Source organism: Camellia sinensis, chromosome 2 (assembly GCF_055761805.1).
Source record: "Camellia sinensis isolate YWXY chromosome 2, ASM5576180v1, whole genome shotgun sequence".
Taxonomy (NCBI): domain Eukaryota; kingdom Viridiplantae; phylum Streptophyta; class Magnoliopsida; order Ericales; family Theaceae; genus Camellia; species Camellia sinensis.
The window spans coordinates 11664982-11737070 of NC_138962.1; positions in this window are offsets into that span (position 1 = coordinate 11664982).

A 72089-nucleotide genomic window follows, 5' to 3' on the forward strand; every position below is an offset into this window, starting at 1 on the left:
AGGAAGTTGAACAGAAAAATAACTTGAATAAAAATAAAAATGGAAGTTCCATAAAGTTAAAAATGAAAGTTCATTAAAGAAACCACTATACCTTAACGATCTACTTGGAAATTAAATAAAAAAGGAAGTTTAATAGAAATGTAAATTGAATAAAAATGGAAGTTGAGTAAAAATAAAAGTGAAAGTTGCATAAAATTAAAAATGGAAGTTCAATCCTAAAACCAGAATTCCTTAACGATCTATTTGGAAATTAAATAAAAAAGGAAGTTGAACAGAAAAGAAACTTGAATAAAAAAAGAAGTTGAATAGAAATAAAAATGGAAGTGGTAGAAAATTAAAATTAGAAGTTGATTCAAGAAACCACTATACCTTAACGATCTATTTGGAAATTAAATAAAAAAAGAAGTTGAATAGAAAAACAACTTGAACAAAAATGGAAGTCGAATATAAATAAAAATGGAAGTTGCAGAAAATTAAAAATGAAAGTTCATTCAAGAAACCACTATACCTGAACGATCTATTTGGAAATTAAATAAAAAAGGAAGTTGAATAGAAAAATGACTTTATTAAAAATAGAAGTCGAATAAAAATAAAAATGGAAGTTGCAAAAAATTAAAAATGGAAGTTCATTCAAGAAACCACTATACCTTAACGATTTTTTTGGAAATTAAATAAAAAAGGAAGTTGAGTAGAAAAGGTACTTGATTGAAAAAGAAAGTTAAATAAAAATAAAAATGGAAGTTGCAGAAAATTAAAAATGGAAGTTCAATCCAGAAACCACTATACCTTATCGATCTATTTGGAAATTACCTAAAAAAGGAAGTTGAATAGAAAAGTAAATTGAATAAAAACGGAAGTCAAATAAAAATAAAAATGGAAGTTGCAGAAAATTAAAAATGGAAGTTCATTCAAGAAACTACTATACCTTAACGACCTATTTGAAAATCAAATAAAAAAGAAAGTTTAATAGAGAAGTAAATTGAATAAAAATAGAAGTTGAAAAAAAATAAAAATGAAAATTCCATAAAATTAAAAATGGTAGCTCAATCCAGAAACCACTATACCTTAACGATCTATTTGGAAATTAAATAAAAAAGGAAGTTGAGTAGAAAAGAAACTTGATTGTACAAGGAAGTTAAATAAAAATAAAAATGAAAGTTGCAGAAAATTAAGAATGGAAGTTCATTCAAGAAACCACTATACCTTAACGATCTATTTGGAATTAAATAAAAAAGGAAGTTTAATAGAAAAGTAAATTGAATAAAAATGGAAGTTGAATAAAAATAAAAAAGAAAGTTGCGTAAAATTAAAAATGGAAGTTCATTCAAGAAACCGCTATACCTTAACGATCTATTTGGAAATTAAATAAAAAAGGAAGTTTAATAGAAAAGCAAATTGAATAATAATGGAAGATGAATAAAAATAAAAATGAAAGTTGCCTAAAATTGAAAATGGGAGTTCAATCCAGAAACCACTATACCTTAACGATCTATTAGGAAATTAAATAAAAAAAGAAGTTTAATAGAAAATTAAATTGAATAAAAATGGAAGTTGAATATAAATAAAAATGAAAGTTGCATAAAATTAAAAATGGAAGCTCAATCCAGAAACCACTATACCTTAACGATCTATTTGGAAATTAAATAAAAAAGGAAGTTGAGTTGAAAAGAAACTTGATTGAAAAAGGAAGTTAAATAAAAATAAAAATGGAAGTTGCAGAAAATTAAAAATGGAAGTTCATTCAAGAAACCACTATACCTTAACGATCTATTTGGAAATTAAATAAAAAAGCAAGTTTAATCGAAAAGTAAATTGAATAAAAATGAAAGTTGAATAAAAATAAAAATGAAAGTTACATAAAATTAAATATGGAAGTTCATTCAAGGAACCACTATACCTTAACGATCTATTTGGAAATTAAATAAAAAAAGAAGTTTAATAGAAAAGCAAATTGAATAATAATGGAAGATGAATAAAAATAAAAATGAAAGTTGCATAAAATTGAAAATGGAAGTTCAATCCAGAAACCACTATACCTTAACGATCTATTTAGAAATTAAATAGAAAATGAAGTTTAATAGGAAAGTAAATTGAATAAAAATGGAAGTTCAATAAAAATAAAAATGAAAGTTGCATGAAATTAAAAATGGATGTTCATTCAAGAAACCACTATACCTTAATGATCTATTTGAATATTAAATAAAAAAGGAAGTTGAATAGAAAAGTAAATTTAATAAAAATAGAAGTCAAATAAAAATAAAAATGGAAGTTGCAGAAAATTAAAAATGGAAGTTCAATACAGAAACCACTATACTTTAACGATCTATTTGGAAATTAAATAATAAAGGAAGTTGAATAGAAAAGTAAATTGAATAAAAATAGAAGTCAAATAAAAATAGAAATGGAAGTTCATTTAAGAAACCACTATACCTTAACGATCTATTTGGAAATAAAATAAAAAAGGAAGTTTAATAGAAAAGTAAATTGAATAAAAATGGAAGTCGAATAAAAATAAAAATGGAAGTTGCAGAAAATTAAAAATGGAAGTTCATTCAAGAAACCACTATACCTTAACGATCTATTTGGAAATTAAATAAAAAATGAAGTTTAATAGAAAAGTAAATTTAATAAAAATGGAAGTTGAATAAAAATAAAAATGAAAGTTGCATAAAATAAAAAATGGAAGCTCAATCCAGGAATCACTATACCTTAACGATCGATTTGGAAATTAAATAAAATAGGAAGTTGAATAGAAAAATAACCTGAATTAAAATGTAAGTTGAGTAAAAATAAAAATGGAAGTTGCAGAAAATTATAAATGGAAGTTCATTCAAGAAACCACTATACCTTAACGATCTATTTGGAAATTAAATAAAAATGAAGGTCTAATAGTAAAGTAAATTGAACAAAAATGGAAGTTGAATACAAATAAAAGTGAAAGTTGCATAGAATTAAAAATGGAAGTTCAATCCAGAAACCACTATACCTTAACGATCTATTTGGAAATTAAATAAAAAAGGAAGTTGAGTAGAAAAGAAACTAGAATGAATAAACACCATGAGGAATTCGATTAAATTTTCATATCACTGGCCGTTGGGCTGTCTGGTGATGGTGTTGGGGCTGTATAAACACCATGAGGAATTCGATTTTGGGAAAGAAGAATTCCCTGGATTTCTGAAGTCATCGGATCTTCAGTAAAATTGTCATCCACAATATCATGCCCATTTCTACTTGGGGCATTCATCCGCACACCACCCGGGATCTTGATCTCCGGAATAAACAGACAAAATACTCTTACTGGGATTATATTGATGCCTTTACCCAGATTTTTTACTACCAGAACCCTATCAAGAATCACTCTTGGTTTATCCGCATTACGTCCGATGTTCTCAAAAATGATGTACCTAACTGGTTCCTGATTTGGTGGGATAAATTCGGACTTTCTCTTGATATTTTACCAGACTCCGTCAGAACAGAATATAACCTCTGGCATGTGGCTTATTCCCGTGCTTATTCATTTTTGAATAAAAATCGAGAATTATCTATCAGTAAATCAGTTGTCCATTTTTCTATCCGCTTCAGTATTCCTTGGATATGGAAATGGGACTTTGCTTGTGATTATCAGAATAAGGTTCCCCGTTTGAAAAGAATCTTTTTTGTCAAATGGTGGGATAAAATGGATCTCAAGGATCTCATTCCGAAAATCCAACAGCATACAAAGGCTTGCTGGGATTCTGTCAAGCAACCAGCCTTACCAGCACCTTCCTCTTCTTCAGTATCCAATCCTTTTATCCAGATGCAAAAGGAGTTAAAACAGAAATACCCTAATCTATCAGAACATGAGTTAATCCTAAAAAGTATGGATTATCTTAAGGAACAATTCCTTCAATCAGTTAATCCTGATGATGACGTCTCCATGAAGTCAGTCACCAGTCATACCCAATCCAATTCAGTAAAATTGTCATCCGCAATATCATGCCCATTTCTACTTGGGGCATTCATCCGCACACCACCCGGGATCTTGATCTCCGGAATAAACAGACAAAATACTCTTACTGGGATTATATTGATGCCTTTACCCAGATTTTTTACTACCAGAACCCTATCAAGAATCACTCTTGGTTTATCCGCATTACGTCCGATGTTCTCAAAAATGATGTACCTAACTGGTTCCTCATTTGGTGGGATAAATTCGGACTTTCTCTTGATATTTTACTAGAATCCATCAGAACAGAATATAACCTCTGGCATGTGGCTTATTCCCGTGTTTATTCATTTTTGAATAAAAACCGAGAATTATCTATCAGTAAATCAGTTGTCCATTTTTCTATCTGCTTCAGTATTCCTTGGATATGGAAATGGGACTTTGCTTGTGATTATCAGAATAAGGTTCCCCGTTTGAAAAGAATCTTTTTTGTCAAATGGTGGGATAAAATGGATCTGAAGGATCTCATTCCGAAAATCCAACAGCATACAAAGGCTTGCTGGGATTCTGTCAAGCAACCAGCCTTACCAGCACCTTCCTCTTCTTCAGTATCCAATCCTTTTATCCAGATGCAAAAGGAGTTAAAACAGAAATACCCTAATCTATCAGAACATGAGTTAATCCTAAAAAGTATGGATTATCTTAAGGAACAATTCCTTCAATCAGTTAATCCTGATGATGACGTCTCCATGAAGTCAGGCACCAGTCATACCCAATCCGAATCTAAGGCCGATCCAACCGACCACGTGTTAGCAGGCGAGTCTCAATCCGAAGATGACGTGGAACCCACTCTTGGTGACTTTTGGGATTCCTTCACAGCTGTAATTGCGGAAAAGATGGCCCAGGACAAAAGTAATAAAGGTAAGGGCCCAGAGCTTTAGAGTGTCGGCATAACAGGACAAGCAACTTTCCAGATAAAGCAGATGCTCCATCAGTATCAGGGAAAAAGCTGTTCCCCATCCAGCCAAAGTTGAAGATAAGAAGATAGGTGTAAACTGTCGGCACAATAGAAGGTTGCCACCTGTCTTTATGTAATAATTTCTTATCTTTCTGGTAACTCTATTTAAGGGAAGGCTTCACCCTTGTTGAGGCACTTAGAAATTTTCCAGTTTTCTCTCTCTCTCTCTCTTGTAATCCTTTGTAATCACTCTCCAACCCCCTCTTGTAAAATATTTGTACTTCTTCAATAAAAAGTACTATTCGTGTTTAACGATGTATGTCCTCTGTTGATTTACTAGAATTGTATTTATCAACACAACAATTCTGGCTTAATCAGAAACAGTATTATCTTAGTCTCCCACCTGATCGTTATACTCAACAGTACATTTCAGAAAGGTTAGCCAACTGTGAAAGGTATCTACAGGAACTTCAGGAGTTGATCAACGAACAGCTAGTGGCGTGGGCGGCCAGAAGGCCTCCGCCACCACAACAGTAAGGTAATATGAGATCATATATGGCCTAATTTGTTCTATTTATATTGTTATTATGTGTGTATTAATTCTTGGGTTTGTGCTTTTGTAAGGTTAATTAAACGGTTAGGGATAGTGGGATGTCACCCAAGTCGCGTAGGGTTTAGGTCTTGTTGCAGAGAGTGTGTTGACCGTGTGATGCCCGTAAGTCGTTGACAGACGTGCTAACTCTGACTGTTAGTGAGCACCTTTCATGGTATCAGAGCCAAGTTTTAGTTATCACATAATAAAAATATAAATTACATAAATTAGACATATATGATCACAACACAACCATGTCAGAACAACAAGTAAATACCGAAGCCATACCAGAATCAGGATCAGTAACATCTGTAGGAAATACAATTTCCTCATTAGCCGAAGCCGCGGAATTAGTCGCATATCAGGATGTAAAGGAAGCCCTAGATAGATGGACTATCCTAACAGTAGATCCAGCAACCATTTACAAGAAAGGAACTTTTAACTTTCTTAGTAAAAAGATAATTAAGACATTTGAACATGCATCTTGTATTCAGAACAATGATGAAATAATTCATTTAATTCATATAAATGATTTTATTCCATTTGTTAAACAATATAAGTACATCCATATAGGATTAGTACAGATAGCCTTCAAACCTTTGACCCTCCTTGGGCAAAACACCAGTATCCAGTGCACCCTACGAGATGGTCGATGCCTCAATTGGCGAGCATCTCTTATGGGAGCTATTGAGACCAGTTTGTCTCATGGACCAGTTTATTTTGATATTTATCCAAATCTTAGTGTTGCCCTGTGTGACACTAATCTTTCCGAAACTCTTGAACTTCGCGTTCTTACTCATGGTTATGAGTATAAACCAGGAACACCTCCCTTTTCAGTTCATTCCAGAATTTGTATTAAGGCTTTAACAACTTTAAATCCTTATGTCAAAAAGAAAACTGAAACAGGAAATACAGTATTGATTGAAACAAATCTTTACAGCAGTCAAGTAGCTGTTCCCAAGTTAATCCCTTGGAAGGATATAACTTTTCCTGACAAATGGGAAATACCTAATGCTGTCCCCCCAAAACCACTTATCCAGCATAACATAGATGATGTTATCCAAACCGATAGAGGTAATGTTTATCTCCGCTTTCAGAAACCATTACTTATCAGAAGTAATTCTTCTAATGCCAGTTTTCGGACTGACCCTAGAAGTCTCTCCAACAACAGTTTTAGATCTGTTCCACCATACCAAGTGGACTATCCAGAATCAAGCCGTCAGTCTGTAGATAATCTACCTTCCAGAAGACAAATTGAAAATATTCTTCAGTAGATACCTTCCAGACCTCCTAGCAGACCATCAAGTGATCCACAGGAAGATCCGATGACTTTAGAAATCCAGGGAATTCGTCTTTCCCAAAATCGAATTCCTCATGGTGTTTATACAGCCCCAACACCATCACCAGACAGCCCAACGGCCAGTGATATGAATTTTGAAATTTAATGGATTTCACACCAGGAAGTGAAAATAGAAAAATAATTAACCAGGAATTTAATCAGAATAAATATAAAGAATTTAGAAAATGGTATTTTAATAACCATACTTTTGAACAATTAACAGAATACAAAACTCAATTTTATCAACACCTTGAGTTACATCAGAAAATCATACCTTTTGTACAATGGTATAACTCTGTTACCCAATTACAAATAACAGCCATCGAAGACCAGTATAAGACCTGGACTACCACCGAGGGAAAAATCATCCATTCTGTTCATCCACCTGCACAAGCTTTAGAGCTAGCCCCTAATGGAGAACTTACTACTTTGCCATTAGTAGCCTCTGCTTATATTGATGCCCAGTCATCAAAACTTTCCCGTTCCGAAGCCTCTTTGGTAAAACAGAATAATTATACTAATTTAATTTGCCAAACTATGAGCAAACAATTAATCCGAATTGAAGAAGCTGTTTCTACCTTTAAGGATAGGACCTTAGCTCCACCAGTAACTGGAGTTTCGACTCTCCATCCCGTATCTATTAAACCATCATTAGACATCACTAACTTTAAGTTAAAATCGTCTAATACTGAGTTTATGGATACTCTTTTATAGAAAATGCAGACTCTTCATGTCCGCCCTCCAGAACCTCCTAAACCAGCAGGACAATCTAGTAGTGGGTCAATCCACATGCTTAGAGCTGAGTCTAGCCCTGAACAGGACACTTTATCACCAGCCCAAATTCAGGAAATTCAATCGAATTTCCAAGAACCTTCTTCCATTAATAAGCTGAATTATTATAGTTCAGCTAAACCAGGATTTTTACCTCATACCAGAAATTATTATTCTAGACCTACTCCACCAGATATACTGTATGAAGAAGCCTCTCTGAATGAACAGAATAGTTACCATGGAAAAACCATTTACGAATGGAATATTGATGGTGAATCAGAATTTGGCATTTACAAAAAGCTACACCAGATGATGATGTATGCCACTGTTTGCCGCCAATACAGTAATAATGATCAAGCCATTGCTAAGTTTATTATTAATGGCTTTACCGGTGTTCTCAAAGGTTGGTGGGATAATATCATAACTTCTCTCCAACAAACTGAAATTCTCACAGCCATCAAGCTTGAACTTGATCCGACTACCAACCAGCAGGTTCAACAGTCTGATGCTGTTTATACCCTTATTCAAACCATTATTTACCACTTTATTGGTACCAGTACATCTACTCAAGACCGTGGTCGCGAGCTTCTCCAGAATTTGCGTTGCCCATCCTTAACCCATTTTCGTTGGTATAAGGATGTTTTCCTTCTTAAGGTCACCCAACGCCCGGATGCTAACAGTACTCACTGGAAAGCCAAATTTATTGATGGCCTTCCTACCCTTTTTGCCGATGGCGTTAGGAAAAAACTTCGGGACCGCCATGACCGGATGTCTATTCCTTACGAACAGTATACCTATGGACAACTCTGTTCCGTTATTACAGACGAAGGACTTTCACTATGTAATGATCTTAAACTTCACTACCAAATGAAACATCAGAATTTAACAGGCCGAAAAGAATTAAGCGAATTTTGTGAACAATTCGCTTATGAACCAGGTATTAAATGTCCTAATCAAACCAGGAAGATCTCCCATAGAAAATTTGCTAAATCTTCCAGAAAACAGTCTTACTCAAAGACTAGCCATCCGAAACCTATCAAGAAGTTTTACCCTAAGAAATCCACCAGTAAACAAAAGGGAAAATCTAAATCCGAAGTAAAATGTTACAAATGTGGCCAAACAGGACATTATGCTAATAGATGTAAATCTAAAGCTAAAGCCAAAATCAATGAGTTAAATCTTGATCCAGAAATCAAAGAGCAGTTAATTCAAGCTTTAGAAGCAGAAGAAATCTCAACAGACGATGAGATCCCTTCTGATGATGAGCTTAATCAGTTATACTCTACGTCCTCAGAAGAAGATGAACCAGAAGAATCTTGCCCATGTAGCACTAATCAGGAGCAAATCTCAGAAATTAACTACTGGAAATCTATTGTAGAAATGAATGGATTACATGTAGGTGAACCCAGTAGTATTAATGTTTTAACCGATACTCAAAAGGATATGCTAGCTGTCGCCGATCAAATCCAGGATCCAGAAATAAAAATAAAATATTTAAAAATGTGTTATGAACACCAGCAGACAATAACCGAATCCCCTCCTATACCAGATTATTCTTATAATCTTCAAACAGTTATAAACAGAATTCAGACGAAATCTGTGGTAGAACAACCAACTACTCTTCAAGATTTAAAAATGGAAATTAATATCCTCAAAACAGAAGTCAAATACTTGCAAACTGCCAGTGAAGCTGCAATCAAAGATATTAAGTATCTTAAGTATCTTCATACCCAAAGTCCTAAACAGAAAGAAAAAGAAACTGAACAAAAACTTGATCTCAACAAGGAAGAACCAGAAGCTTCAACTCCTTACCTATTACTTGTTAATCAGGTAACCTTTCAGAAATGGTATATTAAAATCTCTTTTATGATTAAACCGGATTTTATCATTAAGGATGCTATTGCCCTAGTTGATAGTGGAGCAGATATGAACTGTATCCAAGAAGGTATAGTTCCAACCAGATATTTTGCAAAGACTACCCAGAGTCTTACCAGCGCAAGTGGAAATTCTCTCTAGATCAGGTATAAAATTCCAGAAGCTTATATTTGTAATGAAGATCTCTGTCTTCCAACCTCCTTTGTTTTAGTCAGAAATCTTGCTACAAATATTATCTTAGGCACACCTTTCCTTTGTATTTTGATGCCTATCCAGAAAATTGACTCAACAGGAATTTACTCCCAATTACAGGGAAAAACAGCTATTTTTGAATTTATTACTCAACCGTATACTAAAGAATTAGATCAAATTCGTGATCTAATTTCTGTTAAACAAAACCAGATAAATTTGATTCAAAAAGAAGTTTCTTTCTTAACAATAGAACAAAGATTACAACAATCTTCCTTTCAACAGAAAATCAAGTTACTTGAAAAAGAATTTCAAGCAAAAGTTTGTGGTACTGTTCCTAATGCTTTTTTGGAATCGCAAAAAGTATACTGTAACATTACCATATGAACCAGATTTTGATGAAAAATATATTCCAACTAGAGCTCGCCCTAGTCAGATGAAAAAGGAATATATGGAATTATGCAAAACAAAAATCCAAAGTCTTCTTGAAAAGAAACTAATCCGTTCTAGTCACTCCCCGTGGAGTTGTACCGCTTTTTATGTCAATAAAAATGCAGAGTTAGAACAAGGAATACCCCGCCTTGTGATTAACTACAAACCGTTGAATGACAAACTCAAATGGATTAGATATCCTATTCCGAATAAAAAAGATCTTTTAGACCGTCTCCAGGATGCAATCATTTTTTCTAAATTTGATCTTAAATCAGGATATTGGCAAATTGAAATTGCTGAACAGGATCGCTATAAAACAACTTTTACAGTACCCTTTGGGCATTATGAATGGAATGTTATGTCATTTGGTTTAAAAAATGCCCCATCAGAATTTCAACATATCATGAATGATATTTTTAATCCCTTTACAGAATTTACTCTGTCTTATATTGATGATGTTTTAATTTTCTCCTCATCAATTGACCAGCATGTTAAACATCTTAATATTTTTAAGAATGTGATTAGCAGAAATGGTTTAGTTCTTTCTGCACCAAAAATGCAATTATTCCAAACTACCATCAGATACTTAGGACATAATATTTCAAATGGAAGTATTATCCCTATTAACAGAAGCATGAAGTTTGCATCTAAATTTCCTGATGAAATCAAAGATAAAACTCAATTACAGAGATTTTTAGGAAGTCTTAACTATGTTAGAGACTATTATCATAATTTATCTGCCGATGCTAACATCTTATATACCTGGTTACGGAAGAATCCTCCACCATGGTCACCAAAACATACTTTAGCAGTTCAGAAAATTAAAGCTAAAGTTAAACAGTTACCTTTTCTTCATTTACCTAATCCTGAATGGAAGAAGATTGTTGAAACAGATGCTTCCAATGAAGGGTTCGGTGGTATTTTAAAAACAGTTTAACCCCAAAACTCAGAAAGAAGAACTCTTACGTTTTCATTCTGGAAATTGGAATCAAGCTGCTTTAAATTATCCGACCATCAAACAGGAATGTTTAGCTATAGTAAAATGTGTTCATAAATTCCAGGATGATCTTTTAAACCAGCATTTTCTCATCAGAGTTGATTGCTTTGCTGCTAGACAGATATTTAAGCAAGATGTTAAAAATCTTGTTTCTAAATAGATATTTGTAAGCTGGCAAAGTTATTTATCTAATTTCGATTTTGATATTGAATATATTAAAGGAGAAACTAATTCTTTGCCTGACTTTTTGACCCGTGAATATTTGCAGAAATCAGCAAATGACCAGTCGGGGCCATAGAGGCCGTGGTCGTGGCAGGGGTTCCAACCCTCGCTATGATCCATCAGAATATCCACCCCTCTCTCGTGGAGGAGGTCAAACCAGTAATCCTACGGCTAAGGATATTCTCCTTAGGCCTGAAGATCCGTATACTCCAAACAGTATTTCTGAGGAAACGGCCCTTTGGATCGAACCATCAGATGAACAGTGGATGACAGATCCGTGGGAGATTAAACGCCGTTATCTCACCACTCAATAGTCACCCCCTCATTTTGATCAATACAGGTATATTTATGAACAGATCATGATTGAAACTGGCGCCGCTGAAATCAAGCATACGCTACATGATGTCACCAAGGCGGCCAGCCCAATCCAATTCAGTAAAATTGTCATCCGCAATATCATGCCCATTTCTACTTGGGGCATTCATCCGCACACCACCCGGGATCTTGATCTCCGGAATAAACAGACAAAATACTCTTACTGGGATTATATTGATGCCTTTACCCAGATTTTTTACTACCAGAACCCTATCAAGAATCACTCTTGGTTTATCCGCATTACGTCCGATGTTCTCAAAAATGATGTACCTAACTGGTTCCTCATTTGGTGGGATAAATTCGGACTTTCTCTTGATATTTTACCAGAATCCGTCAGAACAGAATATAACCTCTGGCATGTGGCTTATTCCCGTGCTTATTCATTTTTGAATAAAAACCGAGAATTATCTATCAGTAAATCAGTTGTCCATTTTTCTATCCGCTTCAGTATTCCTTGGATATGGAAATGGGACTTTGCTTGTGATTATCAGAATAAGGTTCCCCGTTTGAAAAGAATCTTTTTTGTCAAATGGTGGGATAAAATGGATCTCAAGGATCTCATTCCGAAAATCCAACAGCATACAAAGGCTTGCTGGGATTCTGTCAAGCAACCAGCCTTACCAGCACCTTTCTCTTCTTCAGTATCCAATCCTTTTATCCAGATGCAAAAGGAGTTAAAACAGAAATACCCTAATCTATCAGAACATGAGTTAATCCTAAAAAGTATGGATTATCTTAAGGAACAATTCCTTCAATCAGTTAATCCTGATGATGACGTCTCCATGAAGTCAGGCACCAGTCATACCCAATCTGAATCTGAGGCAGATCCAACCGACCACGTGTTAGCAGGCGAGTCTCAATCCGAAGATGACGTGGAACCCACTCTTGGTGACTTTTGGGATTCCTTCACAGCTGTAATTGCGGAAAAGATGGTCCAGGACAAAAGTAATAAAGGTAAGGGCCCAGAGCTTTAGAGTGTCAGCACAACAGGAGAAGCAACTTTCCAGATAAAGCAGATGCTCCATCAGTATCAGGGAAAAAGCTGTTCCCCATCCAGCCAAAGTTGAAGATAAGAAGATTGGTGTAAATTGTCGGCACAATAGAAGGTTGCCACCTGTCTTTATGTAATAATTTCTTATCTTTCTGGTAACTCTATTTAAGGGAAGGCTTCACCCTTGTTGAGGCACTTAGAAATTTTCCAGTTTTCTTTCTCTCTCTCTTGTAATCCTTTGTAATCACTCTCCAACCCCCTCTTGTAAAATATTTGTACTTCTTCAATAAAAAGTACTATTCGTGTTTAACGATGTATGTCCTCTGTTGATTTACTAGAATTGTATTTATCAACAAAACAATTCTGGCTTAATCAGAAACAATATTATCTTAGTCTCCCACCTGATCGTTATACTCAACAGTACATTTCAGAAAGGTTAGCCAACTGTGAAAGGTATCTACAGGAACTTCAGGAGCTGATCAACGAACAGCTAGTGGCGTGGGCGGCCAGAAGGCCTCCGCCACCACAACAGTAAGATAATATGAGATCATATATGGCCTAATTTGTTCTATTTATATTGTTATTATGTGTGTATTAATTCTTGGGTTTGTGCTTTTGTAAGGTTAATTAAATGGTTAGGGATAGTGGGACGTCACCCAAGTCGCGTAGGGTTTAGGTCTTGTTGCAGAGACTTCGTTGACCGTGTGATGCCCGTAAGTCGTTGACAGACGTGCTAACTCTGACTGTTAGTGAGCACCTTTCATGGTATCAGAGCCAAGTTTTAGTTATCACATAATAAAAATATAAATTACATAAATTAGACATATATGATCACAACACAACCATGTCAGAACAACAAGTAAATACCGAAGCCATACCAGAATCAGGATCAGTAACATCTGTAGGAAATACAATTTCCTCATTAGCCGAAGCCGCGGAATTAGTCGCATATCAGGATGTAAAGGAAGCCCTAGATAGATGGACTATCCTAACAGTAGATCCAGCAACCATTTACAAGAAAGGAACTTTTAACTTTCTTAGTAAAAAGATAATTAAGACATTTGAACATGCATCTTGTATTCAGAACAATGATGAAATAATTCATTTAATTCATATAAATGATTTTATTCCATTTGTTAAACAGTATAAGTACATCCATATAGGATTAGTACAGATAGCCTTCAAACCTTTGACCCTCCTTGGGCAAAACACCAGTATCCAGTGCACCCTACGAGATGGTCGATGCCTCAATTGGCGGGCATCTCTTATGGAGCTATTGAGACCAGTTTGTCTCATGGACCAGTTTATTTTGATATTTATCCAAATCTTAGTGTTGCCCTGTGTGACACTAATCTTTCCGAAACTCTTGAACTTCGCGTTCTTACTCATGGTTATGAGTATAAACCAGGAACACCTCCCTTTTCAGTTCATTCCAGAATTTGTATTAAGGCTTTAACAACTTTAAATCCTTATGTCAAAAAGAAAACTGAAACAGGAAATACAGTATTGATTGAAACAAATCTTTACAGCAGTCAAGTAGCTGTTCCCAAGTTAATCCCTTGGAAGGATATAACTTTTCCTGACAAATGGGAAATACCTAATGCTGTCCCCCCAAAACCACTTATCCAGCATAACATAGATGATGTTATCCAAACCGATAGAGGTAATGTTTATCTCCGCTTTCAGAAACCATTACTTATCAGAAGTAATTCTTCTAATGCCAGTTTTCGGACTGCCCCTAGAAGTCTCTCCAACAACAGTTTTAGATCTGTTCCACCATACCAAGTGGACTATCCAGAATCAAGCCGTCAGTCTGTAGATAATCTACCTTCCAGAAGACAAATTGAAAATATTCTTCAGCAGATACCTTCCAGACCTCCTAGCAGACCACCAAGTGATCCACAGGAAGATCTGATGACTTTAGAAATCCAGGGAATTCGTCTTTCCCAAAATTGAATTCCTCATGGTGTTTATACAGCCCCAACACCATCACCAGACAGCCCAACGGCCAGTGATATGAATTTTGAAATTTAATGGATTTCACACCAGGAAGTGAAAATAGAAAAATAATTAACCAGGAATTTAATCAGAATAAATATAAAGAATTTAGAAAATGGTATTTTAATAACCATACTTTTGAACAATTAACAGAATACAAAACTCAATTTTATCAACACCTTGAGTTACATCAGAAAATCATACCTTTTGTAGAATGGTATAACTCTGTTACCCAATTACAAATAACAGCCATCGAAGACCAGTATAAGACCTGGACTACCACCGAGGGAAAAATCATCCATTCTGTTCATCCACCTGCACAAGCTTTAGAGCTAGCCCCTAATGGAGAACTTACTACTTTGCCATTAGTAGCCTCTGCTTATATTGATGCCCAGTCATCAAAACTTTCCCGTTCCGAAGCCTCTTTGGTAAAACAGAATAATTATACTAATTTAATTTGCCAAACTATGAGCAAACAATTAATCCGAATTGAAGAAGTTGTTTCTACCTGTAAGGATAGGACCTTAGCTCCACCAGTAACTGGAGTTTCGACTCTCCATCCCGTATCTATTAAACCATCATTAGACATCACTAACTTTAAGTTAAAATCGTCTAATACTGAGTTTATGGATACTCTTTTATAGAAAATGCAGACTCTTCATGTCCGCCCTCCAGAACCTCCTAAACCAGCAGGACAATCTAGTAGTGGGTCAATCCACATGCTTAGAGCTGAGTCTAGCCCTGAACAGGACACTTTATCACCAGCCCAAATTCAGGAAATTCAATCGAATTTCCAAGAACCTTCTTCCATTAATAAGCTGAATTATTATAGTTCAGCTAAACCAGGATTTTTACCTCATACCAGAAATTATTATTCCAGACCTACTCCACCAGATATATTGTATGAAGAAGCCTCTCTGAATGAACAGAATAGTTACCATGGAAAAACCATTTACGAATGGAATATTGATGGTGAATCAGAATTTGGCATTTACAAAAAGCTACACCAAATGATGATGTATGCCACTGTTTGCCACCAATACAGTAATAATGATCAAGCCATTGCTAAGTTTATTATTAATGGCTTTACCGGTGTTCTCAAAGGTTGGTGGGATAATATCATAACTCCTCTCCAACAAACTGAAATTCTCACAGCCATCAAGCTTGAGCTTGATCCGACTACCAACCAGCAGGTTCAACAGTCTGATGCTGTTTATACCCTTATTCAAACCATTATTTACCACTTTATTGGTACCAGTACATCTACTCAAGACCGTGGTCGCGAGCTTCTCCAGAATTTGCATTGCCCATCCTTAACCCATTTTCGTTGGTATAAGGATGTTTTCCTTCTTAAGGTCACCCAACGCCCGGATGCTAACAGTACTCACTGGAAAGCCAAATTTATTGATGGCCTTCCTACCATTTTTGCCGAGCGCGTTAGGAAAAAACTTCGGGACCGCCATGACCGGATGTCTATTCCGTACGAACAGTATACCTATGGACAACTCTGTTCCGTTATTACAGACGAAGGACTTTCACTATCTAATGATCTTAAACTTCACTACCAAATGAAACATCAGAATTTAACAGGCCGAAAAGAATTAGGCGAATTTTGTGAACAATTCGCTTATGAACCAGGTATTAAATATCCTAATCAAACCAGGAAGATCTCCCATAGAAAATCTGCTAAATCTTCCAAAAAACAGTCTTACTCAAAGACTAGCCATCCGAAACCTATCAAGAAGTTTTACCCTAAGAAATCCACCAGTAAACAAAAGGGAAAATCTAAATCCGAAGTAAAATGTTACAAATGTGGCCAAACAGGACATTATGCCAATAGATGTAAATCTAAAGCTAAAGCCAAAATCAATGAGTTAAATCTTGATCCAGAAATCAAAGAGCAGTTAATTCAAGCTTTAGAAGCAGAAGAAATCTCAACAGACGATGAGATCCCTTCTGATGATGAGCTTAATCAGTTATACTCTACGTCCTCAGAAGAAGATGAACCAGAAGAATCTTGCCCATGTAGCACTAATCAGGAGCAAATCTCAGAAATTAACTACTAGAAATCTATTGTAGAAATGAATGGATTACATGTAGGTGAACCCAGTAGTATTAATGTTTTAACCGATACTCAAAAGGATATGCTAGCTGTCGCCGATCAAATCCAGGATCCAGAAATAAAAATAAAATATTTAAAAATGTGTTATGAACACCAGCAGACAATAACCGAATCCCCTCCTATACCAGATTATTCTTATAATCTTCAAATAGTTATAAACAGAATTCAGACGAAATCTGTAGTAGAACAACCAACTACTCTTCAAGATTTAAAAATGGAAATTAATATCCTCAAAACAGAAGTCAAACACTTGCAAACTGCCAGTGAAGCTGCAATCAAAGATATTAAGTATCTTAAGTATCTTCATACCCAAAGTCCTAAACAGAAAGAAAAAGAAACTGAACAAAAACTTGATCTCAACAAGGAAGAACCAGAAGCTTCAACTCCTTACCTATTACTTGTTAATCAGGTAACCTTTCAGAAATGGTATATTAAAATCTCTTTTATGATTAAACCGGATTTTATCATTAAGGATGCTATTGCCCTAGTTGATAGTGGAGCAGATATGAACTGTATCCAAGAAGGTATAGTTCCAACCAGATATTTTGCAAAGACTACCCAGAGTCTTACCAGCGCAAGTGGAAATTCTCTCCAGATCAGGTATAAAATTCCAGAAGCTTATATTTGTAATGAAGATCTCTGTCTTCCAACCTCCTTTGTTTTAGTCAGAAATCTTGCTACAAATATTATCTTAGGCACACCTTTCCTTTGTCTTTTGATGCCTATCCAGAAAATTGACTCAACAGGAATTTACTCCCAATTACAGGGAAAAACAGTTATTTTTGAATTTATTACTTAACCGTATACTAAAGAATTAGATCAAATTCGTGATATAATTTCTGTTAAACAAAACCAGATAAATTTGATTCAAAAAAAGTTTCTTTCTTAACAACAGAACAAAGATTACAACAATCTTCCTTTCAACAGAAAATCAAGTTACTTGAAAAAGAATTTCAAACAGAAGTTTGTGGTACTGTTCCTAATGCTTTTTGGAATCGCAAAAAGTATACTGTAACATTACCATATGAACCAGATTTTGATGAAAAATATATTCCAACTAGAGCTCGCCCTAGTCAGATGAAAAAGGAATATATGGAATTATGCAAAACAGAAATCCAAAGTCTTCTTGAAAAGAAACTAATCCGTTCTAGTCACTCCCCGTGGAGTTGTACCGCTTTTTATGTCAATAAAAATGCAGAGCTAGAACGAGGAATACCCCACCTTGTGATTAACTACAAACCGTTGAATGACAAAATCAAATGGATTAGATATCCTATTCCGAATAAAAAGATCTTTTAGACCGTCTCCAGGATGCAATCATTTTTTCTAAATTTGATCTTAAATCAGGATATTGGCAAATTGAAATTGCTGAACAGGATCGCTATAAAACAGCTTTTACAGTACCCTTTGGGCATTATGAATGGAATGTTATGCCATTTGGTTTAAAAAATGCCCCATCAGAATTTCAACATATCATGAATGATATTTTTAATCCCTTTACAGAATTTACTCTGTCTTATATTGATGATGTTTTAATTTTCTCCTCATCAATTGACCAGCATGTTAAACATCTTAATATTTTTAAGAATGTGATTAGCAGAAATGGTTTAGTTCTTTCTGCACCAAAAATGCAATTATTCCAAACTACCATCAGATACTTAGGACATAATATTTCAAATGGAAATATTATCCCTATTAACAGAAGCATGGAGTTTGCATCTAAATTTCTTGATGAAATCAAAGATAAAACTCAATTACAGAGATTTTTAGGAAGTCTTAACTATGTTAGAGACTATTATCATAATTTATCTGCCGATGCTAACATCTTATATACCAGGTTACGGAAGAATCCTCCACCATGGTCACCAGAACATACTTTAGCAGTTTAGAAAATTAAAGCTAAAGTTAAAAAGTTACCTTTTCTTCATTTACCTAATCCTGAATGGAAGAAGATTGTTGAAACAGATGCTTCCAATGAAGGGTTCGGTGGTATTTTAAAACAGTTTAACCCCAAAACTCAGAGAGAAGAACTTTTACGTTTTCATTCTGGAAATTGGAATCAAGCTACTTTAAATTATCCGACCATCAAACAGGAATGTTTAGCTATAGTACAATGTGTTCATAAATTCCAGGATGATCTTTTAAACCAGCATTTTCTCATCAGAGTTGATTGCTCTGCTGCTAGACAGATATTTAAGCAAGATGTTAAAAATCTTGTTTCTAAACAGATATTTGTAAGCTGGCAAAGTTATTTATCTAATTTCGATTTTGATATTGAATATATTAAAGGAGAAAATACTCTTACTGGGATTATATTGATGCTCACTAACAGTCAGAGCTAGCACATCTGTCAACGACTTACGGGCATCACACGGTCAACGCACTCTCTGCAACAAGACCTAAACCCTACGCGACTTGGGTGACGTCCCACTATCCCTGACCATTTAATTAACCTTACAAAAGCACAAACCCAAGAATTAATACACACATAATAACAATATAAATAGAACAAATTAGGCCATATATGATCTCATATTACCTTACTGTTGTGGTGGCGGAGGCCTTCTGGCCGCCCACGCCACTAGCTGTTCGTTGATCAGCACCTGAAGTTCCTGTAGATACCTTTCACAGTTGGCTAACCTTTTTGAAATGTACTGTTGAGTATAACGATCAGGTGGGAGACTAAGATAATACTGTTTCTGATTAAGCCAGAATTATTGTGTTGATAAATACAATTCTAGTAAATCAACAGAGGACATACATCGTTAAACACGAATAGTACTTTTTATTGAAGAAGTACAAATATTTTACAAGTGGGGGTTGGAGAGTGATTACAAAGGATTACAAGAGAGAGAGAAAGAAAACTGGAAAATTTCTAAGTGCCTCAACAAGGGTGAAGCCTTCCCTTAAATAGAGTTACCAGAAAGATAAGAAATTATTACATAAAGACAGGTGGCAACCTTCTATTGTGCCGACAGTTTACACCTATCTTCTTATCTTCAACTTTGGCTGGATGGGGAACAGCTTTTTCCCTGATACTGATGGAGCATCTACTTTATCTGGAAAGTTGCTTGTCCTGTTGTGCCGACACTCTAAAGCTCTAGGCCCTTACCTTTATTACTTTTGTCCTGGGCCATCTTTTCCGCAATTACAGCTGTGAAGGAATCCCAAAAGTCACCAAGAGTGGGTTCCACGTCATCTTCGGATTGAGACTCGCCTGCTAACACGTGGTCGGTTGGATCGGCCTCAGATTCGGATTGGGTATGACTGGTGCCTGACTTCATGGAGACGTCATCATCAGGATTGACTGATTGAAGGAATTGTTCCTTAAGATAATCCATACTTTTTAGGATTAACTCATGTTCTGATAGATTAGGGTATTTCTGTTTTAACTCCTTTTGCATCTGGATAAAAGGATTGGATACTGAAGAAGAGGAAGGTGCTGGTAAGGCTGGTTGCTTGACAGAATCCCAGCAAGCCTTTGTATGCTGTTGGATTTTGGGAATGAGATCCTTGAGATCCATTTTATCCCACCATTTGACAAAAAAGATTCTTTTCAAACGGGGAACCTTATTCTGATAATCACAAGCAAAGTCCCATTTCCATATCCAAGGAATACTGAAGCGGATAGAAAAATGGACAACTGATTTACTGATAGATAATTCTCGGTTTTTATTCAAAAATGAATAAGCACGGGAATAAGCCACGTGCCAAAGGTTATATTTTGTTCTGACGGATTCTGGTAAAATATCAAGAGAAAGTCCGAATTTATTCAAAAATGAATAAGCACGGGAATAAGCCACATGCCAGAGGTTATATTCTGTTCTGACGGATTTTGGTAAAATATCAAGAGAAAGTCCGAATTTATCCCACCAAATGAGGAACCAGTTAGGTACATCATTTTTGAGAACATCGGACGTAATGTGGATAAACCAAGAGTGATTCTTGATAGGGTTCTGGTAGTAAAAAATCTGGGTAAAGGCATCAATATAATCCCAGTAAGAGTATTTTGTCTGTTTATTCCGGAGATCAAGATCCCGGGTGGTGTGCGGATGAATGCCCCAAGTAGAAATGGGCATGATATTGCGGATGACAATTTTACTGAATTGGATTGGGCTGGCCGCCTTGTTGACATCATGCGGCATATGCTTGATTTCAGCGGCGCCAGTTTTAATCATGATCTGTTCATAAATATACCTGTATTGATCAAAATGAGGGGGTGACTGTTGAGTGGTGAGATAACGGCGTTTAATCTCCCACGGATCTGTCATCCACTGTTCATCTGATGGTTCGATCCAAAGGACCGTTTCCTCATAAATACTGTTTGGAGAATACAGATCTTCAGGCCTAAGGAGAATATCCTTAGCCGTAGGATTACTGGTTTGACCTCCTCCACGAGAGAGGGGTGGATATTCTGATGGATCATAGCGAGGGTTGGAACCCCTGCCACGACCACGGCCTCTATGGCCCCGACTGGTCATTTGCTGATTTCTGCAAATATTCACGGGTCAAAAAGTCAGGCAAAGAATTAGTTTCTCCTTTAATATATTCAATATCAAAATCGAAATTAGATAAATAACTTTGCCAGCTTACAAATATCTGTTTAGAAACAAGATTTTTAACATCTTGCTTAAATATCTATCTAGCAGCAGAGCAATCAACTCTGATGAGAAAATCCTGGTTTAAAAGATCATCCTGGAATTTATGAACACATTTTACTATAGCTAAACATTCCTGTTTGATGGTCGAATAATTTAAAGCAGCTTGATTCCAATTTCCAGAATGAAAACGTAAAAGTTCTTCTTTCTGAGTTTTGGGATTAAACTGTTTTAAAATACCACCGAACCCTTCATTGGAAGCATCTGTTTCAACAATCTTCTTCCATTCAGGATTAGGTAAATGAAGAAAAGGTAACTGTTTAACTTTAGCTTTAATTTTTTGAACTGCTAAAGTATGTTCTGGTGACCATGGTGGAGGATTCTTCCGTAACCTGGTATATAAGATGTTAGCATCGGCAGATAAATTATGATAATAGTCTCTAACATAGTTAAGACTTCCTAAAAATCTCTGTAATTGAGTTTTATCTTTGATTTCATCAGGAAATTTAGATGCAAACTCCATGCTTCTGTTAATAGGGATAATACTTCCATTTGAAATATTATGTCCTAAGTATCTGATGGTAGTTTGGAATAATTGCATTTTTGGTGCAGAAAGAACTAAACCATTTCTGCTAATCACATTCTTAAAAATATTAAGATGTTTAACATGCTGGTCAATTGATGAGGAGAAAATTAAAACATCATCAATATAAGACAGAGTAAATTCTGTAAAGGGATTAAAAATATCATTTATGATATGTTGAAATTCTGATGGGGCATTTTTTAAACCAAATGGCATAACATTCCATTCATAATGCCCAAAGGGTACTGTAAAAGTTGTTTTATAGCGATCCTGTTCAGCAATTTCAATTTGCCAATATCCTGATTTAAGATCAAATTTAGAAAAAATGATTGCATCCTGGAGACGGTCTAAAAGATCTTTTTTATTCGGAATAGGATATCTAATCCATTTGAGTTTGTCATTCAACGGTTTGTAGTTAATCACAAGGCGGGGTATTCCTCGTTCTAACTCTGCATTTTTATTGACATAAAAAGCGGTACAACTCCACGGGGAGTGACTAGAACGGATTAGTTTCTTTTCAAGAAGACTTTGGATTTCTGTTTTGCATAATTCCATATATTCCTTTTTCATCTGACTAGGGCGAGCTCTAGTTGGAATATATTTTTCATCAAAATCTGGTTCATATGGTAATGTTACAGTATACTTTTTGCGATTCCAAAAAGCATTAGGAACAGTACCACAAACTTCTGCTTGAAATTCTTTTTCAAGTAACTTGATTTTCTGTTGAAAGGAAGATTGTTGTAATCTTTGTTCTGTTGTTAAGAAAGAAACTTCTTTTTGAATCAAATTTATCTGGTTTTGTTTAACAGAAATTAGATCACGAATTTGATCTAATTCTTTAGTATACGGTTGAGTAATAAATTCAAAAATAACTGTTTTTCCCTGTAATTGGGAGTAAATTCCTGTTGAGTCAATTTTCTGGATAGGCATCAAAAGACAAAGGAAAGGTGTGCCTAAGATAATATTTGTAGCAAGATTTCTGACTAAAACAAAGGAGGTTGGAAGACAGAGATCTTCATTACAAATATAAGCTTCTGGAATTTTATACCTGATCTGGAGAGAATTTCCACTTGCGCTGGTAAGACTCTGGGTAGTCTTTGCAAAATATCTGGTTGGAACTATACCTTCTTGGATACAGTTCATATCTGCTCCACTATCAACTAGGGCAATAGCATCCTTAATGATAAAATCCGGTTTAATCATAAAAGAGATTTTAATATACCATTTCTGAAAGGTTACCTGATTAACAAGTAATAGGTAAGGAGTTGAAGCTTCTGGTTCTTCCTTGTTGAGATCAAGTTTTTGTTCAGTTTCTTTTTCTTTCTGTTTAGGACTTTGGGTATGAAGATACTTAAGATACTTAATATCTTTGATTGCAGCTTCACTGGCAGTTTGCAAGTGTTTGACTTCTGTTTTGAGGATATTAATTTCTATTTTTAAATATTGAAGAGTAGTTGGTTGTTCTACTACAGATTTCGTCTGAATTCTGTTTATAACTGTTTGAAGATTATAAGAATAATCTGGTATAGGAGGGGATTCGGTTATTGTCTGCTGGTGTTCATAACACATTTTTAAATATTTTATTTTTATTTCTGGATCCTGGATTTGATCGGCGACAGCTAGCATATCCTTTTGAGTATCGGTTAAAACATTAATACTACTGGGTTCACCTACATGTAATCCATTCATTTCTACAATAGATTTCCAGTAGTTAATTTCTGAGATTTGCTCCTGATTAGTGCTACATGGGCAAGATTCTTCTGGTTCATCTTCTTCTGAGGACGTAGAGTATAACTGATTAAGCTCATCATCAGAAGGGATCTCATCGTCTGTTGAGATTTCTTCTGCTTCTAAAGCTTGAATTAACTGCTCTTTGATTTCTGGATCAAGATTTAACTCATTGATTTTGGCTTTAGCTTTAGATTTACATCTATTGGCATAATGTCCTGTTTGGCCACATTTGTAACATTTTACTTCGGATTTAGATTTTCCCTTTTGTTTACTGGTGGATTTCTTAGGGTAAAACTTCTTGATAGGTTTCGGATGGCTAGTCTTTGAGTAAGACTGTTTTCTGGAAGATTTAGCAGATTTTCTATGGGAGATCTTCCTGGTTTGATTAGGATATTAAATACCATTTTCTAAATTCTTTATATTTATTCTGATTAAATTCCTGGTTAATTATTTTTCTATTTTCACTTCCTGGTGTGAAATCCATTAAATTTCAAAATTCATATCACTGGCCGTTGGGCTGTCTGGTGATGGTGTTGGGGCTGTATAAACACCATGAGGAAGCCTACACCACCAGATATACTGTATGAAGAAGCCTCTTTGAGACAAACTGGTCTCAATAGCTCCCACAAGAGATGCCCGCCAATTAAGGCATCGACCATCTCGTAGGGTGCACTGGATACTGGTGTTTTGCCCAAGGAGGGTCAAAGGTTTGAAGGCTATCTGTACTAATCCTATATGGATGTACTTATACTGTTTAACAAATGGAATAAAATCATTTATATGAATTAAATGAATTATTTCATCATTGTTCTGAATACAAGATGCATGTTCAAATGTCTTAATTATCTTTTTACTAAGAAAGTTAAAAGTTCATTTCTTGTAAATGGTTGTTGGATCTACTGTTGGGATAGTCCATCTATCTAGGGCTTCCTTTACATCCTGATATGCGACTAATTCCGCGGCTTCGGCTAATGACGAAATTGTATTTCCTACAGATGTTACTGATCCTGATTCTGGTATGGCTTCGGTATTTACTTGTTGTTTTGACATGGTTGTGTTGTGATCATATATGTCTAATTTATGTAATTTATATTTTTATTATGTGATAACTAAAACTTGGCTCTGATACCATGAAAGGTGCTCACTAACAATCAGAGCTAGCACGTCTGTCAACGACTTACGGGCATCACACGGTCAACGCATCACCATGAGGAATTCCCTGGATTTCTGAAGTCATCGGATCTTCCTGTGGATCACTTGGTGGTCTGCTAGGAGGTCTGGAAGGTATCTGCTGAAGAATATTTTCAATTTGTCTTCTGGAAGGTAGATTATCTATAGACTGACGGCTTGATTCTGGATGGTCCACTTGGTATGGTGGAACAGATCTAAAACTGTTGTTGGAGAGACTTCTGGGGGCAGTCCGAAAACTGGCATTAGAAGAATTACTTCTGATAAGTAATGGTTTCTGAAAGCGGAGATAAACATTACCTCTATCGGTTTGGATAACATCATCTATGTTATGCTGGATAAGTGGTTTTGGGGGGACAGCATTAGGTATTTCCCATTTGTCAGGAAAAGTTATATCCTTCCAAGGGATTAACTTGGGAACAGCTACTTGACTGCTGTAAAGATTTGTTTCAATCAATACTGTATTTCCTGTTTCAGTTTTCTTTTTGACATAAGGATTTAAAGTTGTTAAAGCCTTAATACAAATTCTGGAATGAACTGAAAAGGGAGGTGTTCCTGGTTTATACTCATAACCATGAGTAAGAACGCGAAGTTCAAGAGTTTCGGAAAGATTAGTGTCACACAGGGCAACACTAAGATTTGGATAAATATCAAAATAAACTGGACAAATATTTAAGCAAGATGTTAAAAATCTTGTTTCTAAACAGATATTTGTAAGCTGGCAAAGTTATTTATCTAATTTCGATTTTGATATTGAATATATTAAAGGAGAAACTAATTCTTTGCCTAACTTTTTGACCCGTGAATATTTGCAGAAATCAGCAAATGACCAGTCGGGGCCATAGAGGTCGTGGTCGTGGCAGGGGTTCCAACCCTCGCTATGATCCATCAGAATATCCACCCCTCTCTCATGGAGGAGGTCAAACCAGTAATCCTACGGCTAAGGATATTCTCCTTAGGCCTGAAGATCCGTATACTCCAAACAGTATTTCTGAGGAAACGGTCCTTTGGATGGTTCCAAAACTCAGAAAGAAGAACTTTTACGTTTTCATTATGGAAATTGGAATCAAGCTGCTTTAAATTATCCGACCATCAAACAGGAATGTTTAGCTATAGTAAAATGTGTTCATAAATTCCAAGATGATCTTTTAAACCAGCATTTTCTCATCAGAGTTGATTGCTCTGCTGCTAGACAGATATTTAAGCAAGATGTTAAAAATCTTGTTTCTAAACAGATATTTGTAAGCTGGCAAAGTTATTTATCTAATTTCGATTTTGATATTGAATATATTAAAGGAGAGACTAATTCTTTGCCTGACTTTTTGACCCATGAATATTTGCAGAAATCAGCAAATGACCAGTCGGGGCCATAGAGGCCGTGGTCGTGGCAGGGGTTCCAACCCTCGCTATGATCCATCAGAATATCCACCCCTCTCTCGTGGAGGAGGTCAAACCAGTAATCCTACGGCTAAGGATATTCTCCTTAGGCCTGAAGATCCGTATACTCCAAACAGTATTTCTGAGGAAACGGTCCTTTGGATCGAACCATCAGATGAACAGTGGATGACAGATCCGTGGGAGATTAAACGCCGTTATCTCACCACTCAACAGTCACCCCCTCATTTTGATCAATACAGGTATATTTATGAACAGATCATGATTGAAACTGGCGCTGCTGAAATCAAGCATACGCTGCATGATGTCAACAAGGCGGCCAGCCCAATCCAATTCAGTAAAATTGTCATCCGCAATATCATGCCCATTTCTACTTGGGGCATTCATCCGCACACCACCCGGGATCTTGATCTCCGGAATAAACAGACAAAATACTCTTACTGGGATTATATTGATGCCTTTACCCAGATTTTTTACTACCAGAACCCTATCAAGAATCACTCTTGGTTTATCCGCATTACGTCCGATGTTCTCAAAAATGATGTACCTAACTGGTTCCTCATTTGGTGGGATAAATTCGGACTTTCTCTTGATATTTTACCAGAATCCATCAGAGCAGAATATAACCTCTGGCATGTGGCTTATTCCCGTGCTTATTCATTTTTGAATAAAAACCGAGAATTATCTATCAGTAAATCAGTTGTCCATTTTTTTATCCGCTTCAGTATTCCTTGGATATGGAAATGGGACTTTGCTTGTGATTATCAGAATAAGGTTCCCCGTTTGAAAAAAATCTTTTTTGTCAAATGGTGGGATAAAATGGATCTCAAGGATCTCATTCCGAAAATCCAACAGCATACAAAGGCTTGCTGGGATTCTGTCAAGCAACCAGCCTTACCAGCACCTTCCTTTTCTTCAGTATCCAATCCTTTTATCCAGATACAAAAGGAGTTAAAACAGAAATACCCTAATCTATCAGAACATGAGTTAATCCTAAAATGTATGGATTATCTTAAGGAACAATTCCTTCAATCAGTTAATGCTGATGATGACGTCTCCATGAAGTCAGGCACCAGTCATACCCAATCCGAATCTGAGGCCGATCCAACCGACCACGTGTTAGCAGGCGAGTCTCAATCCGAAGATGACGTGGAACCCACTCTTGGTGACTTTTGGGATTCCTTCACAGCTGTAATTGCGGAAAAGATGGCCCAGGACAGAAGTAATAAAGGTAAGGGCCCAGAGCTTTAGAGTGTCGGCACAACAGGACATGCAACTTTCCAGATAAAGCAGATGCTCCATCAGTATCAGGGAAAAAGCTGTTCCCCATCCAGCCAAAGTTGAAGATAAGAAGATAGGTGTAAACTGCCGGCACAATAGAAGGTTGCCACCTGTCTTTATGTAATAATTTCTTATCTTTCTGGTAACTCTATTTAAGGGATGGCTTCACCCTTGTTGAGGCACTTAGAAATTTTCCAGTTTTCGTTCTCTCTCTCTTGTAATCCTTTGTAATCACTCTCCAACCCCCTCTTGTAAAATATTTGTACTTCTTCAATAAAAAGTACTATTCGTGTTTAACGATGTATGTCCTCTGTTGATTTACTAGAATTGTATTTATCAACACAACAATTCTGGCTTAATCAGAAACAGTATTATCTTAGTCTCCCACCTGATCGTTATACTCAACAGTACATTTCAGAAAGGTTAGCCAACTGTGAAAGGTATCTACAGGAACTTCAGGAGCTGATCAACGAACAGCTAGTGGCGTGGGCGGCCAGAAGGCCTCCGCCACCACAACAGTAAGGTAATATGAAATCATATATGGCCTAATTTGTTCTATTTATATTGTTATTATGTGTGTATTAATTCTTGGGTTTGTGCTTTTGTAAGGTTAATTAAATGGTTAGGGATAGTGGGACGTCACCCAAGTCGCGTAGGGTTTAGATCCCGGGTGGTGTGCGGATGAATGCCCCAAGTAGAAATGGGCATGATATTGCGGATGACAATTTTACTGAATTGGATTGGGCTGGCCGCCTTGTTGACATCATGCAGCGTATGCTTGATTTTAGCGGCGCCAGTTTCAATCATTTTAAAATACCACCGAACCCTTCATTGGAAGCATCTGTTTCAACAATCTTCTTCCATTCAGGATTAGGTAAATGAAGAAAAGGTAACTGTTTAAATTTAGCTTTAATTTTTTGAACTGCTAAAGTATGTTCTGGTGACCATGGTGGAGGATTCTTCCATAACCTGGTATATAAGATGTTAGCATCGGCAGATAAATTATGATAATAGTCTCTAACATAGTTAAGACTTCCTAAAAATCTCTGTAATTGAGTTTTATCTTTGATTTCATCAGGAAATTTAGATGCAAACTCCATGCTTCTGTTAATAGGGATAATACTTCCATTTGAAATATTATGTCCTAAGTATCTGATGGTAGTTTGGAATAATTGCATTTTTGGTGCAGAAAGAACTAAACCATTTCTGCTAATCACATTCTTAAAAATATTAAGATGTTTAACATGCTGGTCAATTGATGAGGAGAAAATTAAAACATCATCAATATAAGACAGAGTAAATTCTGTAAAGGGATTAAAAATATCATTCATGATATGTTGAAATTCTGATGGGGCATTTTTTAAACCAAATGGCATAACATTCCATTCATAATGCCCAAAGGGTACTGTAAAAGCTGTTTTATAGCGATCCTGTTCGGCAATTTCAATTTGCCAATATCCTGATTTAAGATCAAATTTAGAAAAAATGATTGCATCCTGGAGACGGTCTAAAAGATCTTTTTTATTCAGAATAGGATATCTAATCCATTTGAGTTTGTCATTCAACGGTTTGTAGTTAATCACAAGGCGGGGTATTCCTCGTTCTAACTCTGCATTTTTATTGACATAAAAAGCGGTACAACTCCACGGGGAGTGACTAGAACGGATTAGTTTCTTTTCAAGAAGACTTTGGATTTCTGTTTTGCATAATTCCATATATTCCTTTTTCATCTGACTAGGGCGAGCTCTAGTTGGAATATATTTTTCATCAAAATCTGGTTCATATGGTAATGTTACAGTATACTTTTTGCGATTCCAAAAAGCATTAGGAACAGTACCACAAACTTCTGTTTGAAATTCTTTTTCAAGTAACTTGATTTTCTGTTGAAAGGACGATTGTTGTAATCTTTGTTCTGTTGTTAAGAAAGAAACTTCTTTTTGAATCAAATTTATCTGGTTTTGTTTAACAGAAATTAGATCACGAATTTGATCTAATTCTTTAGTATACGGTTGAGTAATAAATTCAAAAATAACTGTTTTTCCCTGTAATTGGGAGTAAATTCCTGTTGTGTCAATTTTCTGGATAGGCATCAAAAGACAAAGGAAAGGTGTGCCTAAGATAATATTTGTAGCAAGATTTCTGACTAAAACAAAGGAGGTTGGAAGACAGAGACCTTCATTACAAATAGAAGCTTCTGGAATTTTATACCTGATCTGGAGAGAATTTCCACTTGCGCTGGTAAGACTCTGGGTAGTCTTTGCAAAATATCTGGTTGGAACTATACCTTCTTGGATACAGTTCATATCTGCTCCGCTATCAACTAGGGCAATAGCACCCTTAATGATAAAATCCGGCTTAATCATAAAAGAGATTTTAATATACCATTTCTGAAAGGTTACCTGATTAATAGAAAAGTAATTGAATAAAAATGGAAGTTTAATAAAAATAAAAAAGAAAGTTACATAAAATTAAAAATGGAAGTTCATTCAAGAAACTGCTATACCTTAACGATCTATTTGGAAATTAAATAAAAAAGGAAGTTTAATAGAAAAGCAAATTGAATAATAATGGAAGATGAATAAAAATAAAAATGAAAGTTGCCTAAAATTGAAAATGGGAGTTCAATCCAGAAACCACTATACCTTAACGATCTATTAGGAAATTAAATAAAAAAAGAAGTTTAATAGAAAATTAAATTGAATAAAATGGAAGTTGAATAAAAATAAAAATGAAAGTTGCATAAAATTAAAAATGGAAGTTCAATCCAGAAACCACTATACCTTAACGATCTATTTGGAAATTAAATAAAAAAGGAAGTTGAGTTGAAAAGAAACTTGATTGAAAAAGGAAGTTAAATAAAAATAAAAATGGAAGTTCATTCAAGAAACCACTATACCTTAGCGATCTATTTGGAAATTAAATAAAAAAGCAAGTTTAATCGAAAAGTAAATTGAATAAAAATGGAAGTTGAATAAAAATAAAAATGAAAGTTACATAAAATTAAATATGGAAGTTCATTCAAGGAACCACTATACCTTAACGATCTATTTGGAAATTAAATAAAAAAAAGAAGTTTAATAGAAAAGCAAATTGAATAATAATGGAAGATGAATAAAAATAAAAATGAAAGTTGCATAAAATTGAAAATGGAAGTTCAATCCAGAAACCACTATACCTTAACGATCTATTTAGAAATTAAATAGAAAAGGAATTTTAATAGAAAAGTAAATTGAATAAAAATGGAAGTTGAATAAAAATAAAAATGAAAGTTGCATTAAATTAAAAATGGATGTTCATTCAAGAAACCACTATACCTTAATGATTTATTTGAAAATTAAATAAAAAAAGAAGTTGAATAGAAAAGTAAATTTAATAAAAATAGAAGTCAAATAAAAATAAAAATGGAAGTTGCAGAAAATTAAAAATGGAAGTTCAATCCAGAAACCACTATACTTTAACGATCTATTTAGAAATTAAATAAAAAAGGAAGTTGAATAGAAAAGTAAATTGAATAAAAATAGAAGTCAAATAAAAATAGAAATGGAAGTTCATTCAAGAAACCACTATACCTTAACGATCTATTTGGAAATAAAATAAAAAAGGAAGTTTAATAGAAAAGTAAATTGAATAAAAATGGAAGTCGAATAAAAATAAAAATGGAAGTTGCAGAAAATTATAAATGGAAGTTCATTCAAGAAACCACTATACCTTAACGATCTATTTGGAAATTAAATAAAAATGAAGGTCTAATAGAAAAGTAAATTGAACAAAAATGGAAGTTGAATACAAATAAAAGTGAAAGTTGCATAGAAATAAAAATGGAAGTTCAATCCAGAATCCACTATACCTTAACGATCTATTTGGAAATTAAATAAAAAAGGAAGTTCAGTAGAAAAGAAACTAGAATGAAAAAGGAAGTTAAATAAAAATAAAAATGGAAGTTGCAGAAAATTAAAAATGGAAGTTCATTCAAGAAAACACTATACCTTAACCTATTTGGAAATTACATAGAAAAGGAAGATGAATAGAAAAATAACTTGAATAAAAATGGAAGTCGAATAAAAATAAAAATGGAAGTTACAGAAAATTAAAAATGGAAGTTCATTCAAAAAACCACTATACCTTAACGATCTATTTGGAAATTAAATAAAAAAGAAAGTTTAATAGAAAAGTAAATTGAATAAAAATGGAACTTGAATAAAAATAAAAATGAAAGTTGCATAAAATTAAAAATGGATGTTCAATCTAGAAACCACTATACCTTAACGATGTATTTGGAAATTAAAAAAAAAAAAAAGGAAGTTGAATAGAAAAATAAATCGAATAAAAATGGAAGTCGAATAAAAATAAAAATGGAAGCGGCAGAAAATTAAAAATGGAAGTTCATTCACGAAACCACTATACCTTAACGATCTATTTGGAAATTAAATAAAATAGGAAGTTTAATATAAAAGTAAATTGAATAAAAATGGAAGTTGAATAAAAATAAAATTGAAAGTTGAATAAAATTCAAAATGGAAGTTCAATCCAGAAACCACTATACCTTAACAATCTATTTGGAAATTAAATAAAAAAGGAAGTTGAATAGAAAAGAAACTTGAATAAAAAAAAGAAGTTGAATAGAAATAAAAATGGAAGTTCATTCAAGAAACCACTATACCTTAACGATCTATTTGGAAATTAAATAAAAAAGGAGGTTGAATAGAAAAATGACTTGAATAAAAATGGAAGTCGAATAAAAGTAAAAATGGAAGTTGCAGAAAATTAAAAATGGAAGTTTATTCAAGAAACCACTATACCTTACCGATTTGTTTGGAAATTAAATAAAAAAAGGAAGTTTAATAGAAAAGTAAATTGAATAAAAATAGAAGTTAAATAAAAATAAAAATAGAAGTTGCAGAAAATTAAAAATTGAAGTTCAATCCAAAAACCACTATACCATAACGATCTATTTGGAAAGTAAAAAAAAATGGAAGTTGAGTAGAAAAGAAACTTGAAAAAAAAAGAAGTTAAATAAAAATAAAAATGGAAGTTGCAGAAAATTAAAAATGGAAGTTCATTCAAGAAACCACTATACCTTAACGACCTATTTGGAAATTAAATAAAAAAAAGGAAGTTGAGTAGAAACGAAACTTGAATAAAAAAGCAAGTTAAATAAAAATAAAAATGGAAGTTCATTCAAGAAACCACTATACCTTAACGATCTATCTGGAAATTAAATAAAAATGGATGTTGAATAGAAAAATAACTTGAATAAAAATTGAAGTTGAAAAAAAACAAAAATGGAAGTTGCATAAAATTAAAAATGGAAGTTCATTAAAGAAATCACTATACCTTAACGATCTATTTGGAAATTAAATAAAAAAGGAAGTTTAATAAAAAAGTAAAGTCAATAAAAATGGAAGTTCAATAAAATTAAAAGTGAAATTTACATAAAATTGAAAATGAAAGTTCAATCGCGAAACCACTATATCATAACAATCTATTTGAAAATTAAATAAAAAAAGAAGTTGAATAGAAAAGAAACTTGAATAAAAAAAGAAGTTGAATGGAAATATAAATAGAAGTTGCAGAAAATTAAAATTGAAAGTTCATTCAAGAAACCACTATACCTTAACGATCTATTTGGAAATTAAATAAAAAAGGAAGTTTAATAGAAAAGTAAATTGAATAAAAATGGAAGTTGAAAAAAAAATAAAGTGAAAGTTGCATAAAATTAAAAATAGAAGTTCAATCCATAAACCACTATACCTTAACGATCTATTTGTAAATTAAATAAAAAAGGAAGTTGAGTAGAAAAGAAACTAGAGTGAAAAAGGAAGTTAAATAAAAATAAAAATGAAAGTTGCAGAAAATTAAAAATGGAAGTTCATTCAAAAAACCACTATACCTTAATGATCTACTTGGAAATTAAATAAAAAAGAAAGTTTAATTGAAAAATAACTTGAATAAAAATGGAAGTCGAATAAAAATAAAAATGGAAGTTGCAGAAAATTAAAAATGGAAGTTCGTTCAAGAAACCACTATACCTTAACGATCTATTTGGAAATTAAATAAAAATGGATGTTGAATAAAAATAAGAATGATAGTTGCATAAAATTAAAAATGGAAGTTCAATCCAGAAACCACTATACCTTAATGATCTATTTGGAAATTAAATGAAAAAGGAAGTTCAATAGAAAAGTAAATTGAATAAAAATAGAAGTTGAAGAAAAATAAAAATTAAAGTTGCATAAAATTAAAAATGGAAGTTCAATCCATAAACCACTATACCTTAACGATCTATTTGGAAATTAAATAAAAAAGGAAGTTTCATTGAAAAGTAAATTGAATAAAAACGGAAGTTGAATAAAAATAAAAATTAAAGTTGCAGAAAGTTAAAAATGGAAGTTCATTCAAGACCCCACTATACCTTAACGATCTACTTGGAAATTAAATAAAAAATGAAGTTTAATAGAAAAATAACTTGAATAAAAATGGAAGTCGAAGAAAAATAAAAATGGAAGTTGCAAAAAATTAAAAATGGAAGTTCATACAAGAAACCACTATACCTTAACGATCTATTTGGAATTTAAATTAAAAAGGTAGTTTAATAAAAAGTAAATTGAATAAAAATGGAAGTTGAATAAAAATAAAAATGATAGTTGCATAAAATTAAAAATGGAAGTTCAATCCAGAAACCACTATACCTTAACGATCTATTTGAAAATTAAATAAAAAAGGAAGTTGAATAGAAAAGTAAATTGAATAAAAATGGAAGTCGAATAAAAATAAAAATGGAAGTTGCAGAAAATTAAAAATAGAAGTTCATTCAAGAAACCACTATACGTTAACGATCTATTTGGAAATTAAATAAAAAATGAAGTTTAATAGAAAAGTAAATTGAATAAAAATGGAAGTTCAATGAAAATAAAAGTGAAAGTTGCATAAAATTAAAAATGGCAGTTCAATCCAAAAACCACTATATCTTAACAATCTTTTTGGAAATTAAATAAAAAAGGAAGTTCAACAAAATAAAAATGGAAGTTGCAGAAAATGAAAATTGGAAGTTCATTCAGGAAACCACTATACCTTAACGATCTATTTGGAAATTTAATAAAAAAGGAAGTTGTATAGAAAAATAACTTGAATAAAAATGGAAATCGAATAAAATAAAAATGGAAGTTGCAGAAAATTAAAAATGGAAGTTCAGTCAGGAAACCACTATACCTTAACGATCTATTTGGAAATTAAATAAAAAATGATGTTGAATAGAAAAGTAAATTTAATAAAAATGGAAGTTGAATAAAAATAAAAATGAAAGTTGCATAAAATTAAAAATGGAAGTTCAATCCAGAAACCATTATACGTTAACGATCTATTTGGAAATTAAATAAAAAAGTAAGTTGAATACAAAAGTAACTTGAATAAAAATGGAAGTTACTTAAAAATAAAAATGAAAGTTGCCGGAAATTAAAAATAGAAGTTCAATCCAGGAACCACTATACCTTAACGATCTATTTGGAAATTAAATAAAAAAGGAAGTTGAGTAGAAAGGAACTAGAATGAAAAAGGAAGTTAAAAAAAAATAAAAATGGAAGTTGCAGAAAATTAAAAATGGAAGTTCATTCAAGAAACCACTGTACCTTAACGATCTATTTGCAAATTAAATAAAAAAAGGAAGTTGTATAGAAAAATAACTTGAATAAAAATCGAAGTCGACTAAAAATAAAAATGGAAGTTGCAGAAAATTAAAAAAGGAAGTTCATTCAAGAAACCACTATACCTTAATGATCTATTTGGAAATTAAATAAAAAATGAAGTTTAATAGAAAAGTACATTTAACAAAAATGGAAGTTGATTAAAAATAAAAACGAAAGTTGCATAAAATTAAAAATGGAAGTTCAATCCAGAAACCATTACATGTTAACGATCTATTTGGAAATTTAATAAAAAAGGAAGTCTTATAGAAAAGTAAATTTAATAAAAATGGAAATTGAATAAAAATAAAAAAGAAAGTTGCATAACATTAAAAATGGAAGTTCAATCCAGGAACCACTATAACTTAACGATCCATTTGGAAATTAAATAAAAAAGGAAGTTGAGTAGAAAAGGAACTAGAATGAAAAAGGAAGTTAAAAAAAAATAAAAATGGAAATTGTAGAAAATTAAAAATGGAAGTTCATTCAAGAAACCACTATACCTTAACGATGTATTTGGAAATTAAATAAAAAAGGAAGTTGAATAGAAAAATAACTTGAATAAAAATGGAAGTCGAATAAAAATAAAAATGGAAGTTGCAGAAAATTAAAAATGGAAGTTCATTAAAGAAACCACTATACCTTAACGATCTATTTGGAAATTAAATGAAAAAGGAAGTTTAGTAGAAAAGTAAATTGAATAAAAATGGAAGTTGAATAAAAATAAAAATGAAAGTTGCATAAAATTAAAAATGGAAGTTCATTCAAGAAACCACTATACCTTAACGATGTATTTGGAAATTAAATAAAAAAGGAAGTTGAATAGAAAAATAACTTGAATAAAAATGGAAGTCGAATAAAAATAAAAATGGAAGTTGCAGAAAATTAAAAATGGAAGTTCATTAAAGAAACCACTATACCTTAACGATCTATTTGGAAATTAAATGAAAAAGGAAGTTTAGTAGAAAAGTAAATTGAATAAAAATGGAAGTTGAATAAAAATAAAAATGAAAGTTGCATAAAATTAAAAATGGAAGTTCATTCAAGAAACCACTATACCTTAACGATGTATTTGGAAATTAAATAAAAAAGAAAGTTGAATAGAAAAATAACTTGAATAAAAATGGAAGCTGAATACAAATAAAAATGGAAGTTCATTCAAGAAACCACTATACCTTAACGATCTATTTGGAAATTAAATAAAAAAGGAAGTTTAATAGAAAAGTAAATTGAATAAAAAAGGAAGTTGAATAAAAATAAAAGTGAAAGTTGCATAAAATTAAAAATGGAAGTTCAATCCAGAAACCATTATACCTTAACGATCTATTTAGAAATTAAATTAAAAAGGAAGTTGAATAGAAAAGAAACTTGAATAAAAAAAGAAGTTGAATAGAAATAAAATTGGAAATTGCAGAAATTTAAAATTGGAAGTTCATTCAAGAAACCACTATACCTTAACGATCTATTTGGAAATTAAATAAAAAGGAAGTTGAATAGAAAAATGACTTGAATAAAAAAGGAAGTCGAATAAAAATAAAAATGGAAGTTCATTCAAGAAACCACTATACCTTGACAATATATTTCGAAATGAAATAAAAAAGGAAGTTTAATAGAAAAGTAAATTTAATAAAAATGGAAGTTGAATAAAAATAAAAATGAAAGTTGCATAAAATTAAAAATGGAAGTTCAATCCAGGAACCACTATACCTTAACGATTTATTTGAAAATTTCAAAAAAAAGGCAGTTGAATAGAAAAGTAACTTCAATAGAAACAGAAGTCGAATAAAAATAAAAATGGAAGTTGAAGAAAATTAAAAATGGAAGTTCATTCAAGAAACCACTATACCTTAACGATCTATATGGAAATTAAATAAAAAAGGAAGTTTAATAGAAAAGTGAATTGAATAAAAATGGAAGTTGAATAAAAATAAAAATGGAAGTTGAGTAGAAAAGAAACCTGAACAAAAAAGGAAGTTAAATAAAAATAAAAATGGAAGTTGCAAAAAATTAAGAATGGTAGTTCATTCAAAAAACCACTATACCTTAACGATCTATTTGGAAATTAAATAAAAAAGGAACTTGAATTGAAAAATGACCTGAGTAAAAATGGAAGTTGCAGAAAATTAAAAATGGAAATTCATTCAAGAAACCACTATACCTTAACGATCTATTTCGAAATTAAATAAAAAAGGAAGTTTAATAGAAAAGTAAATTTAATAAAAATGGAAGTTGAATAAAAATAACTTGAATAAAAATGGAAGTCGAATAAAAATAAAAATGGAAGTTCAGAAAATTAAAAATGGAAGTTCATTCAGGAAACCACTATACCTTAACGATCTATTTGGAAATTAAATAAAAAATGAAGTTTAATAGAATAGTGAATTTAATAAAAATGGAATTTGATTAAAAATAGAAATGAAAGTTGCATAAAATTAAAAATGGAAGTTCAATCCAGAAACCATTATATGTTAACGATCTATTTGGAAATTAAATAAAAAAGGAAGTTGATAAGAAAAGTAAATTTAATAAAAATGGAAGTTACTTAAAAATAAAAATGGAAGTTGCAGAAAATTAAAAATGGAAATTCATTCAAGAATCCACTATACCTTAACAATCTATTTGGAAATAAAATAAAAAACGAAGTCGAACAGAAAAGTAAATAGAATAAAAACGGAAGTTAAATAAAAATAAAAATAAAAGTTTCAGAAAATTAAAAATGGAAGTTCATTCGAGAAACCACTATACCTTAACGATCTACTTGGAAATTAAATAAAAAAGGAAGTTTAATAGAAAAGTAAATTGAATAAAAATAAAAATAAAAATAAAAGTTGCATAAAATTAACAATGGAAGTTCAATCCAGCAACCACTATACCTTAACGATCTATTTGGAAATTAAAAAAAAAGGAAGTTGTGTAGAAAAGAAACTTGAATAAAAAAAGAAGTTAAATAAAAATAAAAATGGAAGTTGCAGAAAATTAAAAATGGAAGTTCATTCAAGAAACCACTATACCATAACGATCTATTTGGAAATTAAATAAAATAGGAAGTTAAATAAAAAAATAACTTGAATAAAAATGGAAGTTGAATAAAAATAAAAATGGAAGTTCCACAAAATTAAAAATGAAAGTTCATTAAAGAAACCGCTATACCTTAACGATCTATTCGGAAATTAAATAAAAAATGAAGTTTAATAGAAAAGTAAATTGAATAAAAATGGATGTTGAATAAAAATAAAAGTGAAAGTTGCATAAAATTAAAAATGGAAGTTGAATCCAGAAACCACTATACCTTAACGATCTATTTAGAAATTAAATAAAAAAGGAAGTTGAATAGAAAAGAAAGTTAAATAAAAAAAGAAGTTGAATAGAAATAAAAATGGAAATTGCAGAAAATTAAAATTGGAAGTTTAATAGAAAAGTAAAAATGAAAGTTCAATCAATGGAAGTTTAATAGAAAAGTAAAAATGAAATTTCATTAAAGAAACCACTATACCTTAACGATCTATTTAGAAATTAAATAAAAAAGGAAGTTGAATAGAAAAGAAACTTGAATAAAAAAAGAAGTTGAATAGAAATAAAAATGGAAATTGCAGAAAATTAAAATTGGAAGTTTAATAGAAAAGTAAAAATGAAAGTTCAATCAATGGAAGTTTAATAGAAAAGTAAAAATGAAAGTTCATTAAAGAAACTACTATACCTTAACGATCTATTTGGAAATTAAATAAAAAAGGAAGTTTAATAGAAAAGTGAATTGAATAAAAATGGAAGTTGAATAAAAATAAAAATGGAAGTTGAGTAGAAAAGAAACCTGAACAAAAAAGGAAGTTAAATAAAAATAAAAATGGAAGTTGCAAAAAATTAAGAATGGTAGTTCATTCAAAAAACCACTATACCTTAACGATCTATTTGGAAATTAAATAAAAAAGGAACTTGAATTGAAAAATGACCTGAGTAAAAATGAAAGTTGGAGAAAATTAAAAATGGAAATTCATTCAAGAAACCACTATACCTTAACGATCTATTTCGAAATTAAATAAAAAAGGAAGTTTAATAGAAAAGTAAATTTAATAAAAATGGAAGTTGAATAAAAGTAACTTGAATAAAAATGGAAGTCGAATAAAAATAAAAATGGAAGTTCAGAAAATTAAAAATGGAAGTTCATTCAGGAAACCACTATACCTTAACGATCTATTTGGAAATTAAATAAAAAATGAAGTTTAATAGAATAGTGAATTTAATAAAAATGGAATTTGATTAAAAATAGAAATGAAAGTTGCATAAAATTAAAAATGGAAGTTCAATCCAGAAACCATTATATGTTAACGATCTATTTGGAAATTAAATAAAAAAGGAAGTTGATAAGAAAAGTAAATTTAATAAAAATGGAAGTTACTTAAAAATAAAAATGGAAGTTGCAGAAAATTAAAAATGGAAATTCATTCAAGAATCCACTATACCTTAACAATTTATTTGGAAATAAAATAAAAAACGAAGTCGAACAGAAAAGTAAATAGAATAAAAACGGAAGTTAAATAAAAATAAAAATAAAAGTTTCAGAAAATTAAAAATGGAAGTTCATTCGAGAAACCACTATACCTTAACGATCTACTTGGAAATTAAATAAAAAAGGAAGTTTAATAGAAAAGTAAATTGAATAAAAATAAAAATAAAAATAAAAGTTGCATAAAATTAACAATGGAAGTTCAATCCAGCAACCACTATACCTTAACGATCTATTTGGAAATTAAAAAAAAAAGGAAGTTGTGTAGAAAAGAAACTTGAATAAAAAAAGAAGTTAAATAAAAATAAAAATGGAAGTTGCAGAAAATTAAAAATGGAAGTTCATTCAAGAAACCACTATACCATAACGATCTATTTGGAAATTAAATAAAATAGGAAGTTAAATAAAAAAATAACTTGAATAAAAATGGAAGTTGAATAAAAATAAAAATGGAAGTTCCACAAAATTAAAAATGAAAGTTCATTAAAGAAACCGCTATACCTTAACGATCTATTCGGAAATTAAATAAAAAATGAAGTTTAATAGAAAAGTAAATTGAATAAAAATGGATGTTGAATAAAAATAAAAGTGAAAGTTGCATAAAATTAAAAATGGAAGTTGAATCCAGAAACCACTATACCTTAACGATCTATTTAGAAATTAAATAAAAAAGGAAGTTGAATAGAAAAGAAAGTTGAATAAAAAAAGAAGTTGAATAGAAATAAAAATGGAAATTGCAGAAAATTAAAATTGGAAGTTTAATAGAAAAGTAAAAATGAAAGTTCAATCAATGGAAGTTTAATAGAAAAGTAAAAATGAAATTTCATTAAAGAAACCACTATACCTTAACGATCTATTTAGAAATTAAATAAAAAAGGAAGTTGAATAGAAAAGAAACTTGAATAAAAAAAAGAAGTTGAATAGAAATAAAAATGGAAATTGCAGAAAATTAAAATTGGAAGTTTAATAGAAAAGTAAAAATGAAAGTTCAATCAATGGAAGTTTAATAGAAAAGTAAAAATGAAAGTTCATTAAAGAAACTACTATACCTTAAAGATCTATTTGGAAATTAAATAAAAAAGGAAGTTTAATAGAAAAGTGAATTGAATAAAAATGGAAGTTGAATAAAAATAAAAATGGAAGTTGAGTAGAAAAGAAACCTGAACAAAAAAGGAAGTTAAATAAAAATAAAAATGGAAGTTGCAAAAAATTAAGAATGGTAGTTCATTCAAAAAACCATTATACCTTAACGATCTATTTGGAAATTAAATAAAAAAGGAACTTGAATTGAAAAATGACCTGAGTAAAAATGAAAGTTGCAGAAAATTAAAAATGGAAATTCATTCAAGAAACCACTATACCTTAACGATCTATTTCGAAATTAAATAAAAAAGGAAGTTTAATAGAAAAGTAAATTTAATAAAAATGGAAGTTGAATAAAAATAACTTGAATAAAAATGGAAGTCGAATAAAAATAAAAATGGAAGTTCAGAAAATTAAAAATGGAAGTTCATTCAGGAAACCACTATACCTTAACGATCTATTTGGAAATTAAATAAAAAAATGAAGTTGAACAGAAAAGTAAATTTAATAAAAATGGAAGTTGAATGAAAATAAAAATGAAAGTTGCATAAAATTGAAAATGGAAGTTCAATCCAGAAACGATTATACGTTAACGATCTATTTGGAAATTAAATAAAAATGTAAGTTGAATAGAAAAGTAACTTGAATAAAAATGGAAGTTACTTAAAAATAAAAAAGAAAGTTGCAGAAAATTAAAAATGGAAGTTCAATCCAGGAACCACGATACCTTAACGATCTATTCGGAAATTAAATAAAAAGGAAGTTGAGTAGAAAGGAACTAGAATGAAAAAGGAAGTTAAAAAAAAATAAAAATGGAAGTTGCAGAAATTAAAAATGGAAGTGCATTCAAGAAACCATTGTACCTTAACGATCTATTTGGAAATTAAATAAAAAAGGAAGTTGAGTAGAAAGGAACTAGAATGAAAAAGGAAGTTAAAAAAAAATAAAAATGGAAGTTGCAGAAAATTAAAAATGGAAGTTCATTCAAAAAACCACTGTACCTTAACGATCTATTTGCAAATTAAATAAAAAAAGGAAGTTGTATAGAAAAATAACTTGAAAAAAAATCGAAGTCGACTGAAAATAAAAATGGAAGTTGCAGAAAATTAAAAAAGGAAGTTCATTCAAGAAACCACTATACCTTAACGATCTATTTGGAAATTAAATAAAAAATGAAGTTTAATAGAATAGTGAATTTAATAAAAATGGAAGTTGATTAAAAATAGAAATGAAAGTTGCATAAAATTAAAAATGGAATTTCAATCCAGAAACCGTTATATGTTAACGATCTATTTGGAAATTAAATAAAAAAGGAAGTTGATAAGAAAAGTAAATTTAATAAAAATGGAAGTTACTTAAAAATAAAAATGGAAGTTGCAGAAAATTAAAAATGGAAATTCATTCAAGAATCCACTATACCTTAACAATATATTTGGAAATAAAATAAAAAACGAAGTCGAACAGAAAAGTAAATAGAATAAAAACGGAAGTTAAATAAAAATAAAAATAAAAGTTGCAGAAAATTAAAAACGGAAGTTCATTCGAGAAACCACTATACCTTAACGATCTACTTGGAAATTAAATAAAAAAGGAAGTTTAATAGAAAAGTAAATTGAATAAAAATAAAAATAAAAATAAAAGTTGCATAAAATTAACAATGGAAGTTCAATCCAGAAACCACTATACCTTAACGATCTATTTGGAAATTAAAGAAAAAAGGAAGTTGTGTAGAAAAGAAACTTCAATAAAAAAAGAAGTTAAATAAAAATAAAAATGGAAGTTGCAGAAAATTAAAAATGGAAGTTCATTCAAGAAACCACTATACCATAACGATCTATTTGGAAATTAAATAAAATAGGAAGTTAAATAAAAAAATAACTTGAATAAAAATGGAAGTTGAATAAAAATAAAAATGGAAGTTCCACAAAATTAAAAATGAAAGTTCATTAAAGAAACCACTATACCTTAACGATCTATTTGGAAATTAAATAAAAAATGAAGTTTAATAGAAAAGTAAATTGAATAAAAATGGATGTTGAACAAAAATAAAAGTGAAAGTTTCATAAAATTAAAAATGGAAGTTTAATCCAGAAACCACTATACCTTAACGTTCTACTTAGAAATTAAATAAAAAAGGAAGTTGAATAGAAAAGAAACTTGAATAAAAAAAGAAGTTGAATAGAAATAAAAATAGAAATTGCAGAAAATTAAAATTGGAAGTTTAATAGAAAAGTAAAAATGAAAGTTCAATCAATGGAAGTTTAATAGAAAAGTAAAAATGAAAGTTCATTAAAGAAACCACTATACCTTAACGATCTATTTCAAATTTAAATAAAAAAGGAAGTTTAATAGAAAAGTAAATTTAATAAAAATGGAAGTTGAATAAAAAGAAAAATGAAACTTGCGTAAAATTAAAAATGGAAGTTCAATCCAGGAACTACTATACCTTAACGATCTATTTGGAAATTAAATAAAAAAGGAAGTTGAGTAGAAAAGGAATTAGAATGAAAAAGGAAGTTAAATAAAAATAAAAATGGAAGTTGCAGAAAATTAAAAATGGAAGTTCATTCAAGAAACCACTATACCTTAATGATCTATTTGGAAATTAAATAAAAAAGGAAGTTGTATAGGAAAATAACTTGAATAAAAATGGAAGTCGAATAAAAATAAAAATGGAAGTTGCAGAAAATTAAAAATGGAAGTTCATTAAAGAAACCACAATACCTTAACGATCTATTTTGAAATTAAATAAAAAATGATGTTGAGTAGACAACGAAAGTGAATAAAAATGGAAGTCGAATAAAAATAAAAATGGAAGTTGCAGAAAATTAAATATGGAAGTTCATTCAAGAAACCACTATACCTTAACGATCAATTTGGAAATTATATAAAAAAAGAAGTTTAATAGAAAAGTAAATTGAATAAAAATGGAAGTTGAATAAAAATAAAAATGAAAGTTGCATAAAATTAAAAATGGAAGTTCAATCCAGAAACCACTATACCTTAACGATCTATTTGGAAATTAAATAAAGAAGGAAGTTGAATAGAAAAGTAAACTGAATAAAAATAGAAGCCAAATAAAAATAAAAATGGAAGTTGTAGAAAATTAAAAATGGAAGTTCATTCAAGAAACCACTATGCCTTAACGATCTATTTGGAAATTAAATAAAAAAGGAAGTTCAACAGAAAAATAAATTGAATAAAAACGGAAGTCGAATAAAAATAAAAATGGAAGTTGCAGAAAATTAAAAATGGTAGTTCATTCAGGAAACCACTATACCTTAACGATCTATTTCGAAATGAAACAAAAAATGAAGTTTAATAGAAAAGTAAATTTAATAAAAATGAAAGTTGAATAAAAATAAAAATGAAAGTTGCCGAAAATTAAAAATTGAAGTTCATTCAAGAAACCACTATACCTTAACGATCTATTTCGAAATTAAATAAAAATGGAAGTTGTATGGAAAAATAACTTGAATAAAAATGGAAGTCGAATAAAAATAAAAATGGAAGTTGCAGAAAATTAAAAATGGAAGTTCATTCAAGAAACCACTGTACCTTAACGATCTATTTGGAAATTAAATAAAAAACGAAGTTTAATAGAAAAGTAAATTGAATAAAAATGGAAGTTGAATAAAAATAAAAATGAAAGTGGCATAAAATTAAAAATGGAAGTTCAATCCAGAAACCACTATACCTTAGCGATCTATTTGGAAATTAAATAAAAAAGGAAGTTCAATTGAAAAGTAAATTGAATAAAAATGGAAGTTGAATAAAAATTAAAAAGAAAGTTGTATGAAATTAAAAATGGAAGTTCAATCCAGAAACCACTATACCTTAACGATCCATTAGGAAATTAAATAAAAAAGGAAGTTGAATAGAAAAGTAAATTGAATAAAAATAGAAGTCAAATAAAAATAAAAATGGAAGTTGCGGAAAATTAAAAATGGAATTTCGATCAAGAAACCACTATACCTTAACGATCTATTTGGAAATTAAATAAAAAGGAAGCTTAATAGAAAAGTAAATTGAATAAAAATGGAGGTCGAATAAAAATAAAAATGGAAGTTGCAGAAAATTAAAAATGGAAGTTCATCCAAGAAACCACTATACCTGAACAATCTATTTGGAAATTAAATAAAAAATGAAGTTTAATAGATAAGTAAATTTAATAAAAGTGGAACTTGAATAAAAATAAAAATGAAAGTTGCATAAAATTAACAACGGAAGTTCAATCCAGAAAGCATTATACGTTAACAATCTATTTGGAAATTAAATAAAAAAGGAAGTTGAATGGAAAAGTAACTTGAATAAAAATGGAAATTACTTAAAAATAAAAATGGAAGTTGCAGAAAATTAAAAATGGAAATTCTTTAAAGAAACCACTATACCTTAACGATATATTTGGAAATAAAATAAAAAAGGAAGTCGAACAGAAAAGTAAATTGAATAAAAATGGAAATTAAATAAAAATACAAATAAAAGTTGGAGAAATTAAAAATGAAAGTTCATTCGGGAAACCACTATAGCTTAACAATCTATTTGGAAATTAAATAAAAAATGAAGTGGAGTCGACAAGAAACTTGAATAAAAAAGGATGTTAAACAAAAATAAAAATGAAAGTTGCAGAAAATTAAAAATAGAAGTTCCTTCAAGAAACCACTATACCTTAACGATCTATTTGGAAATTAAATAAAAATGGAAGTTGCATAGAAAAATTACTTGAATAAAAATGGAAGCTGAATAAAAATAAAAGTGGAAGTTCCGTAAAATTAAAAATGGAAGTTCATTAAAGAAGCCACTATACCTTAACGATCTATTTGGAAATTAAATAAAAAAGGAAGTTTAATAGAAAAGTAAATTGTATAAAAATGAAAGTTGAATAAAAATAAAAGTGAAAGTTGCATAAAATTAAAAATGGAAGTTCAATTTAGAAACCACTATACCTTAACGACCTATTTAGAAATTAAAAAAAAAAGGAAGTTGAATAGAAAAGAAACTTGAATAAAAAAAAACTTGAATTGAAATAAAAATGGAAATTGCAGAAAATTAAAATTGGAAGTTCATTCAAAAAACCACTATACCTTAACGATCTATTTGGAAATTAAATAAAAAAGGAAGTTGAATCGAAAAATGACTTGAATAAAAAAGGAAGTCGAATAAAAATAAAAATGGAAGTTCATTCAAGAAACCACTATACCTTAACGATCTAATTCGAACTTAAATAAAAAATGAAGTTTAATAAAAAAGTAAATTTAATACAAATGGAAGTTGAATAAAAATAAAAATGAAAGTTACATAAAATTAAAATTGGAAGCTCAATCCAGGAACCACAATACCTTAACGATCTATTTGGAAATTAAATAAAAAAGGAAGTTGAATAGAAATGTAAATCGAATAAAAATGGAAGTCGAATAAAAATAAAAATGGAAGTTGCAGAAAGTTAAAAATGGAAGTTCATTTAAGAAACCACTATACCTTAACGATCTATTTGGAAATTAAATAAAAAAGGAAGTTTAATAGAAAAGTAAATTGAATAAAAATGGAAGTTGAATAAAAATAAAAATGAAAGTTGCATAAAATTAGAAATGGAAGTTCAATCCAGAAACCACTATATCTAACAATCTATTTGGAAATTAAATAAAAAAGGAAGTTGAATAGAAAAATAAATTGAATAAAAATAGAAGTCAAATAAAAATAAAAATGGAAGTTCATTCAGAAAACCACTATACCTTAACGATCTATTTCGAAATTAAATAAAAAAGGAAGTTTAATAGAAAAGTAAATTTAATAAAAATGGAAGTTGAATAAAATTAAAAATGAAAGTTGCATAAAATTAAAAATGGAAGTTCAATCCAGGAACCACTATACCTTAACGATCTATTTGGAAATTTCAAAAAAAAGGCAGTTGAATAGAAAAGTTACTTCAATAGAAACAGAAGTCGAATAAAAATAAAAATGGAAGTTGAAGAAAATTAAAAATGGATGTTCATTCAAGAAACCACTATACCTTAACGATCTATATGGAAATTAAATAAAAAAGGAAGTTTAATAGAAAAGTGAATTGAATAAAAATGGAAGTTGAATAAAAATAAAAATGGAAGTTGAGTAGAAAAGAAACCTGAACAAAAAAGGAAGTTAAATAAAAATAAAAATGGAAGTTGCAAAAAATTAAGAATGGTAGTTCATTCAAAAAACAACTATACCTTAACGATCTATTTGGAAATTAAATAAAAAAGGAACTTGAATTGAAAAATGACCTGAGTAAAAATGGAAGTTGCAGAAAATTAAAAATGAAAATTCATTCAAGAAACCACTATACCTTAACGATCTATTTCGAAATTAAATAAAAAAGGAAGTTTAATAGAAAAGTAAATTTAATAAAAATGGAAGTTGAATAAAAATAAAAATGAAAGTTGCATAAAATTAAAAATGGAAGTTCAATCCAGGAACCACTATACCTTAACGATATATTTGGAAATTACATAAAAAAGGCAGTTGAATAGAAAAGTAACTTCAATAAAAACAGAAGTCGAATAAAAATAAAAATGGAAGTTGAATAAAATTAAAAATAAAAGTTCATTCAGGAAACCACTATACCTTAACGATCTATTTGAAAATTAAATTAAAAAGGTAGTTGTATAGAAAAATAACTTGAAGAAAAATGGAAGTCGAATAAAAATAAAAATGGAAGTTGCAGAAAATTAAAAATGGAAGTTCATTCAAAAAAAGTAAATTTAATAAAAATGGAAGTTGAATAAAAATAAAAACGGAAGTTGAGTAGAAAAGAAACCTGAACAAAAAAGGAAGTTAAATAAAAATAAAAATGGAAGTTGCAAAAAATTAAGAATGGTAGTTCATTCAAAAAACCACTATACCTTAACGATCTATTTGGAAATTAAATAACAAAGGAAATTGAATAGAAAAATAACCTGAATAAAAATGGAAGTCGAATAAAAATAAAAATGGAAGTTGCAGAAAATTAAAAATGGAAATTCATTCAAGAAACCACTATACCTTAACGATCTATTTGGAAATTAAATAAAAAAGGAAGTTTAATAGAAAAGTAAATTGAATAAAAATGGAAGTTGAATAAAAATAATAATGAAAGTTGCAAAAAATTAAAAATGGAAGTTCAATCCAGAAACCAGTATACCTTAACGATCTATTTGGAAATTAAATAAAAAAGGAAGTTGAGTAGAAAAGAAACTTGAATGAAAAAAGCAGATAAATAAAAATAAAAATGGAAGTTCATTCTAGAAATCACTATACCTTAACGATCTATTTGGAAATTAAAAAAAAAGAGGAAGTTTAATCGAAAAGTAAATTGAATTAAAACGGAAGTCGAATAAAAATAAAAATGGAAGTTGCAGAAAATGAAAAATGGAAGTTCATTCAAGAAACCACTATACCTTAACGGTCTATTTGGAAACTAAATAAAAAAAGAAGTTGAGTAGAAAAGAAACTTGAATGAAAAAGGAATTTAAATAAAAATAAAAATGTAAGTTGCAGAAAATTAAAAATGGAAGTTCAATCAAGAAACCACTATACCTTAACGGTCTATTTGGAAATTAAATAAAAATGGAAGTTGAATAGAAAAAAAACGTGAAGAAAAAAAGAAGTTGTATAGAAATAAAAATGGAAGTTGCAGAAAATTAAAATTGGAAGTTCATTTAAGAAACCACTATACCTTAACGATGTATTTGGAAATTAAAAAAAAAGGAAGTTGAATAGAAAAATGACTTGAATAAAATTGGAAGTCGAATAAAAATAAAAATGGAAGTTCATTAAAGAAACCACTATGTCTTAACGATCTATTTGGAAATTAAATAAAAAAGGAAGTGTAAAAGAAAAGTAAATTGAATAAAAATGGATGCTGAATAAAAATAAAAGTGGATATTGCAGAAAATTAAAAATGAAAGTTCAATCCAGAAACCACTATACCTTATCGATCTATTTGGAAATTAAATAAAAAAGGAAGTTGAGTTGAAAAGAAACCTGAACAAAAAAGGAAGTCAAATAAAAATAAAAATGGAAGTTGCAGAAATTTAAGAATGGTAGTTCATTCAAGAAACCACTATACCTTAACGATCTATTTGGAAATTAAATAACAAAGGAAATTGAATAGAAAAATAACCTGAATAAAAATGGAAGTCGAATAAAAATAAAAATGGAAGTTGCAGGAAATTAAAAATGGAAATTCATTCAAGAAACCACTATACCTTTACGATCTATTTGGAAATTAAATAAAAAAGGAAGTTTAATAGAAAAGTAAATTGAATAAAAATGGAAGTTGAATAAAAATAATAATGAAAGTTGCAAAAAATTAAAAATGGAAGTTCAATCCAGAAACCAGTATACCTTAACGATCTATTTGGAAATTAAATAAAAAAGGAAGTTGAGTAGAAAAGAAACTTGAATGAAAAAAGCAGATAAATAAAAATAAAAATGGAAGTTCATTCTAGAAATCACTATACCTTAACGATCTATTTGGAAATTAAAAAAAAAGAGGAAGTTTAATCGAAAAGTAAATTGAATTAAAACGGAAGTCGAATAAAAATAAAAATGGAAGTTGCAGAAAATGAAAAATGGAAGTTCATTCAAGAAACCACTATACCTTAACGGTCTATTTGGAAACTAAATAAAAAAAGAAGTTGAGTAGAAAAGAAACTTGAATGAAAAAGGAAGTTAAATAAAAATAAAAATGTAAGTTGCAGAAAATTAAAAATGGAAGTTCAATCAAGAAACCACTATACCTTAACGGTCTATTTGGAAATTAAATAAAAAAGGAAGTTTAATAGAAAAGTAGATTGAATAAAAATGGAAGTTGAATAAAAATAAAAATGAAAGTTGCATAAAATTAAAAATGGAAGTTCAATCCAGAAACCACTATACCTTAACGATCTATTTAGAAATTAAATAAAAATGGAAGTTGAATAGAAAAAAAACGTGAAGAAAAAAAGAAGTTGTATAGAAATAAAAATGGAAGTTGCAGAAAATTAAAATTGGAAGTTCATTTAAGAAACCACTATACCTTAACGATGTATTTGGAAATTAAAAAAAAAGGAAGTTGAATAGAAAAATGACTTGAATAAAATTGGAAGTCGAATAAAAATAAAAATGGAAGTTCATTAAAGAAACCACTATGTCTTAACGATCTATTTGGAAATTAAATAAAAAAGGAAGTGTAAAAGAAAAGTAAATTGAATAAAAATGGATGCTGAATAAAAATAAAAGTAGATATTGCAGAAAATTAAAAATGAAAGTTCAATCCAGAAACCACTATACCTTATCGATCTATTTGGAAATTAAATAAAAAAGGAAGTTGAGTTGAAAAGAAACCTGAACAAAAAAGGAAGTCAAATAAAAATAAAAATGGAAGTTGCAGAAATTTAAGAATGGTAGTTCATTCAAGAAACCACTATACCTTAACGATCTATTTGGAAATTAAATAAAAAAGGAAGTTGAATAGAAAAATGACTTGAATAAAAATGGAAGTCGAATAAATATAAAAATGGAAGTTGCAGAAAATTAAAAAAGGAAATTCATTCAAGAAACCACTATACCTTAACGATCTATTTGGAAATTAAACAAAAAAGGAAGTTTAATAGAAAAGTAAATCGAATAAAAATGGCAGTTGAATAAAAATAAAAGTGAAAGTTGCATAAAATTAAAAATGGAAGTTCAATCCAGCAACCACTATACCTTAACGATCTGTTTAGAAATTAAATAAAAAAGGAAGTTGAATAGAAAAACACATGAAGAAAAAAAGAAGTTGTATAGAAATAAAAATGAAAGTTGCAGAAAATTAAAATTGGAAGTTCATTTAAGAAACCACTATAGCTTAACGATATATTTGGAAATTTAATAAAAAAGAAGTTGAATAGAAAAATGACATGAATAAAAGTGGAAGTCGAATAAAAATAAAAATGGAAGTTGCAAAAAATTAAAAATTGAAGTTCATTCAAGAAACCATTATACCTTAACGATCTATTTGGAAATTAAATAAAAAAGGAAGTGTAAAAGAAAAGTAAATTGAATAAAAATGGAAGTTGAATAAAAATGAAAAAGAAAGTTGTATAAAATTAAAAATGGAAGTTCAATACAGAAACCACTATACCTTAACGATCTATTTGGAAATTTAATAAAAAAGGAAGTCGAATAGCAAAGTAAATTGAATAAAAATGGAAGTTGAATAGAAATAAAAATAGAAGTTGCAGAAAATTAAAAATGGAAGTTCATTCAAGAAACCACTATACCTTAACGATCTATTTGGAAATGAAATAAAAAAGGAAGTTTAATAGAAAAGTAAATTGAATAAAAATGAAAGTCGAATAAAAATAAAAATGGAAGTTGCAGAAAATTAAAAATGGAAGTTGATTAAAGAAACCACCATACCGTAACGATCTATTTGGGAATTAAATAAAAAAGGAAGTTTAATAGAAAAGTAAAATGAATAAAAATGGAAGTTGAATAAAAATAAAAGTGAAAGTTGCCTAAATTTAAAAATGGAAATCCAATCCAGAAACCATTATACCTTAACGATCTATTTAGAAATTAAATAAAAAAGTTAGTTGAATAGAAAAGAAACTTGAATAAAAAAAGAAGTTGAACAGAAATAAAAATGGAAGTTGAAGAAAATTAAAATTGGAAGTTCATTCAAGAAACCACTATACCTTAATGATCAATTTGGAAATTAAATAAAAAAGGAAGTTGAATAGAAAAATGACCAGAACAAAAATGAAAGTCGAATAAAAATAAAAATGGAAGTTGCAGAAAATTAAAAATGGAAGTTCATTCAAGAAACCACTATACCTTAACGATCTATTTGGAAATTAAATAAAAAAGGAAGTTTAATAGAGATGCAAATTGAATAAAAATGGAAGTTGAATAAAAATAAAAGTGAAAGTTGCATAAAATTAAAAATGCAAGTTCAATCCAGAAACCACTATACCTTAACGATCAGTTTAGAAATTAAATAAAAAAAGTAGTTGAATAGAAAACAAAATCGATTAAAAAAAGATGTTGAATAGGAATAAAAATGGAGGTTGCAGAAAATTAAAATTGGAAGTTCATTCAAGAAACCTCTATACCTTAACGATCTATTTGGAAATTAAATAAAAAATGAAGTTGAGTAGAAAAGAAACCTGAACAAAAAAGGAAGTTAAATAAAAATAAAAATGAAAGTTGCAAAAAATTAAGAATGGTAGTTCATTCAAGAAACCACTATACCTTAACGATCTATTTGGAAATTAAATAAAAAAGGAAGTTTAATAGAAAAAGTAAATTGAATAAAAATGGAAGTTGAATAAAAATAAAAGTGAAAGTTGCATATAATTAAAAGTGGAAGTTCAATCCAGAAACCACTATACCTTAACGATCTGTTTAGAAATGAAATAAAAAAGGTAGTTGAATTGAAAAAAACTTGAATAAAAAAAGAAGTTGATTAGAAATAAAAATGGAAGTTGCAGAAAATTAAAATTGGAAGTTCATTCAAGAAACCACTATACCTTAACGATCTGTTTAGAAATGAAATAAAAAAAGGTAGTTGAATTGAAAAAAACTTGAATAAAAAAAGAAGTTGATTAGAAATAAAAATGGAAGTTGCAGAAAATTAAAATTGGAAGTTCATTCAAGAAACCACTATACCTTAACGATCTATTTGAAAATTAAATAAAAAAGGAAGTTTAATAGAAAAACAAATTGAATAAAAATGGAAGTCGAATAAAAATAAAAATGGAAGTTGCAGAAAATTAAAAATGGAAGTTCATTAAAGAAACCACTATACCGTAACGATCTATTTGGAAATTAAATGAAAAAGGAAGTTGAGTAGAAAGGAACTTTCATTGAAAAAGGAAGTTAAATAAAAATAAAAATGGAATTTGCAGAAAATTAAAAATGAAAGTTCATTCAAGAAACCACTATACCTTAACGATCTATTTGGAAATTAAATAAAAAAGGAAGTTTAATAGAAAAGTAAATTGAATAAAAATGGAAGTTGAATAAAAGTAAAAATGAAAGTTGCATAAAATTAAAAATGGAAGTTCAATCCAGAAACCACGATACCTTAATGATCTATTTGAAAATTAAATAAACAAGGAAGTTGAATAGAAATGTAAATTGAATAAAAATGGAAGTCGAATAAAAATAAAAATGGAAGTTGCAGAAAATTAAAAATGGAAGTTCATTCGAGAAACCACTATACCTTAACGATCTATTTGGAAATTAAATAAAAAAGGAAGTTGAATAGAAAAATAACTTGAATAAAAAAGGAAGTCGAATAAAAATAAAAACGGAAGTTGCCGACAATTAAAAATGGAAGTTCATTCAAGAAACCACTATACCTTAACGATGTATTTGGAAATTAAATAAAAATGGAAATTTAATAGAAAAGTAAATTGAGTAAAAATGGAAGTTGAATAAAAATAAAAATGAAAGTTGCATAAAATTAAAAATGGAAGTTCAATCCAGAAACCACTATACCTTAACGATCTATTTGGAAATTAAATAGAAAAGGAAGTTGAATAGAAAAGTAAATTGAAGAAAAATAGAACTCAAATAAAAATAAAAATGGAAGTTCATTCAAAAAACCACTATATCTTAACGATCTATTTCGAAATTAAATAAAAAAAGAAGTTTAAAAGAAAAGTAAATTTAATAAAAATGGAAGTTGAATAAAAATAAAAATGAAAGTTGTATAAAATTAAAAATGGAAGTTCAATCCAGGAACCACTATACCTTAACGATCTATTTGGAAATTACATAAAAAAGGCAGTTGAATAGAAAAGTAACTTCAATAAAAACAGAAGTCGAATAAAAATAAAAATGGAAGTTGAAGAAAATTAAAAATGGAAGTTCATTCAAGAAACCACTATAGCTTAACGATCTATTTGGAAATTAAATAAAAAAGGAAGTTGTATAGAAAAATAACTTGAATAAAAATAGAAGTCGAATAAAAATAAAAATGAAAGTTGTAGAAAATTAAAAATGGAAGTTCATTCAAGAAACCACTATACCTTAACAATCTATTTGGAAATTAAATAAAAAAGAAAGTTTAATAGAAAAGTAAATTGAATAAAAATGGAAGTGGAATAAAAATAAAAATGAAAGTTGCATAAAATTAAAAATGGAAGTTCAATCCAGAAACCACTATACCTTAACGATCTATTTGGAAATTAAATAAAAAAGGGAGTTGAATAGAAATGTAAATTGAATAAAAATGGAAGTCGAATAAAAATAAAAATGGAAGTTGCAGAAAGTTAAAAATGGAAGTTCATTCAAGAAACCACTACACCTTAACGATCTATTTGGAAATTAAATAAAAAAGGAAGTTTAATAGGAAAGTAAATTTAATAAAAATGGAAGTTGGACAAAAATAAAAATGAAAGTTGCATAAAATTAAAAATGGAAGTTCAATCCAGGAACCACTATACCTTAACGATCTATTTGGAAATTACATAAAAAAGGCAGTTGAATAGAAAAGTAATTTCAATAAAAACAGAAGTCGAATAAAAATAAAAATGGAAGTTGAAGAAAATTAAAAATGGAAGTTTATTCAAGAAACCACTATATCTTAACGACGTATTTGGAAATTAAATAAAAATGGAAGTTTAATAGATAAGTAAATTGAATAAAAATGGAAGTTGAATATAAATAAAAATGAAAGTTGCATAATATTAAAAATGGAAGTTCAATCCAGAAACCGCTATACCTTAACGATCTATTTGGAAATTAAATAAAAAATGAAGTTGAATAGAAAAGTAAATTGAATAAAAATAGAAGTCAAATAAAAATAAAAATGGAAGTTCATTCAAGAAACCATTATACCTAACGATCTATTTCGAAATTAAATAAAAAAGGAAGTTTAATAGAAAAGTAAATTTAATAAAAATGGAAGTCTAATAAAAATAAAAATGAAAGTTGCATAAAATTAAAAATGGAAGTTCAATCCAAGAACCACTATACCTTAACGATCTATTTGGAAATTACATAAAAAAGGCAGTTGAATAGAAAAGTAACTTCAATAAAAACAGAAGTCGAATAAAAATAAAAATGGAAGTTGAAGAAAATTAAAAATGGAAGTTCATTCAAGAAACCACTATACCTTAACGATCTATTTGGAAATTAAATAAAAAAGGAAGTTGTATAGAAAAATAACTTGAATAAAAATGGAAGTCGAATAAAAATAAAAATGAAAGTTGTAGAAAATTAAAAATGGAAGTTCATTCAAGAAACCACTTATAGCGATCCCAGGTTTACCCTTGTTGTACAGTGATTCGGACATGTGTCCGTGGATGATAGTAGTTGTTTATTACCTGGTGTACATCCTTTCTTACTTTGTATTTGAGTTATAGGATGTGTTGGGCAGGTTTGTTACAGGTTGGTTTAGATTAGAAACCAAAACTAGTTGCCCAGATTTTGACCTGTCCGCTCGAGCGGGGATTTTGGCGCTCGAGCGGGAGTTTCACCCATCTAGTATTTCCTGTGCAGTGTTTGACGCTCGAGCGTGGGATTGGCCGCTCGAGCGGGGTTGTGTGATTGCCGCTCGAGCGGGGAGTTGGAAGCTCGAGCGGGAGACCTATCTGCTAAAGTGCTGGGAGTGTGCATCCGGAGCTCGAGCGGGGGATTGGCTGCTCGAGCGGGAGTCTGTGAGTGCCGCTCGAGCGGGGCGACTTTTATATAAATCCGAGATCCGACTTTTGGATCACTTTTTCAAGATCTTTTCTCTCTCTTACTTTTCCAAAAAGCCATTTTCAGAGCTTCTCACTCTAAAACCGGCCCTTCTCTCTTAGATTTGATCTAGTAGGAGTTGTTTGCTCACTTTTGGTCTTTACGAAAGTTGTGTTGATCGTCGAGGGCTACATTTTAATCTGAAAATTTCGGAATTTGAAGCATTTTGGTTTTGGTCTTCATCTCCATTGGAGCTCAAACTTTGAGGTAGGGATATCCTACTCCTCTCTATGAGTTTTGTCTTTAAATTTTAGTATTTTGAGATGTTGGGGTTGGTTTGGTAATTTCGTGAAAGTTTGGGGCCTTTGTGAAAATTTACAAAAGTTGGGGTTTTAGCTATATAAAGCCTAGATGCATGTTCGGCATGGAAAAAGTGAAATTAATGTTAAAACATTAATGAAAATGGAACCTAAGGGTTGTAATGTTAATTATGGAAAATGCCCTAATTACATTGATTGATTAATTTGTATAATTAATTGTTGGGAATGAGGAATTGAATTGAGAATGTGGGAATTGAAAGGGGAAGGGGTTAAAGGGTGTAGTTGGATTATTTATCACTCACCGAATTAAAATGTTGATTTAATATCCATTTGTGCATTTATTTTCTGTTTAGAAATAACAGCTTTGGGCTATCGGTGGAGGATAGTCGTGATTGTTGTAGACAATGCATGATGATTAGGCAAACTAAAACTAATCGATTGAATGTGGCATAGAGTATGACGGTGGATTGAATACATTAATTTTATGTATTGATTGATTGTGTATAGAACCTTTGTGTTTATATGCATTGTATATAGAGGAGGAGATGGGGGATGTACTCCGCGGTTTAGGGGAAGATGGGGGATGTACCTCTAAACCGGATAGGATTGGGAGGAGATGGGGGATGAACTCCGTAGATACAGCTCATATGCTTGTCTAGAGAAGTGAAGATACAGCTCATATGCTTGTCTTTGTGAAGTGTAGATATAGCTCATATGCTTGTCTAGAGAAGTGAAGATACAGCTCATACGCTTGTCTTTGTGAAGTGTAGATACAGCTCATATGCTTTTCTAGTGAAGTGTGGATATAGCTTATATGCTTATCTGTTGATGTGTGATATGTTTATCTATTGATATGTTGATATAGCTAATATGCTTATCTACTAAATAAAGGTGGAGAATGAAAAGTAACATAGACTTGTATGTTATGAAACTGTGATGAGATATATGCGGATGTATCGGTATTGGCCATCTATCAATTGCTAATCTTTTAGTCATCGTTCATAGTTGGTTTAGTATATCTCTGCTGGGCTGTGGCTCACCCTATATGGGAATATCATTTTCAGGTACAGGTAGCATGCCACCTCCAAGGACGTAGCTTGGGAGGCTAGAGGCAGGCGGACTTTTGTCGTTTTATTTCTTTGATGTATTGCATGTATATTCAAGCCAATGGCTTAATGTGTAAATGAGTTAGCACTCTTTTGTGGTAACCAAGTGTTAACTTGGAAAGCTGCAAGCCCGTAGGGCATTTGCTTTTGTTGTTAACATGTAATACTTTTGTAATGAAACTGTCACGCCCCCAAACCGCCCCTAGTAGTTTGGTGCCGTGATGGCCAGTAATCCGCAATTACCGAAGGCCAACTTACAAGAATCACACACAATCAGAGTATAAAATATGGGGCTTACAAGTGCGGAAGCAATATGTGTACATACAGAATCTAAGTAGTCCATGAGAGCCGTGCATAAGTCCAATGAAATGACATACATTTTTATAAAGTCTTACAACTTAATTACAAGAAGGAAATGAAATACAAAACACATCTTGACCAAAAGGCTTCTCAAGCCGACATATACAAGTACAAATGAAGAATAAGCCGAGAAGCATGATCTTCAAGATGGTACAAAAATGCTAATCCAAAACATGTCGGCAATGCACCCAAAAACACATCGGCATCACGTCTAGGCCTCAATGCCTTCTTGTTCGTCACCTACATGTATATATATAGAGAGGGTGAGCTTGGATACTCAGTGAATGATATTAGAAATAAAGGTTTTGCATGATTGATATCCAAGATTTCTTTCAAAACCATACATAGCATACTTTACAATCAAGAGGGAAATCAAGTTCATTGCCGGCCTTTCAAGTTCTTTGGATGTTATTACATCTACTTAATACAAGGGGTGATGACAATTCCAAGACAAGAGTGCAGTTGCATTATAGTCCCCTGCAACTAAGGACTTTCAAGACAAGAGTGCAGTTGCATTATAGTCCCCTGCAGCTAAGGACTTTCAAGACAAGAGTGCAGTTGCATTATAGTCCCCTGCAGCTAAGGACTTTCAAGACAAGAGTGCAGTTGCATTATAGTCCCCTGCAGCTAAGGACTTTTAAGACAAGAGTGCAGTTGCATTATAGTCCCCTGCAGCTAAGGACTTTCAAGACAAGAGTGCAGTTGCATTATAGTCCCCTGCAGCTAAGGACTTTCAAGAAATGTCATCAAAACAAGATAGTGTTTAATATACAAGTAGGGATAGTCATTCATACTAGATCAAGTACTTTTCAAAACAAGGCAAGACGAGATTTATGAAACCAAGTGTAACATAGCTTTATTAAAAATACCACTCACATAGTTTCTTCACACGTCGGGGTCGAGACAAGCCCAAGTCCTACAAACACAGGGCAAAGCCTATTGAATGCACCTTCAACAAGTTTCGTATGTACACAAATGGTTTCAGAAAACATGCTGGGCACCAACCAGGTCCAGGCCGAGGTTCCACACCTCCTCGCCGAGGTGTGTTCCCGAGGGCCACATGCAAGGAAAAGAGGTCGGGAAACTCTGGGTTTCCCTCTGCTGATGAACATGAAAAACATGAGTGTGAAAACATGAAAAATATTGAATGCTCAATCATAATCTGTCATCACAAATCTGGGATTTTCGTGCTATGAGTTTGAAAACATGGACCTGGGTACCCGTACTTGGAATTCTTGCGGAAATAAACACAAAAACATGATTCTTTATGCAAGCTTTCGGATCAAAACAAGACTTTCTTGAAGAACACATGAATGTCATTTTCTCTTTCTAAAATCGGACTTCAAAACGATGCATGGCTTACAAATCATATCCGATCATGCAATGCAATAACATGAACATGGAGAACATCATGAGCAGATCAAGAATCTAACCTTAGAATACGGATCTAACGGTTCGATCTCTAGGAATCAAGCTTGAAGATCTACTTCCTCACTCTAAAACTCCTTCTTCCTCCTAGAGTTTCTCTCTCTCTACAAGACAAGGTTATGATACTAAATGATAGCTTTCTATACCCGGTTCTGGGGTTAACCCTCTGCTGAGACACGTGGCGGCGACTGGTTGGGTTCTTCCTGAAAAGGTGGCTGACAGGCCAGACAAAGCATGGTGGAAGGGTGTTCAACAAGCAAAGCGGTATGGGCTCTCTGACGAAGCAATGACATCGGCTAACAACAAGGCGTATCTAACACGCTATACGGAATGGCACTCCGGCAAGGGATGACATCGGCTAACAAAGGACTTCGGCAACTAAGGTGACAATGACCTCGGCTAGGAAGGACAACACTTGACTAAGCTGTGCCACATCTTGGCCTAGATGCGCCACACCTCGGCCTAGGTCATACCACTTCCAGGACGAGATCGCTTGGGTGCAAGGTAACATCTCGGCTAATGTGATCAAGGCAGGGACGGAGGTCGACAAGGGGTTCCAAGGTACTACTACTAGACTAAGGATGACCTCGGCTCGGAATGATCTAGGCGTAACGTAACCTAGACTTGGAATAACATCGGCTAGTATAACTCAGGTAAGGCGTGACCTAAGTTTCACATCAAGGAAAGAACGAGACAAGTACCCACACTTAGACAAATCACAAGGCTTCAAAACAAGGCATGGATCTCATTAACTCAAGCGAAACAAATCACAACATACACATGCAAGTTAAACAAGTCATAATCATACCGATGCTCCTGAACATGATGAGAACATAAAATGTGGGTTCCTACAGTCTACCCTCCTTAAAGAAGTTTGGTCCCCAAACTTAAGTTACCTTGTCCTACGAATAACTCCGGGTAACGAATTTTCATCTCCTCTTCCTTTTCCCATGTGGCCTCCTCGCCATAATGCTTTTCCCATTCGATTTTCACCATTGATATCGACTTGTTTCTCAGCTGTCTCACTTGCCTGTCAATAATTCCCATCGGCTTCTCTTCGTAGCCCAAGTCTTCATTAACTACAACCCCGGAGTAATCTATTACATGCAGTGGGTCTCGGATATATTTTCTCAGCATTGAAACATGGAACACGTTGTGGACTTGGCTCAAATCTGGTGGCAAAGCGAGTCTGTAAGCAACGGTGTTAACTTTCTCAAGAATTTCAAACGGCCCAATATATCGAGGTGCAAGTTTACCCTTCTTCCCAAATCTCGAAACTCCTGTCATCGGCGAGACCTTCAAAAACACATGATCCCCAATTTCAAATTCTAACTCCCTCCTTCTTTGGTCGGCATAACACTTCTGTCGACTCTGTGCAGTTTTAATCCTCTGCTGAATGAGTTTGATCTTTTCAGTTGTCACCTGAACCAACTCGGGGCCAATTAGAGCTTTGTCTCCTACTTTAGTCCAACATATCGGCAATCTACACTCCCTTCCATACAAAGCTTCATACGGCGCCATGCCTATGCTGGCTTGGTAACTGTTGTTGTACGCGAACTCTACTAATGGCAAATGCGATTCCCAACTTCCCTGGAAATCCAACACGCACAGTCTGAGCATGTCTTCGAGTGTCTGAATCGTTCTTTCTGTCTGCCCGTCGGTCTGGGGGTGAAAGGCTGTGCTAAATCTCAACTCTGTTCCCAAGGCTCCTTGTAGACTCTGCCAAAATCTAGAAACGAACTTCGGATCTCGGTCTGACACAATGGACATCGGCACACCATGAAGCCTAACGATCTCATTCATGTACAATTCGGCAAGTCGGTCGGCATTGAATGTAGTCTTGACAGGCAAAAAGTGAGCTGACTTAGTAAACCTATCGACTATAACCCAAATGGAATCCATACCTCTTTGCGTCCTTGGCAAACCCACTACAAAATCCATGGAGATGTGCTCCCATTTCCACTCAGGAATCGACAAGGGTTGAAGAAGTCCTGCCGGTCTCTGGTGTTCTGCCTTCACTTGCTGACAACACAGACACTGAAATACAAACTCGGCTATCTCTCTTTTCATGTTTGGCCACCAAAAGGTCCGCTTTACGTCCTGATACATCTTGGTGCTCCCTGGATGAATGGCAAACTTGGAACTATGGGCCTCTTGCAAAATCTTCCTTTTTAACTCTGGTACGTCGGCCACGCACAATCTTCCTTCAAACTTAAGCACTTGATTCTCCATAGTGTATCCCGGCCTCGGCTTGGTGACGAATTCATCAATTACCTTCTTGAGGAATTTATCCTCCCCCTGTCTGGTCTTCACTTCCTCAATAATGGTCGGTTCCCCCGAAACCGCTGTCAGGCACGCCAAACTTCCAACTAACTTCCTGCTCAATGTGTCGGCTACGGAATTTGCCTTACCTGGGTGGTACTGAATCTGCATGTCATAATCCTTCAGTAGCTCGAGCCATCTTCTCTGCCTCATATTTAACTCTTTCTGAGTGAACAAGTACTTCAGACTCTTGTGGTCGGTGAAAACTTGGCAAGATGTTCCATACAGGTAATGACGCCATATCTTCAAAGCAAAAACCACGGTAGCTAGCTCCAAATCATGGGTAGGATAATTCTTTTCATTGGGCTTCAACTGACGAGACGCGTACGCTATGACTTTACCTTCTTGCATTAACACACAACCCAAACCCTTATGTGAAGCATCACTGTAAATCTGAAATTCCTTATTAGCCGATGGTAGTACCAAAACTGGTGCTGTAACTAACCTCGTCTTCAGCTCCTGGAAGGCTGATTCTCTTTCATTGGTCCATTCATAAGCTGCTCCCTTCTTAGTTAGTTGTGTCAAAGGCACTGCAATCCTCGAGAAATCCTTCACAAACTTTCTGTAGTAACCTGCCAAACCCAGAAAACTACGAACCTCGGACACGTTGGTCGGCGTCGGCCAATTCACAATGGCTTCGATCTTACTGGGGTCAACTGATATACCGTCTTCATTTATCACATGCCCTAGGAATGAAATGCTGGGAAGCCAAAACTCGCATTTACTTAACTTGGCGTACAACTTTTTATCTCTCAAGGTCTGCAGGGCAAGTCTCAGATGATTCTCGTGCTCGCTCGTACTCCCGGAATAGATCAATATGTCGTCGATAAAAATAATGACAAACTCATCTAGGTACGGCTTAAAGACTCTGTTCATCAAGTCCATGAATGCTGCTGGGGCATTGGTTACTCCGAAGGGCATTACCAAAAATTCGTAGTGGCCATATCTTGTCCGAAAAGCGGTTTTCTCAATGTCCTCGGCTTTAACCTTCAACTGGTGATAGCCCGACCTAAGGTCAATCTTGGAAAAGACTCGTGCTCCTCGTAGTTGATCAAGCAAATCGTCGATTCTAGGCAATGGGTACTTGTTCTTGATGGTCACCTTATTAAGTTCTCTGTAGTCAATGCAAAGATGAAGTGTGCCATCCTTTTTCTTAACAAATAGAACGGGTGCTCCCCACGGTGAAGTGCTCGGCCTAACAAATCCTTTGTCCAACAATTCTTGTAATTGCGATTTCAGTTCTCTGAGTTCGGCTGGGGCCATTCTGTAGGGTGTTTTGGAGATGGGTTGTGTTCCTGACAAGATGTTCACGGTAAACTCTATTTCCCTATCGACAAGGTGGCCAGGCAACTCATCCGGAAAGACATCGGGGAATTCCTCAACAACGGGTATGTCGGCTAACTCAACATTTCCATTCAAATCACTTAGTATACTGCATAAATAACCCTTACATCCTTTTTGGATCAACTTGTAGGCCTTCATGGATGAGATTAAGTAAGGTGGGGGTACTACTCCTTTACCTTGGAAAATGACCTCGGCTTGACTTGGGGTCTTCAATGTGACGCTCTTAGTAACACAATTAATGGATGCATGGTTCGTTACTAACCAATCCATACCCAATATGACATCGAAATGGGTCATGCTTAATGGCATCAAATCAACTAACAACTCTACATTCTCAATCATAACAATACACTCCCTATAAATGGATGTAACAATCATATTTCTCCCAGATGGAGTAGACACAGATAGTACATAATCAAGGAGTTCTAATTCTCTACTCAACTTCTCGGCGAATATAGTAGACACAAATGAATGCGTAGAACCCGAATCAATCAATACGTATGCATCTCGAGAACAAATTGAGAGGGTACCTGACACCACCGCCTCGGCATTCTGGGCGTCTCCTGGTACTAATGCAAAAACTCTGCCTTGCCTTGCCTGTATTCTCCCAACGTTGTTGTTCTGTGCAAGGCCCGAGGTGCTTCCATTCTTCTTTCCGTCATCAGCCCTTGCTTTCGGGCAGTCCTTCACGCGATGGCCAATCTCGCCACACTCATAGCAAGCTCCTGTTGCCCAACGACAAACCCCGAAATGTAGCTTTCCACAACTCGCGCACATCGGCTTGGCGTTACCTTCCTGATTTGAGTTGCTGGAACTATCTGTGCTCATTCTCTTCTTGGCATTGAACGGAACTCGGCGATTATCAGAATTCTGTCTCTTCCTCTGACCCTCACTTGAACTCTGGTATCGGTTTAAATTAGCTTCAGCCAGGATGGCCTTGTCCAGTACTCCAGCGTATGTCGGCATATTGAGCATATTGACCCTGTCTTGTATCGGTCCACGTAGCCCACTTTCGAACTTTCTCGCTTTTCGGTATTCGTCGTCAACCATATGGGGTGCATATCTCGCCAATTCGGTAAAGGCACGATCATACTCTGCCACTGTCTTGTTCCCCTGTGTCAGATTCTGGAACTTCGTGGTCTTTCAGTCTCGGACGCTAAGGGGAAAATGTTTGTTGTAGAATAACTCCAGGAATCTGGCCCAAGTCAAACCCGGATTACTTTCTCGAACCATCATCCACCACCTGCGGGCGTCGTCGTCTAACGTGAACGCTGCCAGAGATACCTTCTGAGCGTCTGTACTGGGGAAAATTTCAAACAGCTTCTCCATTTCCAAAACCCACGCCTCTGCTTTCATTGGTTCTATGCCCCCTTGGAATCTTGGCGGTTTCATTTTCTTGAACTCTCTGATCAGGGTTATTGTGTCGTTCCCATACAAAGCTTGCTGCGGAGGCACTTGTGGTACTGGAGGAGGTGGAGGCGGAGCTGCATATCGGCCATTGGTCTGCTCGGCCTGGGTAGAGGTGGTACCAGTATCCTGTGGCCTCGGTTGTCTCAGTTCACGAACCAAGCCTTCGACTAACCTTTCCAGTCTCTCCAACCTATCCTCGGAATGATCTCGGCCAACTGGAGGTCTACCTCTCCTCATGGTGCTGGGGGTGTGGAGGATGTGACACTTAGAACAAAATGAACAAATGGACGTGCATGCAAGTGAACATGATCATGCCGATGTAACAAAATGCTCATGCCGAGATGATGCACACCTTTTCAAGTAGCAAGCAACATGATGCAATCCTAACATTCTTCTAAGGGACATCCTATGCTCTTTAGGACTCAAAGTGTGTGATTAACGTACTATAAGGATCTCGTGCTCTGATACCATTCTGTCACGCCCCCAAACCGCCCCTAGTAGTTTGGTGCCGTGATGGCCAGTAATCCGCAATTACCGAAGGCCAACTTACAAGAATCACACACAATCAGAGTATAAAATATGGGGCTTACAAGTGCGGAAGCAATATGTGTACATACAGAATCTAAGTAGTCCATGAGAGCCGTGCATAAGTCCAATGAAATGACATACATTTTTATAAAGTCTTACAACTTAATTACAAGAAGGAAATGAAATACAAAACATATCTTGACCAAAAGGCTTCTCAAGCCGACATATACAAGTACAAATGAAGAATAAGCCGAGAAGCATGATCTTCAAGATGGTACAAAAATGCTAATCCAAAACATGTCGGCAATGCACCCAAAAACACATCGGCATCACGTCTAGGCCTCAATGCCTTCTTGTTCGTCACCTACATGTATATATATAGAGAGGGTGAGCTTGGATACTCAGTGAATGATATTAGAAATAAAGGTTTTGCATGATTGATATCCAAGATTTTTTTCAAAACCATACATAGCATACTTTACAATCAAGAGGGAAATCAAGTTCATTGCCGGCCTTTCAAGTTCTTTGGATGTTATTACATCTACTTAATACAAGGGGTGATGACAATTCCAAGACAAGAGTGCAGTTGCATTATAGTCCCCTGCAACTAAGGACTTTCAAGACAAGAGTGCAGTTGCATTATAGTCCCCTGCAGCTAAGGACTTTCAAGACAAGAGTGCAGTTGCATTATAGTCCCCTGCAGCTAAGGACTTTCAAGACAAGAGTGCAGTTGCATTATAGTCCCCTGCAGCTAAGGACTTTTAAGACAAGAGTGCAGTTGCATTATAGTCCCCTGCAGCTAAGGACTTTCAAGACAAGAGTGCAGTTGCATTATAGTCCCCTGCAGCTAAGGACTTTCAAGAAATGTCATCAAAACAAGATAGTGTTTAATATACAAGTAGGGATAGTCATTCATGCTAGATCAAGTACTTTTCAAAACAAGGCAAGACGAGATTTATGAAACCAAGTGTAACATAGCTTTATTAAAAATACCACTCACATAGTTTCTTCACACGTCGGGGTCGAGACAAGCCCAAGTCCTACAAACACAGGGCAAAGCCTATTGAATGCACCTTCAACAAGTTTCGTATGTACACAAATGGTTTCGAAAAACATGCTGGGCACCAACCAGGTCCAGGCCGAGGTTCCACACCTCCTCGCTGAGGTGTGTTCCCGAGGGCCACATGCAAGGAAAAGAGGTCGGGAAACTCTGGGTTTCCCTCTGCTGATGAACATGAAAAACATGAGTGTGAAAACATGAAAAATATTGAATGCTCAATCATAATCTGTCATCACAAATCTGGGATTTTCGTGCTATGAGTTTGAAAACATGGACCTGGGTACCCGTACTTGGAATTCTTGCGGAAATAAACACAAAAACATGATTCTTTATGCAAGCTTTCGGATCAAAACAAGACTTTCTTGAAGAACACATGAATGTCATTTTCTCTTTCTAAAATCGGACTTCAAAACGATGCATGGCTTACAAATCATATCCGATCATGCAATGCAATAACATGAACATGGAGAACATCATGAGCAGATCAAGAATCTAACCTTAGAATACGGATCTAACGGTTCGATCTCTAGGAATCAAGCTTGAAGATCTACTTCCTCACTCTAAAACTCCTTCCTCCTAGAGTTTCTCTCTCTCTACAAGACAAGGTTATGATACTAAATGATAGCTTTCTATACCCGGTTCTGGGGTTAACCCTCTGCTGAGACACGTGGCGGCGACTGGTTGGGTTCTTCCTGAAAAGGTGGCTGACAGGCCAGACAAAGCATGGTGGAAGGGTGTTCAACAAGCAAAGCGGTATGGGCTCTCTGACGAAGCAATGACATCGGCTAACAACAAGGCATATCTAACACGCTATACGGAATGGCACTCCGGCAAGGGATGACATCGGCTAACAAAGGACTTCGGCAACTAAGGTGACAATGACCTCGGCTAGGAAGGACAACACTTGACTAAGCTGTGCCACATCTTGGCCTAGATGCGCCACACCTCGGCCTAGGTCATACCACTTCCAGGACGAGATCGCTTGGGTGCAAGGTAACATCTCGGCTAATGTGATCAAGGCAGGGACGGAGGTCGACAAGGGGTTCCAAGGTACTACTACTAGACTAAGGATGACCTCGGCTCGGAATGATCTAGGCGTAACGTAACCTAGACTTGGAATAACATCGGCTAGTATAACTCAGGTAAGGCGTGACCTAAGTTTCACATCAAGGAAAGAACGAGACAAGTACCCACACTTAGACAAATCACAAGGCTTCAAAACAAGGCATGGATCTCATTAACTCAAGCGAAACAAATCACAACATACACATGCAAGTTAAACAAGTCATAATCATACCGATGCTCCTGAACATGATGAGAACATAAAATGTGGGTTCCTACAGAAACTCTGATGAATAGAAGAATGTGGAACTTTTATATATCAATGCATGTCTATATTGATGGGTTAATGTTATTATTTTGAGGGCGTTACACCACTATACCTTAACAATCTATTTGGAAATTAAATAAAAAAGGAAGTTTAATAGAAAAGTAAATTGAATAAAAATGGAAGTAGAATAAAAATAAAAATGAAAGTTGCATAAAATTAAAAATGGAAGTTCAATCCAGAAACCACTATACCTTAACGATCTATTTGGAAATTAAATAAAAAAGGAAGTTGAACAGAAATGCAAATTCAATAAAAATGGAAGTCGAATAAAAATAAAAATGGAAGTTGCAGAAAGTTAAAAATGGAAGTTCATTCAAGAAACCACTATACCTTAACGATCTATTTGGAAATTAAATAAAAAGGAAGTTTAATAGAAAAGTAAACTGAATAAAAATGGAAGTTGAATAAAAATAAGAATGAAAGTTGCATAAAATTAAAAATGAAAGTTCAATCCAGGAACCACTATACCTTAACGATCTGTTTGGAAATTACAAAAAAAAGGCAGTTGAATAGAAAAGTAACTTCAATAAAAACAGAAGTCGAATAAAAATAAAAATGGAAGTTGAAGAAAATTAAAAACGGAAGTTCATTCAAGAAACCACTATACCTTAACGATGTATTTGGAAATTAAATAAAAATGGAAGTTTAATAGAAAAGTAAATTGAATAAAAATGGAAGTTGAATAAAAATAAAAATGAAAGTTGCATAAAATTAAAAATGGAAGTTCAATCTAGAAACCACTATACCTTAACGATCAATTTGGAAATTAAATAAAAAAGAAGTTGAATAGAAAAGTAAATTGAATAAAAATAGAAGTTAGATAAAAATAAAAATGGAAGTTCATTCAAGAAACCACTATACCTTAACGATCTATTTCGAAATTAAATAAAAAAGGAAGTTTAATAGAAAAGTAAATTTAATAAAAATGGAAGTTGAATAAAAATAAAAATGAAAGTTGTATAAAATTAAAAATGGAAGTTCAATTCAGGAACCACTATACCTTAACGATCTATTTGGAAATTACATAAAAAAGGCAGTTGAATAGAAAAGCAACTTCAATAAAAACAGAAGTCGAATAAAAATAAAAATGGAAGTTGAAGAAAATTAAAAATGGAAGTTCATTCAAGAAACCACTATACCTTAACGATCTATTTGGAAATTAAATAAAAAAGGAAGTTGTATAGAGAAATAACTTGAATAAAAATGGAAGTCGAATAAAAATAAAAATGAAAGTTGTAGAAAATTAAAAATGGAAGTTCATTCAAGAAACCACTATACCTTAACAATCTATTTGGAAATTAAAGAAAAAAGAAAGTTTAATAGAAAAGTAAATTGAATAAAAATGGAAATGGAATAAAAATAAAAATGAAAGTTGCATAAAATTAAAAATGGAAGTTCAATCCTGAAACCACTATACCTTAACGATCTATTTGAAAATTAAATAAAAAAGGAAGTTGAATAGAAATGTAAATTGAATAAAATTGGAAGTCGAATAAAAATAAAAACGGAAGTTGCAGAAAGCTAAAAATGGAAGTTCATTCAAGAAACCGCTATACCTTAATGATCTATTTGGAAATTAAATAAAAAATGAAGTTTAATAGAAAAGTAAATTGAATAAAAATGGAAGTTGAATAAAAGTAAAAATGAAAGTTGCATAAAATTAAAAATGGAAGTTCAATCCAGGAACCACTATACCTTAACGATCTATTTGGAAATTACATAAAAAAGACAGTTGAATAGAAAAGTAACTTCAATAAAAACAAAAGTCGAATAAAAACAAAAATGGAAGTTGAAGAAAATTAAAAATGGAAGTTCATTCAAGAAACCACTATACCTTAACTGTAACGCCCTCAAAATAATAACATTAAACCCATCAATATAAACATACATTTATATACAAAAGATCTACTTTTCCTCAATTCATCAGAGTACCTCATTACAAGAGTATTACATGTTAACAACAAAAGTAAATGCCCTACGGGCTTACAGCTTTCCAAGTTAACACTTGGTTACAAAAGAGAGTATTGACTCGGTTACACATTAAGCCCTTGGCATTGAATTTACATGTAATACATCAAAAGGAAATAAGAGAACAAAAGTTTGTCCGCCTTTAGCCTCCCAAGCTATGTCCTTGGAGGTGGCAAGTTACCTGTACCTGAAATGATGTTCCCATATAGGGTGAGCCACAACCCAGCAGAGATATACTAAACCAACTACAAACAATGCCTAAAAGATTAGCAACTGAAAGATGGTCGATATTTACACCTCCATTTACATCTTATTTCAATTCCATGACGACCAAGTCTATGTTACAAGTCATTTTTCATTTCTTATTCAATTTTGAGTTTGAAAACAAGGCTCAGTACTCTGGCCAAAACATTTGATGAGGTTATAGTTCATCACTAGAACACTTTCGAAATTCACGGTGGATACACATTTTGATGTTGTATCAATAACACATAAACTACTTCCATACTTCACAAACGATGATGATATACATTTTAGCGCTATATCAAATCAAACAAACTTTTCAATAGATAAGCATATGAACTATATCAATACCACAACAGATAAGCATATGAGCTATATCAACAACCCAATAGATAAGCATATGAGCTATATCAATACCATAACAGATAAGCATGTTACACATCAACAGATAAGCATATTAGCTGTATCCACACTTCACTAGACAAGCATATGAGCTGTATCTACACTTCACTAGACAAGCATATGAGCTGTATCTACACTTCACTAGACAAGCATATGAGCTGTATCTTCACTTCTCTAGACAAGCATATGAGCTGTATCTATGGAGTTCATCCTCATCTCCTCCCAATCCTATCCGGTTTAGAGGTACATCCCCCATCTTCCCCTAAACCGCGGAGTACATCCCCCATCTTCTCCTCTACACAAAGCATATAAACACAAAGGTTCTATACACAATATAACGCATGTAAACACAGAATCACATACGCAATCAATCAATACATAAAGTTAATGTATTCTACCAACCGTCTACACATAATGTATATAAACACATTGGTCATATACACAATCACTCAATACATACAGTTAATGTATTCTATCAACCGTCATACTCTATGACACATCCGATTGATTAGTTTTAGTTTGCCTAATCATCATGCATTGTCTACAACAATCAACACTACCCTCCACCGGTAGCCCAAAGCAATTATTTCTAAGCAGGAAATAAATGCACAAATGGATAATATATCAACATTTCAACTAGATGAGCAATAAAAGATTCGTCTACCCTCTTTAATCCCATACATTCCGAATTTCAACATTCTCAATTCAATTCCTCGCTTTCTTCAATTAATTATATGCATTAATTAATTAAACTAATTAGGGCAAATTACCATAATTCACAAAACAACCCTAAGGTTCCATTTCCATCAATGTCCCAGCATTAATCTCGTTTCTCTATGCCTAACATGCATATAGGTTTATATATTTAAAACCCCGACTTTTGTAAAATTACACAAAGGCCTGAACTTTCTCAAAATTACCCAATAACCCCAACATATCAAAATGCTAAAATTCAAAGACAAAGCTCATAAGATGGAGTAGGTTATCCCTACCTCGAATGATGGGACTCAACGAAGGAGATGAAGAAACGGAAATGCTCCAAATCCCGAAATTTTCAGATTGGAAGATAGCCCTCGACGATCAACACAACTTTTGTAAAGGCCCAAGGTGAGAAAATAACTCCTACTAGATCAGTCCTAAGAGAGAAGTTAGGGTTTTAGTGAGAGGAGCTCTCAAAATACCTTTTTGGAAAAGTAGGAGAGAGAAAGGATGTTGAAAAGTGAACAAAAAGGTCGGATCTCGGCTTTATATAAAAGTCGCCCCGCTCGAGCGTCGAACTCCCCGCTCGAGCGTCACTCACAGATCCCGGCTCGATCGTCCAATCCCCCGCTCGAGCGGCGGATGCACGCTCCCAGAACTTTTACAGACATGATGCCCGCTCGAGCGTCAGATACGTACTCCCACTCGAGCGTCCAATCCCCTGCTCGAGCGTATACCACTGCAGACGAAATACTGGATGGGTGATTTCCCCGCTCGAGCGCCAACACCCCCGCTCGAGCGGGAAGACCAAAAACTGGGCAAAGACTTTATCTTTTAAAACGCAACCAACTTTTTATTCCAACTTGCCCAACACAACCCCAAGCTCGAACACAAAGAGAAAGGGATAGAAAGAGGATAAGACAACAGCACCCTTACGAAATCGAATCCGGATTACAGTTAAGCACGAAAAGGAAAACCTGGATCGCTATAACCTTCCCCCCTTAAAGAATTTCGTCCCCGAAATTAAGGGTACGCCAAAACACAAGGCCAATTGATCACAGAGCATTCAACAACCGAGCCCCAAGGAAAGAAATTACTTTCACAACAAACCTCCGACTCACTCTTACCAAGGAAGATACTAACCAAGGGAACACATTCTAAACGACCACACCTTAGGTACGCAAGCCTCAACAAACCAAACCTTCCCCCGAAATAATTCACCAACAACCGACTAGCACCCCAAGCTAAGTCACTACTCAACAACACGACCAAAGCAAATCTTTAGAGTAGATAACAAGAAAACATTTTCTTGTTCAGGAGGCATTTCTCAAAGATGTTTAAATTTTCAACGTTAACGTTCCGGAATAAATCTTGCATTTTCCATACGAAAACTCAAAAGCTTTGTAAAGATTTTTCACAAATACGGTGTTACCCAAAATGCAGAGTCATCCACAGTTTATTTGCCAAAAAGATTAATCTAGAATTCTTTAAAATCCTTGAATTTAAGTCAACTTTTCAACAACGCCCTCAGATGGCCCAAACACTGGGAAAATTTTGTTTTCCATTTCTTTCCAAAACAGCACTATCCACAACCATCACTCACACAGTGATGCCACAACCGACACAGAATATAACATTTCTATAATGATGGTTAATAGAAATAACGACAGTACTAACAACACATAAGGCATAAGAAAATCATGGTTTTGCAATTTTCATCCCGCCTCCCTTTAATACACAAATGATACACATTATAGTGCTGTATCAATATCAAACCAAACATCATACATACATAATGTATAAAAAGCCAATCATTCACAATGACCAATCAATACATATATTAGATGTATTATTCCAACCGTCAGATTCAACGACAAAACATGTTCGATTAGTTTCAGTTTTCCCTAATCAACATACAAAGTTTACAACAAACGAGACTAAACTCAAGGTGACTAATGCCAACCCAAAGCCCGATACCGACAAGCTGACTAATCAACTCAATAAACTTTACATT